Raw genomic sequence first — 72089 nt, 5'->3', positions numbered from 1 at the left:
ATACGAAGCACATGCTAAGATATTCAATATAACTATTAAGGTAATACAAATCAAAATCACAATGAGATACTACTTCATGCCTACTAGGATGATTATCATAATAAATATAAATCTTGAAAACAGAAATATGTAAGGGAGGAAGATCAAGAATTAGAGCCCTCATGGCTTTGCTGGTGGGAATGTAGAATTGTGTAGTTACTGTGGAAAACAGTGGTGCTTTCTCAAAAAGATAATCATAAGACTATCATACTACCTGGCAATTCCACCCCTCAGTACATATATCCAAAAGATCCAAACATCTGTATATGAACGTTCCAATGGACTTAGCAATATATCACAGTGGTCTAAAAGAAAGAAGCAATTCAAACATCTATCAAAAGACACTGGAATATTATTCAAGCATAAAAGTGTATGAAATTGGGCCCGGCGCGGTGGCGCAAGTGGTTAAAGGTCCTCGCCTTGCACGCCCGGGATCCCATATGGGCGCCGGTTCTAATCCCGGCAGCCCCGCTTCCCATCCAGCTCCCTGCCTGTGGCCTGGGAAAGCAGTCGAGGACGGCCCAAAGCCTTGGGAACCTGCACCCGTGTGGGAGACCCGGAAGAGGCTCCTGGCTTCGGATCGGCATAGCATCAGCCGTTGTGCTCACTTGGGGAGTGAATCATCGGACGGAAGATCTTCCTCTCTCTCTCTCCTCTCTGTATATCCGCCTTTCCAATAAAAAATAATAAAAATAAATCTTTAAAAAAAAGTATGAAATTTTGATAAAGAATGTAACATTGATGGATCTTGAAACCATTATTCTTAATGAAACAATCTAAAGCTAAAGGAAAAATACATGACTCCACTTGCAAGCAGTATCAAGAATAAGCAAATTCGGATATAAGGGTGATCTGGTTGCAGCATCTGTCACTCCATTGATTATCAGAGTTGATTTGGCTGACCTGGCTGATTAGGCAGGTGTCTTCATTGCTCCTGTGTGTCCTTCCTAAAGCTGCATGTTTGTGCCATCAAATAGGATAGGTCTTTGGTTAAGAGAATATGAGTAGCTGTACCCCCTTACTTAAAATTCAAAAAAACCTCTCTGTCATAGATTCAAATACACAGAAAGTCGAAAACCAGTGGAATCTCAGGAATAGAGGGAGAGAAGCAAAAGCAGGAATTACTAACAAGTGTAAAACTTTTGTGAGGGTGTTGAAAAGTTTGGAGTATATGTAGTAGTGATGCTTATAAAACATAAATGTATTTAATGCCTTTGACTTTTATACTAACAAATATTTAAAAACATTTATATTTACTGTATTAAATATTAAGCCATATTTTACTGAGTGTTTTCTTGATCTGGGTAACAGAGGAATTGTATCTTAGACAATTTAATGACCTTTTGTATGCCAGGCATAAGAATTTTGTTGAGATGCAATGGCTTCCTAAGATTTTAATTATGTATTTATAATATACATAGTTTCAAAATTCAACAAAGGAAATACAGAGTAGAAATAACAATATAATGAAAATCATGCAGAAGCAGGAATTTAACTAAACAAAATGTGGCATTTATATACATTGGGCTACTATAAAACAGTTTAAAAATTATATATTGAATATCTTTGAGAAAATTTCATACATGTGTATCTCATCATTGACATATCCACCAAAATAATTATTAACTAAAAAGTAAAATAAAATGTACAGGGCTATATCAATTTTATGAAAACTCATTAAATAATATATTGTTTCTACTACTATAAACATGAACATTGTAAAAATTGTAATAATGTTTTGAAACACATGCTCAAAACTTGCAGGTGGTGGTTGCATTTAGTTGAGATCGGGGGAAATTTAGGATGGAAAGTAGCTGTCAAGAAGGGGCTTAACTTCTTCTGTATACTGATATTTCAAAGAACATGCATCCCTCAGCTGCAGGCAACTGCCCAGGCTGCCTCGTACCTAGGCAAGTGTTACACTGCTGGGAGAAAGGCAGCTAGCAGCTGGCAGGCATTCTGGATCTGGTTAATGCCAAATTCATGTTAACTATAACAATATGCTGACATCGTTGATTATTCTTTCTTATTTCTTTTTCCTTTTTTAAAGATAAGTGGGGAAGGTGGGGAACTCTAGGCTGAGACACACCACTATGGCTCCCAGTAGGGCTGCCGATTGCTCAGAGAAGGGGGTCTGGGAACATATTGGAGTGCATGTATTGGCATGCTTGACAGGGGAGGAATGACTTCTGGAGTTTTCAACAGACCAGGCCACTGCACCCGCAGATAGCCAAGGGAGCCAAAACTAGGTGGTTTAGAGAGGAAAACCAGAGAACGCATTTAGGTCAGGCCATGGCACCCACTCACGTGGGAGACCTGGGCTGGGTTAAATAGCATGACCTGTTGCTTACTGGCACACTCAAAACCTGGGGCTGGGGCACATGCCTGGATAGGGTAGGCCAAGGCACTGCTCTCAAATGTCAATATACGGGGTGGATCTCACCAGACTGGGCTGCAGTTCCCACAACAACATCAAAGAAATGGATCTGGAGGCAGATTCTGTAGGACAATTGTGGGTTCACCTCGATGGGTTGGAACATTGGCTGGTTTGTGCAGAGAGCTGGGGGTGGTGATGGGTCAAACCAGGCTGGACCACAGAAATCACCTGACAGAAACCTGCCTGACATGGAGCTGGGGTTGAGAGGAAGTCGGGTGGTGCCAGGCCACAGCACCCACCAGCACATACAAAGATAAAAACTGACGGAAAATCATGAGAAGCAGGGCCTTTGCCCTTGCTGGCATGCATGAGATCTGGGGCTGCAAGCAGGCCAAGTAGAACTTGAGGAACTCCCCTATCAGGCCTTACCTCCCACTGGGAAGCACAAGAACTAGGGTTGGGTGAGGGCTAGACCAGGCAAGGCTATAGCACTCCTCAGCATTTGTGTGAGCTGTGTCTGGTCACAGGCTGAGCAAAGCCAGCCCATAGCACCTGATGGCATAAACGAGAGCCAAGAGGGGTGTGGGCTGCACCCAAGCAGAGCTAGACTGCAACACCTAACAACAGGAGTTGAGAACATGGGTAGACCAGGCCAAGCTGGGTCAAAGTACCTGTCATCACACGCAAGACTCTGGGCTGTGACTGCCCTGGTGAAGGAACTCTAGGTACTTCCCTGCTAAGCTGCAGCTCCCATTTATGAATGTGAGAGCAGGGGCCGTGGATAGACCAGGCTGGGCAAGGCTGTAGCACACAATGACGTGTGTGGGCTGGGTTTGAGTTAGGCCAGACTTGGCTAAGCTCCAGCATCCACTGGCAAGTATGAGAGCCAGAATGGGTGTGGGACAGGCTGGGCTAGGCTGTGGCACGTGCCAGGTCACATGGGCCAGATCTAACCACTGACTAGGATAGGCTAAGCTGTAGTACACATTGGTGAGAGCTGGAATGAGTGTGGGAGTGTGGGCCATTCAGGCTGGGCCGCAGTACTCACAGGTAAGTACCAGAACTGGGAGCTGGCCATGTCAGCCTGGGCAGCAGCACTCATAGGCACACATGAGATCCATTGCTCTGAGCTAGCCTCATAGGGGAACTTGGGAAACTCCCCTGGTATGCCAAAGCTCCTGCAGTTGAACACAAGATCTGGGGCTGGCAGAGTCTGTGCATACACTGGCACAACTGTGAGTCAGGCCAGGATGCAGCCAGGCCGGGCCAGGCCAGGTTGGACAACAACACCCATCAGTTCACATGAGGGCTTAGGGTGGGCCAGGTTGTGCTTGACTGCTACCTTCATTGGCAAGAGCTAGGACTGGCAGGGGGAGGGAGGGAGAGTGGAGCTGAGCCAGGCTACAACACCTGCTGGTGAATGCTGAGTTTGGGGGCGGGCCACCTCAGACTGGGCTGTAACACAAGCTGGCACTTGCGAGATCCAGAGCTGGGAATGAGCCTGGTAGGGGAATTTGGGAGATTCCCTTGCTGAGCTTTTGCTTCACTGGTGAGCTTGGGAGCTAGAACTGGGAGTGGGCTGATTTGGGGATGAGTCAGGCTCAGCTAGGCTGCTGTATTTCATGCTGATGTGCATGAGAACCAGAATGGGTGCAGGCCCACTGAGCTAGGCCCACAGTACCCCATGGCAGGTGCAAGATCTGGCGCTGAGAACATGCCTCACAGGGGAAGTGTTGGCACTCCCCTACTAGGCTGTACCTATAGCTTGTAAGCACAGGAACCAGGGCTGGGAGCAGGCCAGGCCAGACAAGGCAGTGGCACCTGTTGGCATAATGTGAGTGTTGGATCTGTGGCTGGGGTGGGCTGAACTAAGCACTTGTGACTGCATGAAAGCCAGATGGGATATGGGCTGGGACAGGGCAGGCTGCAGCAGAGGTTGGCACACACAAAACATGGGGTTGAGGGTAGGTCTGGTGGTGGTTACTGGGTGTTAGGCCAACTAATCTGCAGCACACATTGTTATGCATGAGGGCCAGGTCTATGCTGGGACATTCCTCAGCACCTGTAGTTTTCATCAAATATGGGGCTGGGGTAGAACTAACCAGGCAGCTGCATCCACCAGTGTGTTTTGGCTGGTGCAGGTGGCTGATCAAACCTGAGTCTGCACTGCCTAGTGCACACAAGTCAAGTCTGACATCACACTAGGCAAGGTTTCTTGGGCAACTCTCGAACTAGAGTGATGGATCAGACCCTGGCTATGGGAAAATTACAGGATGTATGGTCCGACCTTTGAGTGCAGATAACAGGACTGGGCCCCTCAGTTGCTGATGCTTGTGCAGTGAACATCATGCCCAGATGCACACAAGGGACATGACAGCCAGCTCATCTAGGCCAGTAGGGGACATCAGCTGCCTTTTCAGAGGATGGAAAGCAGAACAGGTTGCACCACTCTCCTGGTCAAGCTTTCAGCATGTTCCTGAGTCTGTGGATGCAATAAAGTGGACTTTGTCAATCAATAAATTTTTGAAAGGACCAAAAGCCAACTACATTTCTGAACTACCAAAACCACTGAAGTAACACCCTTGGAGCATTTGTCCCCACGTCAGGGTCTCTAAGATTGTATCAAATGACCATGCCCCATCCCCAGGTGCTGATGTAGTTTGACAGCAAGCAGTGATCTCCTCCTCCTCCCCCATGGAGTTAGCAGTAAAAAAATCTGAAACATTTGTCCCACCCACTTTCTTGGTGCCTGAGCCTCTCCACTCTACTCCAAGGCCCACATGGGTGTATATCCCTCTCAAACAATATTAAAAAAATATATTAAAACATTTAAAATAATATAATATACATTCTATTACATAGATGATTCAATAAAATATAAGTATTCAAAGTATAAAAGACTGTAAAACAGTTTTTATTTTTTTTTTTTACTTCCCACTGATCACAGGAATTCTATATTGGTCAGCATTTAGTAAAAAATAATTTAATTCATTCTAGCTAATTTAGCCAGAAAGATAATTAAAACAGGAATTCAAACGTCTATTAGATTGATGGAAGGCAAAATCTGAGTTGTTTTGCTTCTACAAATCCCCCCCTCAAAAAAAAAACACACTCCACCCAAGCCGGATTGAGGAATTTAAGGAAATGACTGCATGAAGTTGACAATACAGAAGATTGTCTGCCAAATGTGGAAGCTGCCACTATGGTTGTGAATTCCAAAACCAAATTACCCCCACACAGTTCTCATTCGCAAAATAAAGACTCTATACATTGTCCCTCTCAACATGTGTTAATTTTTTTATGAAAATCTCACAAATACGCATTTGATTAGTAAACCCAAAGTTAGGTATAGAACCCTAGCAGCAAGGGAATCAAGACAATTATTATTATTAACTTTGCAACATCTGGCTAACAGAGGTTAGAATAAAGACTAAGCAAGGTGACTACAGCACTCCCTCTGGAATCATAGAACCATATTTGCTAACTGATGCTTAGACATTTTGAGTCCATGTGTGTGCTGAGAAAGCAGACAAAAATCATCATACAACTGAAAGGAGCTGAAGAAAACAGTCGGTGAAGGACAGAGATTTTCTAAGGAAGGCACCACACTAAGCCTTAGCCTGTTGATACTGTACTCTGCTTCATTATTTCAAATATGAGATTTGATTGTTAATACAGTAACTGTCTGAATGTTTGTTAGTAGCTGAAATTGATAAAAGCTTAAACAGTAACCCATGTCAGTTATGATTTGTAATAGTCTTATTTTCTCAGAATTTAGAAAATTGTCTTTTGCACCAAAAAAAATCACAAAGGTTAATGTAAACTATTTAGACTTTATATTTGCCAAAGGAAACCATTGGAAATTTTTTCAGCAGGGAGATTACATGCCAAAGTTGGATTTTAGGAGTATTATTCTTAGACTCATCTGGAGGATGAATTAAAAGATAAGAGGTGGGTCTCCATTTTCCTCCTCTGTGAAAAGAGTATCCACCACAGAGTGCTTGTGGAGATTCAATAGAATAATGTATTAAAACTATTTTTGCAGTGACTAAAACATAATTCTAACTCAAAATGCGTTGATTCTTTTTTTTACTTACTTTTAAAATTGTATGTGCTGATTCTTCAATCCATTTCCCTTATACTTCTTCCCTTTCTTTTTTTTCCTGTGTCAGATAGATCTTCAGCCTAAACTGTATACACTGTGATAGAGAATCCTAACCATTTAATAAAGACCAACCCAGATGGATAAATCTTTCTTGTTCGGTTGAATCCAGTAATATTATGTCTTATAGATGAAAATTGGGCAGATAACTCAGAATACTGTGAATCTGCCTAGGCAGTATTATAACTTTCACATAGGTCATTTCTATTTTGTAATAAGAGCTGCAGAAACATGTTTACATAACTGTAAATATTCACAGTACTCTGACAACTCCAACATTGCATGACCAGAAATTTATATTGGCATCACAAGATAACAAGTAGCTTCTGGTATCCAGACTATAACATGGAGTAGGGGAGGAAGGACAAAAATAGAAAATATTGCACTGCCACCCAAAACCATGATATAATAGTAGGAAATAAAGGAAGTTTTGAAAGCTAAAGTTATAAAATGTTGAGCTATGCAGAGCCAGCTTAAAGATTCAGTAACTTTTAAACCACAACAAACCTTGACTCCAAGTTCTGACTCTAGACTAGACAAAGCAGAACTATAATGGAAAGCATGCCATCAATGTGCAGCATGACACAGCCCTGTCCTGGAATCATTCATCTGTACAACAAATGTATATTGAATACCTTTGTTGTCTCAGGGATTAGAGGCAAAATAATGAACACAATGGACTGATTTCTATTATTGCAGTGTCTACAATCTTCTGAGGGAGATAAACTTGAGTCAAAATTATAGTCTTACCTGTTATTGTTATAAAAAAAAAACAGTGGAAACCATACAAATGATTCAGAAGGTCTAGTCTACTCTTGGTTAGTGGCTATTATATCTTTGATGTATAGTTTTTGGAAAAGTGGATAAATACAGCCCAAAAAAGTGGATGACATACTATTCGATGTATATATATTTATAAGTGTTAATCATTGAGTTACACACTTTATGTAATAATATTACCTATATTTCTGACAAAATGTGGATAAACTATTTTCTATAAATTTTATAATTTATATTGATTTTTTTAGGTTTCACATATGTAACTTTATTTTCATTCCTAATTACTTTATAAAAGCTTTTTATACATGGATAAATTACAGCATTAATTGTAGTTGCAATGGCTCAACTAGCTAATTCTCCCCTCACGAGTACCCAGGATCCCCTAGCGGTGCCTGTTCGTGTCCCTGCAGCTTCACTTCCCATCCAGCTCCCTGCTTGTGACCTGGGAAAGCAGTCGAGGACGGCCCAGAGCCTTGGGACCCTGCACCCATGTGGGAAATCTAGAAGTTCTGGGCTCCTTGCTTCAGATCGGCTCAGTTCCAGCTGCTGAGGCCACTTGGTGAGTAAACCAGTGAATGGAAGATCTTTCTCTCTCCTTCTTTCTGTAAATCTGACTTCCAATAAAAAAAAAATCTTTTATTTGAAAAAAAGTGTGTCAGATTGCTATTTGTCTTTGATAACTGTTTTCTCTTAAGGAGGCAGACGTTATGATTCCACATATCGCAAGTCGGGGGTGGGGGGAAATGGTGATTTTTCTAGACTTCTCAGAAGATAGATGAGGTGGTATAACTAGGCTCTGGACAGTATAATATAAAGCAAAAGTTACACATAGAAGTTTAATGTCATGCTGCTGAAGTAGAAGGGGCTTTTTTTTTTTTCATTGTCTTTAACTTTGCCATGGGAGTAAAGAGAATAGCATAATAGCAGCAAACATACATTAAGACAAAAGGACCCTGGGATCTTGACATCCTAGCAAAGCAATGCTTGAATTTAGCGCTGATTTAGAAATTTTTTTTATCTTTTATTTTTGTTTTTCTTGATACAGTTCCTTAGGTAGTTCCCCTTCCACCCTCCCTATTCTCTCTACCCCCATTGATTTTCCTTATATTATTATAATAGAATAGTCCTTCATAAAACAGTCCTAAGTCCATCATTCTGCTATTTAAGCATATCCTGACATTGTAGGAATAGACAATGGCAGAGAGTCCAGCATCCTATTATCAAGATATATTTAACAGTTTCATGAGGAGTCTTTTTTTTGGGAAGTAGAGATGCATATTGAAATGTATCTTCACTTCTCGGTGTGGTACTGGCTTAGATTTTTTTATAGCTGACAAAAATTTCTATCTTATGTAAGTCATTATTTTGAATTTTCCATCATATGCAGCTGAATCTGTAGCCTAATCGCATAAATATTGAGATTAAACTCAGTTTCCTCAAGGTACATTGTGAAATGCTGGGGCTTTGGAGTCAAATGACCTAGACTGTAATCCTATAACTTTCTCTTACAAATTCAGTGACATGTAACAAAATACTTCATCCTTGTGAACTTCAATTTTCTCATTTCTAAAATGGCAATAAAATACATTATTCATAGGTCATCAATATTTCTCCTTTCCTGGGTGTGGACCTCTAAAATAGAAAATTCAGGGGCAGGAATTTGGTCTAATGATTATACTCTGGTTAAGATGCCTGTATAGGAGAGCGTGAATTCTGTACCCCACCCCAGCTCCTGATTCAGACTCTGGCTAATGCAGACCCTGAAAGGCACCAGTGAGGGCTCAAATGACCTGTGCCCAAGCCAACCACTTGGACTGAACTGCCGGCTATCAGCTGTGTGGCCTCAGCCTTGGCTCAGACCTGACAGTTTGACAAATTGCAGACATTTGGACAGACATTGGACATCTGCAGATGGAAGCCCTATGTGCCTCTCAAAAAAGAAACATCTTTTTAGTGGAAAATAAGTCTTCTAGGAAGAGTTGTATTCCATTTCCTCACTTATCCCTCTACATGGAAGAAAAAAATGGTTATCCGTTTGGTTTTATTGGAGAAAAGTTTGTGCAGATATGGCCTATCATCTTTCTTTCCAAAAGTACTCTGTTCTCAAATTGCTTTAATGCCATAATTAGTCTGCCAGCATAGAACATGAACTGCAGACCTTGTTCCTCTATGAAATGTTTAATTTTTGAGGGAAGAATTAGAATTGTGGTCACAAATTCAAGGCACATTCTCAGAGTTAATCTTAATAAAAATATTATTTTCATGTTTTAATTGATGTATTAATTTTTTTAAAAGATTTCTAAAATTATTTGGAAGGCCAAGTTACAGAGTAGAAGAGAAAGAGAGAGGAAACTTCCATCCACAGATTCACTTCCCCGAGCAGCCATAACTGCTGGGGCTAAGCCTGAACAAAACCAGGAGCTTGAGGCTTCGTCTAGATTTTCTGTATGGTACAGGATCCAAGTTCTTGGGCCATCTTCTGTTGCTTTCCCAAGCTATTAACAGGAAGCAAACCAACACTCTTATGAGATGCCAGTGTCACAGGCAAAGGTTTAACTTGGTACAGAAAAACACTGGCACAGTCTACAATAGCAAAGACATGCAAACAAATTAGATGTGTGTCCAAGGAAGAGTGGTTAAAGAAACTGTGCTACATCTACTCCATGGAATATTATTCAGCTATTAAGAAGAATGAAATTACTCTATTTACAACCAGGTGGTCCCAACTAGAAACCATTATGTTCAGTGAAATGAGTCAATCACAAAAGAACAAATACAATATATTCTTTCTCAAATAAAGAAGCCAACATGGAAAGTGTAACTCCAACAGTCCATTCTATACTGGTTTTTTTATTCTGTTTGCTTTTTTGGCTGTAGCCCACGTGTTTTGATGTTTTTATTTCAGTTTGGTTGCTTCCAAATAATCTCTTTTCTCTAGTAGAATTCATCACGTGCTCATGAAGTATACAATGGTATCATTTTTCCCAAGAGACTTCTGTGTTTCCTTTTTGTCACGCATGTGCTGGATACTCAGTGGCTTGTTATTTTTTTCAGGGTGATATAATTTGTTGTTGATGTTGTTGTTGTTGATGTGGTTATTATGAAATGATGTCAATCCAAAAAACAGTAATATTATTTCAACCCCAAACAGCCTGTATCTAATGCAATAAGATATTGTGAAGTAACCAGTGAACCAACAATCGATATGAGTCAGACTGCTTCTGATCTACATCAAAGAATTGTAAAACCTAATATACTTGTAAGGCCCTATGCTACTCAGAAATGGGGAGGGAGAGCAGAGAAATCTTACATCACCCAAGAAGGTGTGAGGAAGACGGGAAGTATAACCTATCAGGATCATAATGGGTAATATAGATAACAGACGAATCAGCATTAGACAATAGCAAAACTACAATAGCATATGGGGGGGATCAGGAGTGAACCTGACAACCTCTTAAAAGGAGGTCATATGCATAGAGCAGGGGGGGACCCCAGAGTGGAGCAGGCAGACAGGAGGAGGCTTGTATCCCAACCCTGAAGACTCCCAGATCCTCAACAAGGACTATCAGTGCGGACACCAAGGACTACATCCCAACCGCCAAGGAGACCACAGGGAAATGGAGTGCCCTCGGAGGCCGAGAACTCTGAGGTCATCCACCCCCATCTGGATCTCCCACATGGGATGGAAGAAGCCCAAATCCTGCCTTGCAGGACCCAAGGTCATCGAAATGACAACCAGGAGCACTGAGTGGTCCTCAGAAACAGAAGAACAGTAAACTTCCTTTGGAACTAGGGAGGGGAGATTTCTCTGGTCCTTGCCTGGTTCTGACTTTGGGTCCCCACCCTCTCTGGCAATGACCATCAGGATCGCTCCAGAAACCCCTCAAAACTAACAAACAAACAAATAAACAAAAAAACTAGAATAGATAGAGAGCAGCAAGGAAAGCTTAGAAACAGGAAACGGGCAGTGGGGATGCACTTATAACTCACTGGGTGGGACACAAAGATTAGTTACTCCTCACTAGGATATTGAAGATTTCTCTGCACACCCCTCCTAAAACTGTTCACCTCAACAGTTGACATATGTCTTGTTAGAGTTATACAGTTAGACTACCCGAAAAACAGCCAGGTTCTGCAAAATCATGCTTCAACGCTATAAACTGCTAAATACTAAAATTAAAATAGACATGAGACAGCTGAATAGTAGTCTTACAGCCATTTTAAGGTGTATAGAACCCAGTTGTATATAAACTAATAATTGAAATGTCAATGTAGAAGTCACAGGATGTGGTTCAGAATTTGCATTTTTTTTTCTCTTTTAACATATTGGTTACTCAATACCATGTCAACTAATTCCATAACGTTATATATTGTTACTGATGTAATGTCGGGGCTTTTAATTGATCGGGATGATACTCTGCCAGCTCTACCTTCAGACCAGAGATGGTCTCCCCAAGAAACCGTTGAACTTACCTGGACAATAAGACTTTATGCTTGATATATGCTCGCAATCAAAGAATCACAACTGAATTTGAACTGTGGTAATGCAAAAAGGTGGAGGAATCCACCATGGGGGGCGGTTGGGAGGGGTGGGGGGAATCCCAGTGCTTATAAAACTGTGTCACATAATGCAATGTAATGAATTTAAAATGAAATAAAATAAATAAGCAAAAATTTTTTTAAAATTAGACAGTGGAACAAAAGACTGAAAAAAAAAAACCGCTGGCTCCTCTTATGTTTGTTTTTCAACTGGTTTTAAACAGTAAGATAATGACATGTGATGGCACCAGAGACGTCAATAACTATTTAAAAAACAAGATTGGAATTAAATAATTAATAAAAACCACATACTGTCCAAATTGGTTTTTAAAAAATATTGTGTTCTACCCTTCTTTGCAGTTCCTTAAACTAAATAGTATAAAAATATCAGTTTTTCATAATTATTTTTAGATATAAATGAAATTCCATGAGTTAGGGAGCCAGGAACATGCTCATACTTAAGTGTTCACCTCAAAGTTACATATTAGATCAAATTATGAACTATAAAACTGATAGCTTTTCTTTACAACCCCAAACAATGAACAACTGCTTCAACCTACCAAGTTATAAACCTTTATGGGAACTTAAATTCAGGGTTTTTCACAAATTGTTGACCAAACGGTCCCTGTACATTTTTGCAGATACATTTCCTCTGCCCTCTTGGAATAATAATCTCTCTGACTTCAAAAAATTAATTCTTAATCTGATGTTATGTGGTTATAAATATTGCTTCACTGAATTATACAATGTACATGACAATAGGCATTCTTTTCTCTGATTTATAATCACTGTCGTGAAGCCCACATTTTGTGATATTAATATCCCTGCTTTCAAAAAAATAACATTTGTAGGTATGCAATGTCCACATATGAAGTGAATATAAAAATATTAAAAATGGTAAATGTTAAAGAAATAAAAAGTGCACTAGTGCAAAACATACAGACACAAATTCTCAAACTACTCTATGAACCCTAGAGTTCCCAAAGAATGTCCAACAATGATAATTATAAAATAATCCATGTTGTTTTCTAAGTGCTCCATTTATTGGTTTTATTTTTTTCCCTATATCAGTTTCAAATAAGATTTTATTCTTTTAAATTTTGTGCTTCAAAATGTTTTACCACAACTAGGTTTCAACCGTAATTTCTAGTAGGTTCCAACCATAATTCCTAAGAGTCTTGTTGAGATAGAACTGTGCTAGTTTGATGACATAATAGTGTCATCTGGGTTTGTTTGTTTTTCAAACCAATGCAGATCTCTAAAAGTAATTTGAAGGCCTGAAACTATTGACAGCATTTTAAAGAACAACAGATGCAAGAAAAATAAACCTTATCAGCTAACATTCTGTAGATTTTCACCATATGGGACAAGATATGCAATTTTTCTTCCTTTTCACAGTTCACTTGTCTTTCTTCTGAGTCCAAATAGATAACAGTCACTTTCAAAGGCATCCAGGATTTGAATAGCTCTCCTCTTACTGAATACCCTTGCATTTTAGAAACTTGCTTCTCTTTAAATAAGTTAAAATTATAGATACTTGTTTTTCCACGTCCCTTGTCGTTTTAGAGTACTGGCATGTTAAATTTCTGCCAGACAGACACATTTTCCCTGAGTGGCAAACTAGTTATAATACAGACAGAACGATACAGAGTCTAGAGGCGATGATGTAAGGGACAATATAAACTGCGGCAGTGAAAGTGCCAAAGAATCATGTTATCCAATATATTATATTAACTGCATAATTTTATTTTCTATAAAGAAACAACTAAATTCAGTTTCTAATGCATCAAACAAAAATTCTTGCTATAAAATATCTTATGACTTTAAGTTTTAACAATTACATGTGAACATCTGTCTCACTAAAGGCCCTTAAACAAAAACAGATATGCAATGACATGCCAGGCCAATTAACTACACCCTATTTAGCCTCTATTTAGCCTCTTCCTATACTCTAACTTCTTAATGAACTACAACTATTATTTTTCCTATTGTCTTACTGGTATATAGGAAAATAATCTGAACTAATATGATGACAATTTGAAGAGCAAATGGCAACGTTCCAGAAGTAATTTTAATACAAGAATACAGTAAAATATGACAGAGTTAAATCCTTGTTTCTAAAATATATTACAAATACCTGTAATATAGGTTGACTACATTTCTTGAAGAAAAAACTCAAGATAGTTACATAAAGCAACAAGTCATCACTACCCACTTCCCTACCATTGCATACTAACAGCAATATACATATGACTGATGGAACAATGCTATCCTTTTCACTTCTAGAGAGATGGACTTGCTGAGATCTGAGAATACCAGAAACGTGGCCAAAGCATTAGGGATAGCAAATATATTAACTAAAAATATCATGACATGAATACTAAATTAATTATGCAGAAGGGACATGGAAATGGCAAAAACCAAGCATAGTACAGCAATGAAAACACACCTTTCTAAAATGATGATAAGCTCTTAAATTAAGTGCTTAACTACCTTATAAAACAATCATTCATTTATCAGAAATCAATTAACATAACTATATTGGAAGAACATGCAAGATTTCCCTGATAACATTATAAACTCATCACATTCTTTAATAATTGATCTGGCCACTAACATATATGAGAAGACTCATCAGATAGTCTGTTACACAATGAAAATATATTGTGTACTATGTGTAAGCACATATGGTGATTATAGAAACATCTATAAAAGTCCCCTATTAGAATTGGGTTGCCCAATCAGTAGATCCTACTGTCCACTAATCCTGTTCTAGGCTACAGATGATTAAGATTTTATAAAGAATGAGTCACTAAAGAATTATGGAGAGCATGCCTAAAAATTTGTGTTCATTGATGGGATGATGTAACTGTTTCAGGCAGGAAAAGAAAATGGTGATCTGTATGGAGGGAGAGACAGGGAAGCAACAGGCTCTACAGTGGATCAAAGAATAAGCCATCTGCTCTCTGAGAGAGGAAAGAAATCATTTCTGAACAGGTCTACAGTCCTTGGAAACAAAACTGACTCCGTTTGTGATCCTTGGGTTTCACAGGGCCCCTATGAGACAACTCACATCCCTGACACACACTTGCTATTTTCTCAAGTCACTTTGAAAGAATCTTAACTCCTTGCATCCCAAAAAATTCTGCTCAATAATGAATGAAAAGTTAATAAATGCAATAAGGAATGGTATTCAGAGAAGTAAGGAAGCATAAAGGGAGAATAAAAAGAAGATAAAGCTATCTGATAACGGGAGTGTTGCTAAGCTACTCAAAGAGGAAGTAAGAGTCCTCTGAAGTGAATCTTCAAGTCTCTTTTTCATGGCATGTCACATTATCTCCAATAATTTGATCCGTTTTCTTAAATACTAGATGTTTCCATATGAGAGTATTTGCTTTCAATCTGCTTAATAAAAGTAATCACTAAGAATTCCAGATTAATGTTTACTTATTTGGAGTTTTAGTTATGTTTCCTTTTTCCCTCTCTTCTAGCTGCTTTTCCTACTCCCACCCCAGAGACACACACTAGATTAGCCAAGAAAAAGCAATAGTTAAAAGCTAACATGTAGTATCTAACTATTTAACTAATATTCACATAAAGCATTTATTTGTTTGCCCTTCCATTGCCTATGCATTCTTGCATTTCAATGTTATGGATAAAATAGTTATTTAGGGAACAATCTTTCAAAATGGCATATTTGGTTATGTGTGTGTGTAATAATCATGATACTCATCATATTAGTAATCCTTTCAAGTTAAAGCAATTTAAACAATAATTGTTTTATCCTTGGGAACAATTGTGTATGTGATTTTTTCCTTTTTACTATTAGAAATAATTGATAATTTAAAGAATTGGTTGGCCTTTCCTGGATGACTTTTGTCACCTTCTTCTATTCAGTTTGGTAAGAACAATAACGAGTGTGTGTGTGTGTGTGAGAGAGAGAGAATAAAAGGTAAAGAAAAAAATATATATATATACTATAGAATATGATTCACTATGAGTATATATGAGTAAGGACTTTACCTAAGTGAGTACAGGTAACAACATAGTTAAGCGAATTCACAATATGGTGCTAATAAAATATTTGAAAACCATTGCTCATCATTTCTCAACTAACAGAATCTGTGGCAGTTTTATGTGCATTTGCCAACAAATACTTCTCTATTATCTACAGTATGTGCGTGTACATATGCCTGCCTATTGAATACTTTTTCCAAATAGCATCCAACTCTGCAATCCACACAAGACTAGAAGCCATATAAAATGGGATGATGTGTAAGAAGGAAGGGTACCAAAGAGGATTTTATAACTTATGGTAAAGGTAGTTATATCGTCCAAGATTAAACACAGAATTCAAGGTCTAAGCATAATGTGTCAGTTTCTGTAAGAAGATGTAAATGCGGAAAGTGGAGGCAGAGTTGGCTTTTTGGTTTGGATTCTCCCGGTGACTTTTAAAAGTCAGTCACGGTAGAAAACATATTCAGTATAAGATGTCCAGATCTTATCATCTGTCTGATCGTGGGTCACAGCACAGGTGCCAGTGGAGTTGCATCCTACCATATGGAAGCCAGCATCAGCTAGCTTGTCAAAGGCTTGTTCCAGAAAGTTGAATTTGAGGTAATAGCGAGAAGTGTATCGCTCAGGAGGACGGTCAGGATCTCTGCTTTCATTCAGAGTATCTCCAAATACTTCTTTAGCCAATGAGATCTTACCGCACACCATGATTCGGGCCACACGGCGGAATTTAGAATCTGTTTGACTGTCCCGACCCAAAGTATAAGAGCCTCGGTAGCCAATAGTGATGAAGCCTGCTTTCTTGAGATCAGAACCAGTTCCGATTGTCAGAGCTAGAGGGTTAACAGGACCACTTACTCGGATGACATTACTCGAAGAGAGATTATATATAGTGTCACTGTTGGGAGACAGCTCATCTACGTCACTTTGGCATAGGCTGTTGTCGACTGAATTGAGTGTGTTCATTTTAGGAGTCAACATCTTGACAAGCTCTGGTAACTTGAAGTATTCTGCTTCTCTCTGGAGCCGACCCCGCTCTGGGAAGTGATCAGGAAGCACTACTTGCTGATCTCTCATGTAGTCTAACACATAGCGAAAGAGGAAGCCATCCCGATCAACGAAGAATCTGCCCTTGTTGTCCTGGATCAGGGAGCACTTATTCTTTTCACTGAACATTTCCCAGAGTGTGGACCCAGGAATATTGACCAAGGTAGAATAGCGAGTGATATACACCTGACCACCTACATTGAGTTCAATAATCTCAGGGAAATGACAGGAATCCTCACGTTGTTTGCTGCAACTGGACTTCTCTTGCGTGGCCATAGTGACCTGCAGAAGCAAACAGATTCATTGTAAATAAAAGCTTACAGTGCAGAGGTTCTTTTTATTAATTACTTGTACACACACATGCACAAACACATACACATCAAGACATTCCAGCAGAAGCATAACCTTTTACTCATTAATTATTTTTAAATTGACAAAGGTAGCATAGAGAAATAATACATGGTTTAGCTTTGCAAATTTGTTTTATGTTCTTCTGAGTGCTGGTGCATTAGATGATCAAACTCAAAAATTCCTGACATCAAAGTCCCTGCAAGAGACCCCGCCTGGGATGTTTATTTAGTTCTAATTAGTACTTATGTTCCACTTCCATTCTGATAAGTTTAGTATGTATATTTTTGTTTGTATGTGCATTCACAAAATGGGTTTTATGGTTTTAGATACATGTATATGCTATTGTATTAAATATTTCATTCTTCATCCCTATATCCATCATATATTACCATCCACTATCCTGGTTATTAACACCCAGATTGTTTTCAACTCATTGCTCTAACGGGCACGCTTACACATGTTTCTCTTTGATCTCCAAATTTTGCTGTTTTCTCTTTCCATATTGAAAAGCACTTGCTGATGCCCTTGAACTTGGCATTTCCAATTCTCTTGGTATATGTAAATGTTTGATAAAATGCAAGTTGTAAAGGCAAGTTGTTATTACTTACCTCTGTCATCATTTTTCCAGCCCAAATTGGTCACATTTTTTGGAGGTAGCATAAGTTTCTCACAATTATCCAGCCTTCAGAGTCATCTTTGATGACTCATTCATCTTCCTCATTCACATTCCTCACTAGCCTGGAAACTATGCCTTTGTTATATCTCTTACATAGACGTGATCAAAGCTACAATTTCCTGTTCTTCAAACTATACTATTACAAGAATTTATCTGAGCTGGACATGACTGATTGCTACCTATCCATATCTATCCTCCTATCCTCATTCGAAGCTATTCTAAGTATTGTTACCAGATCAGTTATTCTCATGTTACTCTGCTTAAGCATCTCCAGTGTATCCATTTTGGTTATCAAATTCTTGCCCTAGAACTCAAAACTATTCATAATAGTTCTATTCTCTCTTTAGTAATGAAAATACTTAACCCTAATATAGAACTTATTATGTTCTAGATGTTGTTCTTAGTCAATGAGATAAGCAGTATTATTACCTCTAACTGGTAAATAATTAGTAAGAAAAAAAGTGCCTGATATGCAACAAGTATATGATATGCCATTCAAACTCAAGCATCAGCACTCCAAGCCCACACTCTTAAACACTAAATTACATTGTTCCCTTTTGATTATTTTACTAAGACTTCTTTACATGTAGAAAACATGTAAGTCATTGTTATATGCCCATGAAATGATCATTTTTGCCTTTATTAATATCTTCTCCACTTTGGGAAGTGCTAAGCCACATCCTACACATCTGTCTATACTTCAAAGGCCGATTCAAGCCCATTAAACTTGAAACCTCTGGCTTTTTTTTTTTAAGATTTATTTTATTTTCATTGGAAAGGCGGATATACAGAGAGGAGAGACAGAGAGGAAGATCTTCCATCCGATGATTCATTCCCCAGGCGGCCGCAATGGCTGGAGCTGAGCCAATCCAAACCCAGGAGCTCTTCCAGGTCTCCCATGTGGGTGCAGGGTCCCAAAGCTTTGTGCCGTCCTCCACTGCTTTCCCAGGCCACACGCAGGGAGCTGGATGGGAAGCGGGGCTGCCAGGATAGAACCGGCGCCCATATGGGATCCCGGGCGTGCAAGGCGAGGACCTTAACCACTGTGCCATCGCGCCGGGCCCGAAACCTCTGGCTTTTTAAACTCATATAATTTCTTTTTCACTCACACAGTAGCAGTAATATTACTAATTTAAATAATAACAATGGTTAAGATTTATGAAGCACTTACTAAAAGTCCTCTTCTGATCTCTTTTCATATAGAAACCAACCACTATAGTAGAAATAGTCTTTTGCAACTTTTGCAACTACTGCTTTCAGTCTCCACTCACTAACCCACCCTTTTTATTATAACCATAATTACTGCACTAAAATGCACAACTGATTTTATTCTTCCATAAATAAACATTGTTGGCAAAAGTTCGAGAACAAAAACACAGCAGTAGCTTTGGGCACACCTAAGTTGGAATTCCAACTCCACCATTTGCTAAGTGGGTAACTTTGAATTAACTATTTCTTCCTAATCTTTAGTTTCCTAATCTTTTTCATTCTTTTTGAAATTTTGTTTATTTATGTAAAGTGAACAAAGCTCACAGACTTAGGATCAGAGTGATACTTTCCACTCACTCTTCTTCCTTATTTTTTTTCTTTCTAACTTAGTTTTTAAAATGACATACTTTCATTTCACTTTGAAATCACAGCCTTAGCACTCCATTAGGAAAAATGTTAACACATAGCAAGCAGAAAATTTTAAAAATCAATTACTAAAAACTTTATACTTCTCAGGAGCATAGACAAAGACTGCAAATAATAATCAAAACCCAGAATGTCAGTCTTGCTCATATGAAGTACATTTTTTGTACTCTTTATATTGGCTAGCATAGGTATAAAAATATGTTCAATAAAATGAAGAAATTATACAAAAATTTTTGCATTCAAAATATTTAATATACTACTGACTCATAACAAATGTTTAACAACTAATTAGCTTGTCTTGGAAATAAACAATGAGGGATTGCTATTCGCTGAAATGATTATGGCACTAAAAGTTTCATAAAATGTCCAATAAAATTTTGCTAAAATAAACATCCTCTTCCCAACCTATCCTTTATATTCTCATTACTGCTGTAGTTAAGAGACATCTCTACTGGAGCACAAAATACTTAAAGTTTTGAATTTCTGTATTTCTCTGTGCCTATCTGGATCCTCATCACCGTGAAAATGGAGAATAATAAGCCTGTATTAAACACTGAAGGATAAATAAATTATTAATGAATCAATGATGAATCAATGATGAATAAACTGACAAAAACTGATGTCAATCTCATTCTTTTTATATTTCCCACAGAATATAGGTAGAAATTCATTACAGAAATCCATTTTGAGTATATGAACAAGAAATATGTATATGCTATATTTTGCAGCTTTCTGGATGCAGTAAAAAGTTTTTATTCCTTCCATAAACAATAGGAGTCTAAGATAGTGTTCTTCATTGCACAGATCATTGTATAACACAATTAAGTCTCTGAAAAGTTACAGTGTGAAATTAATATTCTGCCATTTCGAACTTTTCTGTTTCCTTGTTTTGAAGTTGCTTCTACCCACGTCAACTTACGGTCTAAACTCCCATGAATCACAGTCACATTCAGTTGGAGAAGTTAAGCTGAGTATCTATTTTTGCTTCTCAGTTTAACAATGGAGTTTTTAGCTGAACTCTGGAACACAATCTTTATTATGGGAGGAATAAATCAGAAGGGGAGACAAGCCAGTCCTGGAACTGTCCAGAACCTTAACCTGCTCTCTCTGTGCTACAATCACAAACATATTTAAAAAAATAGAAATTGGTCACTGATAATTAGGAATCCCCCCCAAAAGTTGTTTTTTAAGAAATAAAAGTAGAGGTTGGTCCTACAATAATGAAAGTTTCAGTTCAAAACCACACATGGCCTATTATCACAGCATAAAATCAGGACAGATATACTTTCCAAATAAGAAGATGTTTATTTGTTAGCATTTTTTGCAATGTAAAAAAAAATTTTTTTTACTTATAAAATATATGGATACACTCCCTTTCTTCCTTTTTCCATCAAAGTACTTGATGTCTGGTTAGCTTGTTCACAGAAATTCAAAACAATACTTCATTCAATCTGCCCAGCTGTCAGTTTGGGAAATGACATTCTGAGGAATCACGAAATGTCTCATTTAGCCTCTTCCAGCAAGTAGAGGCTGCTAGGGGCTGTGGGGAGCTGCCCGCCGTAAATCGAATAGCTAAAAGTCTACACCGTAGGAAAAAACGAGGCAATATGAACGTAAATTGTTAAATCATGATTTTGGAAGTCTTTGAACCCAGGTACACGGAAAACTCCTGCTTCACATTTTAATATTCTAAATCACTCAGGAAAGTAACGAGTGTAGCCTCTGCCATCCGCAGTGGGAGAATCCTGCTGCTAATTACAGCACTTCTAACTTTTTTTTAAAAGGAAAAAATAAAACCAAGTCAGATACATCTAAAACACATCACACGGTAACCTTGTAACCATTTCATAACAACCTCGGATTTCTTCCTGAAAATGTGAAAGAAATGTTTTCTTGAGAGATCAGTGTACGAATTGAATGGGACCAAATCTCAATTTTGTTGAAGCTGAAATCTTTGTGTCATAATCTCTCTTCTTTTCTTTACCCCCAACCTTTCTTCCCTGCGTTTTTCTTTCTTTTCCTTCTCCCCCACCATTGCCATTTCGGTCTTAAATACACACTCACTCACAAGAAAGAACCCACCCATTTAAATTGGTAACACTTCCCACTTTTAAGTTGCTTTGGTTGACAGAAATCCAATAAAGCAAAGGAGGTAACAAATTAGCTGGGGTATAAACAAAAGGGGAAAAAAACCCAACTTTAAGAATTGAGAAACAGTTTTTATTCTACTTGCAGGAGAAAATCCCCAGCACTCCTTTCCTCTTCCAAGCAGCTTGTTGATTGCCTGTGAAATGAAACTGCAATACCCAGATGCTGTAAAAAAAAATGTATTTAATTTCTTTAAGATTAATTTCATGAGGAAAAACAATCTTGATTTTCAGAATTCTCCTTCAGTAAGAGTCTTGTCTGCTTTGGGATCTTTAGGCTGCCTTTCATGCAGGTTTCACACACAGTCCCCTCTCAATGCAGGAAACACACACACACACACACATCTCCAGTTAAAATGCAGAAGCTCTTGAATTCTAGAAGCAGTGGACTGGAAAGGAAAGAAAAGGGGAGGCAATAGAGTTGTTACCTTGAATGTCCAGTCAGTGGGATATGACCAGGCCCAACCTGACCGCCACCGCCCTCACTGCCCCGCTGCCCCGCTGGCTCCACTCTGCTTGGGAAGTGCCTTCCTTCCTCTCCCTTGCTGTGTGCTTTGGTGCCTGCGCTGAGTTTCCCCTTTTAATTCCAGGAAGCCTCCTCCCCTGCTATGACATACTTGGCTTCCTTTCCTGCCAGACCCAGATGGAAATGTCAAGCTTTCTATTTCTCACTTTAGAAAAAAGCAAAAGAAACAGGGAGATGATGGTGCTGGTTGTTAATAAGACTAGAATGTAAGGATATGGGAGAATTTTTCCTGATGTTTTACTTGATTCCAGCAGAACAAATAAACATTTAATACATGCAAATGAATACTTTTTTTTCTAACCACTGATTGAACTCTAAACTCAATTGCATTAGCTTTGTTTAATAACTTTATTTTGATAATTCTTCAAATGGCCTCTGTAGTTCAAATAAATGATTCAGTAAACACTTTCTATGTATCAGAAAGTATGGTAAATGTTGAGGATTAGGAAACAGACACGTTTACATTCTCAAGAGTTTTATGGTTTAGTCTAGGAAAAAGAAGCATAAACAAATAAATTCAATATAAGATGCTAAGTAAGTGTGACAGCTGGATAAGCTCAGGCTCACAGGAACACTAAGGAACAACTCTTAAACCATCTAGAGATTATTGAAGGCTTCCTGGAGGTTGTGACTAAACTGAATCTTACGTAGCATGTAGTAAGAATTAGCCAGAAGAAGAAAGGTAAGAAATACATTCTAGGCAATATGACACCAGGAAAGCAGCCTCATGTGGGAAAGAGTGTCACATACTAAGAACTAATAATCAACATTTTTGGTGTTGGGGTCAAGAGAAAAAGGCTATTTCATTCTCAAAATTAACAATTTTCTCTAGATTATTTCTGGAACTCTAGAGGAGAATGTACATATGGTCCAATATAGATGTCCCTGAACTGAAATAATTCATTCCTTCCTTTAAGTAAAATCACTGAAAGTAAGGACTTTTCATAAAAGAAGTGTGGGGAATGACACTGTGGCAAAGCATGTTAAACCACCACGGTATCTTATATGGGTACTGTTTTGAGTCCAGGCTGCTCCAATTATGATCTAGCTCCTTGTTAATGTGATTAGGAAAAGCACTTGAAGCTAGCACTGGAAAATAGTCCCTGGAGCCCGCTTTGGACCAGCCAAGCTCTAGTCATTGTAACCGTTTGGGGAGTAAACCAACAAATGAAACATATCTGTGTGTGTATGTGCGTGTGTGTGTAATTCTGCCTATTAAATAAATACAAATATTTTTAAAAAGAAATTGTGAGTGACACTGAATCTCTAAGCCTTAAACTTCCCTTTCAGTCTAAGGGACAGATTGCGCTAGAACTGTTGTGGCTTGGAGTGAGGATCTATCTGACTGTAAGCAATGGAAACTAGGCTCAACAGTAAGGGGCTATCTATTTTACCACATAATATTTAGGTTGGAGGTTCCAAGATGGCTGAAGTCTGCTCCACGATTTGAAAATAATGAAGGAAGAGCTGTGATTCCAGATATTTCAATGAAGAAACAAAAGAAAATAGTTGAAATTCTGTGGGACAGGAGGACAAAGGTGGGGACACAGTGAGGTCAGAGTTATTGGCGGCACTGCCTGGCATAGACTCTCACAGGCCACAGTGATTCCAGGTTCAGACAGCGCCAGAGCAAAGGAAAGGTACTGAAGGGTCACCGTGGGGAGAGGAAGACACTCCTTCCCCTCACTACCAGATAGGGCACCCAAAGCAGCAGTGAAAAGCCACCATGTTGAGAGCAGTCCTGTCCTGCAGCTGCAGTAGCCAGCTACATGCATCCGGTGCCTCTTGGGAAAACACCATGAGGTGGCTCTGTCAGAAGGATAAATATGTTTTCCTTGCTGGTTTTGAATCTGGGCAAGGAGCCTGGCAAAGGGCCAGCACACACCCCACCACCGTTCAACCAGCCATCAGGGGAGGTGCCACAGTATGACCTACGAAGCCAAAGCCTCCAAAGGGAGCTGGAGCAAGGAACAGAGATTAGGGGATCTTCAGCACCCTGTGACCATGGGAGCCTTCTGCAAAAACACTGTGCAAATTCAGTGACTACACAAGTGTTTGGTGTGTACCCGCGTCTCTGGGCACACAGAGGAATACACAGTGGCTCAGGAGCCGGTGTGGGATAGGTGCGAATTGTAACCAACATGGGCTAACCTTAGGTGGTGTTCACCTGGAAAAAAAGGTCAGGCGCTGATCACCAAATTGCAATCATTGCCTCTCCCATGCTGCTAAAAGAGATCCCTCATGCCCAACCTGGGCACACAATGACACATTATAGTCAGACTTTCCACAGTAAAACATGAGAGATTCTAGAATTAGAGCTGATTTCCCATCACAAACCCTACAGGGTATGAAAGAATGGAGAGTCAAATCTAGGTGTTAAAATAGAGAAACTGACAACCTAGAATACTACACCCGGCGAAGCTCTCATTGTGTATGCAGGTGAAATAAAGACCTTCCAAAATAAATGGAAATTGAAATAATTTGCTGCCACCCTGCCAGTTCTGCAAATGATGATAAAAATGTGTTACACACAGAAGTACAGAATGACAATCATCATAATGAAAAAACTGTGAAGGGAGAAAATGTTCTAGTGAACGCAAAAGGGAAATCCAAACAATTAGAATTCTTGTGGAAAAGCGGCAGGACAGAGTCATTACTTTGAAACAATAATTATGAATGCAAATGCCTGAACTCTGCAAACAAAAGATACAGACTGGCTGAAAAGATTAAAAAGCAAGATCCATTTATTTGCCCTCTACAATAAACGTACCACACCCCCAAAGATACACGCAGACGGAAAGCTAAAGTATAAAAAACATTTTTCCTTGCCAATGGAAAGAAAAAAACAAGCAAGCCTTGCCAGTATGAGACAAAATAGACTTCAACACACACACGTGCGTGCGCACACACACACACACACACACACATACACACGGAAGAGATGAAAAAGGGCATTAGCATAATGATTAAGGGATTGACTCAACAAGAGGAAGTGATGATAGAAATGCATATTCACTCAATGCCATGGCACCTGGCTATTTAAAACAATTTACAGAGAAAAGGAGAGACAGAGAAAGAAATTTTCCATCCACTGCTTCATTCCCCAATTTGCTGCAATGGCTAAAGCTAACCTGATCAATAGCCAGGAGCCAGGAGCTTCTTCCAGGTCTCCCCCTTGGATTCAGACATTGGAAGACGCAAGCTATCTACTGCATTTTCCAGGGTCATAAATAGGAGCTGAATCAGAAGTGGAGCAGCTGGGACATGAGCTGGCATCTATATTGAATGCTGGTGCCACAGGCAGAGACTTAGCCTACTATGCCACTATGCCTGCCCCTCTTTTTCCATTTCTTAACTAGACTGGTTTGTTGTTGTTGTTGTTTCTTGAGTTTATAGATCCTAGATATTAATCTTCTGTCAATTTCAGAGTTTGTAAATATTTTCTCCCACTATACTGGATGCCTCTTTACCTTGCTGACAGTTTCATTTGTAGTGAAGAAGCTTCTTAGCCTGATGTAATCCCATTTACTTTATTTTGATTACCTGTGCTACTAGGATCTTTTCCAAGCAGTCTTTGCCTATGTGTATGGTTTGCAGAGTCGCTGATATTTTCCTCTAGTAATTTAGTGATGTCAGGTTGTAGATTTAAGTCCTTCATCCATTTAGTATCGACTTTTGAATAAGGTACAAGGTAAGGATCTTGTTTCATTTCTCTACATATGTAGATCCAAATTTCCCAGCACCATTTGTTGAAGGGACTGTCCTTCTCTTTAGATGGACTTCAGTATGCATGCCCCAAATTAGCTGGTTCTAGATCTGTGATTTCATTGCTGGAATTTCTATTCTGTTGTTTTGATCTTTAGATCTGTTTTTGTGACAGTACCAAACTGTTTTGATTACAACTGCCATGCAGTAAACCTTGAAATTCAATACTGTTGTGCCTTCAGCTTTGTTCTGGTTGTTAAAGATTGCTTGGACTACTCAGGGCCTCCTGTGTTTCCATATGAATTTTAAGATCATTTTTATTCTAGATCTGAGAAGGGTGTCTCAATACATTCTCTTTTCTCTAGAGAAAGAGCTAAGTTCCTCTAAAACACGTTACTGTTCAAAATCTGAAGTGAACAGAAGCAGCTTGAAGTTCTGTTATCACAAAAAAAGCTGGACAGTGGCCACTGCACAGGCAAACTGTGGGTTCCATCACAAGCTACTTCTAGTCGATATTTGGTGACTGAATCCAAATTTGGATGTGGCATGACTACTTTTCTTTTGTATTAGAATCTGAGAGGTAGATTTGGGAAGATCGAAGTAAAATACCCCAACTCTATCAATTAACCAAGGCCAACCTTACCTTTTTCAAAGCATTAGAATAAAATAAACACAATAAAACAATAAAAGTAAAATACTCAATTTTAAATAGAAAGGTTTTTTTTTTTTTTACATAGAATATGCTGGGTCCACTAAGGTGGACTTGGTCAGCCAACAGATCTTGCAAATATTTTCTCAATCCTGGTGCAACAGAGCTGACAATGTCTTGAAACTATCAATATCACTCAAGTAACACCCCTGTATCGGGGTCTCTATGGTGTCATCAAATGACCATCCCCCACCTGCAGGTGCTATTAGCAAGGAACAGTCCTTTCCACTTCCCTTCTAGCAGATTAGGAGAACAAAAAGAAAACAACTGGAACATTTGTCTCACTTGCCTTCCTCCATACTTGACCCTTCCCAACCTAATCAGAGACCCAGATGGGCACAGATCCCTCTCAACTATGCAAAGAACACTAAAAAATGAAATGAAAAGTTTACAATGGGTACAACGATAAAGTAAAAAAATTAAAAATTTAAAAATAATTAAAAAGCAAAAAAACCCCAAATGAGATAATCACACCTACATTGTATCATTGTTATTGTTAATTTTGTTTATATGTATATAATCTATACGCATACTTAAGCCAATATAAAAGGAGGATTTTTTCTATATTTTAAGCATTTTGAAATTTAACAAAGTCTCTGCTTTTCTGCACCCTAAGGTAGTCACAGTATGGATCAGCTGAACGTGCACTTAGCTCAACACGGCCAGTCATTCAGGTGATAAGGAACATCATGAATAGGGAACATCATGATAAGGAATGTTAGAACATGCACAAGCTAGGACTGTCCTGGACAAATCAAAATAGAGTGTCTTTCTAGAGACAGATAATCAAAACTTCTTACCAAACAGCAACTGGCTGTCAGACTGTATTTATTTCCAACTCGTGTCATAAAAGAAGAAACATGAAAAGATGGAATTGGGTCTATTGCTGTGCTAAGTTAAGCGACCATATGAAGTATCAGCATATCAAATAGACCCAGTTCATGTCCCAGCTGCTCCACTTCCAGTCCAGCTCCCTGCTAAACTGCCTGGAAAAAGCAGAGGAAGATGACCCAAGTACACGCGACCTCGTACCTAGGAGCAAGAAGACCTAGATTAAGATTCTGGCTCCTGGCTTCGGCTATGCTATATTCAGCTTTAACTTTTCCTCATGGGCGTCCAGCACGGTAGCCTAATGGTCAAAATCTTCACCTTGCATGTCTCAGGATCCCCATATGGGTGCCAGTACATATCCCAACTAGTCCACTTCCCTTCCAGCTCCCTGCTTGCAGCCTGGGAAAGCAGTAGAGGACGGCCCAAGGCTTTCAGACCCTGCACCCGTGTGGGAGACCAGGAAAAACCTCCCAGCTCCTGGCTTCGGATCAGCTCAGCTCCGGCCATTGCAGCTGCTTGAGGAGTGAATCAATGGATGGAAGATCTTCCTCTCTGTCTCTCCTTCTCTCTATAAATCTGCCTTTCCAATAAAAGTAAATATATGTTTAATAAATAAATAAATAGATTTTCTTCAGGGAAATAGTTTTCACTTTTCAGTTTCTTTCTTATTATTTTAATATTTATTAAAAAGGGGTAAGGGTAAAGAGGTTACAGATCCATGTGGGCCCACAATTCTGATTAGGATGGGGGGAAAGGTGGATGAGGTAAAGGTTTCAGTTCCCCTAGGGGAGAGTGCACCACTCCTTGCTGTTGCACTATACCAGCACCTGTATGAACAGAGGTGGTCATCTGAGTCCCTAATGTGAGGACAAATGTTCCAAGGGAGTGACTTGAGTGGTCTTGATTGTTATAAGAAGTTGTCTTGTTATACCTGAGGTGTGAAATTTGAATGTCCTTCGGCTGTCTTTGTCTACGTCAGTGTTTCCACAGATTAGGTGCATGTTGTAGAGCCTGACTTGAAGTGTTGTTTAAACTGTCCTTCCCCGCCTCCCACCCCCCCCAAAAAAAGGAAGAGAAAAAGAGAATTTGAAAACAGTGATCACACCCACTTTCCCTAAGCCTTGATCCATCCACTCTTATCCACCATGTTAAGGTCATCTAAAATTTAGAATATATTTTTAAAATTTTTGTAAATTAATAAAATAAACTGTCCTTCCTTCCATCTTTTGATAAGGTCCTTGAAGTCTTCTGGTGACTTCAATGAGCTGGCTGATACATTTTGTACTCATCTAGGTATGCTCTCTGTTCTTGAATGAGGGTCAGCAACTGAGGTGGTCCAATCTTGGAACATGTGCTCTAGGGATGGACCACTGTGTGGTTTTCCAAGCAGTCAGGGGTCGAGCCCAGTGGTCTAGTTGTGCAGCCTCCTAAGAAAACCCCATGGGAGGACTTTGGACTGTGCTAGTTAGTGCAAGGTCAGGTTCAGCCTGTGCTGCACCAGCCAGCACACCGGTGCAGCTGCTTGGTCAGTCCCATCCTCAGCCTTGGCTCTAATGCAAACCAGGGTGCTGAAGCATAACCCAGAGCAATCTGTACCCAGGACTAGCTCTTGCGCATACTGGCATGTGCTGCAGCCTAGTCTAGGTGACCCTGAAGATGCCCTACCTGGTCCACCCCAGCCCTGAGTTTTGCACATGCCAGCAGGTGCTGCGGCCTAGTCAGGGTGACCCTATACAAACCACTATTACAACTTCCCTCAGTTCTTCCACATGCCAGATCGTGCTGCAGCCTAGCAGGGACATCCTCAAAGATTCCCTGCCTGGCCCACTCCCAACCCTGACACTTGCCAACAGGAGCTGCAGCCTAGCGGAGGTGACCCCAAAGAACTCCTACCAGACATAGCCCCAAAACACGGCTCTTGCAAGCTCCAACAGGTGTTATTATCTAGCCTCGCGCCCGGACCCCCATTCTTGTGTGCAGAGCAGGTGCTTTGGCCTGATTTAAGGAGGCCCTCGAAATTCCCCCTTCTGGTTCACCTCACCCAGCTCTCTTAATTATCTGTGGGTGTGATACCCTGGTCCTTGGAAGCCCCCCCAAAATCGCCTGATATATGTCAAACGAGCCTTCAGTGGCCCTCATTCTGACCCATGTGTAGTCCCTCAGCCCCTAGTAATGTACACTTCCCCCCATCCTCCCACACAGTGGAATGACCACAGCTTGTGGCTGCCTATGGTGGCAAAGCAGGCACTCTGTTTCCTTTCCCCCAGAACTTTAACAATATAGAATAGTCAACTATGTTGGCACACTGGTATAGTTAACAGAGTTAGCATCAAGCAGGCCCAGATTGCTCACCAGTTATTGGCTACCTTTCTCCCAGCAGTTTAACATTTGCCTAAGTACAAGGCGACCTAGCCATTGCCTACAGCTGGGGGATTTTCAGTTTCAGCAAGCTGTATCAAATAAGAGTTACAATTCAAACCTTATTAGTGACTATGAAAGATTAACTCTAAATTTAGCTCAGTCTCCAGTTCTCTTCTGTATACTGTACATCCCGCTCATAATTTTCTTTTTTTTTTTAAGATTTATTTATTTATTGGAAAGTCAGATATACAGAGAGGAGGAAAGACAGAGAGGAAGATCTTCCCTCCGATCATTCACTCCCCAAGTGAGCGCAATGGCCGATGATACTATACCGATCCAAAGCCAGGATCCAGGAACTTCTTCCAGGTCTCCCACATGGGTGCAGGGTCCCAAGGCTTTGGGCCGTCCTCGACTGCTTTCCCAGGCCTCAAGCAGGGAGCTGGATGGGAAGTGGAGCTGCCGGGATTAGAACCGGGGGAGCTGGATAGCAAGCATAGCTACCAGGATTAGAACCGGCGTCCATATGGGATCCCAGCGCGTTCAAGGCGAGGACTTTAGCCGCTATGCCATGCCGCCGGGCCCCGCTCATAATTTTCTAATAATGGTATTCAATGAGGTGGCTAGGGCCTGCCTTTGGTAGGTAACTTTGGTTTCCCATTCCACATTATATTTTTAAAAGTACATTTCCCCCATGATATAGATGTATAAGCGTAGGGGATCCATATTATCTTTTCATTACATTTTTCCATAAATCCCTTGAAGATAGCATCATAAATAATAATTATATATATAATACATAATAATGCTGGAAATGAAAATTGGTCCACTGTGATTGTAGACAGTGTGGGGATTTCTCAGAAAGTTAAAATTGATCCAGTATATGACCTAGCAATCCCAATCCTGGGATTATATTCCAGGAAAATGAAATAAGCATATGAAAAAGTTACCGGCACTTCAATATTTAAAAAAGAATGAAATCTGTCATTTGCAGCAGAATGGATAGAACTGTCACACATGGTGCTAAATGAAGTGAGCCACAGGCTGACAAACACTGCACTTTCTCCTCACACGCGAATGACAAAAACAAAGAGAAAGAGAAAAAATGAAAAATTCCAACTCAGCACAGTGCTAACCTAAGGCAAGCAGAGTCAGCAGGTGTACCTAGAGGGAGTCTAGACACCAGGTAGCACATAAAAGTTACACCAAATAACAGGCTCCTGTTTCAACAGCATAGTGGGATGAATATAACCCACAGGAACTAAGGAGGTGTGAGTATTGTGCCACAGTTGTTTAAATCAGTGCTTGAAATGCCCATTTCCCCTATTGCAGTACTCCAACCCCCACACAGTTTCTTATTTAACATTTACTTATTTCTAATTCTTCATTATTAAAAGTAATCATGTAATAAATGCTTTTCATAAAAAAAGTCTGAAAATCTGTATTGCTTAAAACAGATGCCAAAATATAGAATTTCTGGAGCAAGAGATAAAAAACATACATTGCACACATGGTTTTTTAAAGCACTGAAAATATGTATGCCATGATTACAATATATTACAGTAGGATTTTTCTAAATTATCATCAGTATTGAGTGCCTTTTCTTGCATAAATTAATATAATTTTTTAAATTTATAATTTCTAATGAAAATATTTTTAAATTGAGCTCGTAGGAGTAGAGAACTGAACGATGGTGACCAGATAGTGGCAAGGGTGAGTGAGGGGTGGATGTCTCTACGGGAAACGTTGTCAGTGTGTTTAGTACAGTCGATGCAGCCCCACGGCTACAGTGGTATAGAACAGAGTGAAGTTTATATAATGCAAGAATTCCAAATTGAATGTGGATGGTGGGGAGAGGAATCGGAAGCAAAGAGAAAGGCTGAAGATGAAGAGGCAAGAAATGGGGAAAGGAAGTGTATGAGAAGGGTGATTGTGACTTTCCTGTGTTCTCTTAAAATTTCAGCAAAGATAAAAGAAGAAATTCCTGATGATGAGGTGAGCGTTTGAGGCGGCAGTGAAGCTGCTGCATAGGCGCACGCATTTCATAACAAAATTGTTGGATTCAAGTGCTCACCTCCCTTCCAATTCCAGTTTCCTTCTGCCGCCCACAGGAGACATAGATTGAGTTCCCGGGCCCCAGTTTTGGTATGCCTCTGTTTTAACAGCTGTGTGCATTTAGGGGATAAATCATTGTTGGCAAATTTTCCCTTCCCCCTTTTTTCCCTTCCCTTCTCTTATGTCTCCATCCCACTCCCTCTTTATTTAAAAAATAAATAAATAAAGATCAGAAAAACCTATTCTGGACCAGCACTGTGACACAGCAGGCAAAGCCACCCTAGTATCTCATATGGTAGACCAATTTGAGTACTGGCTGTTCCACTTCTGATCCCACTGTTACCTGGGAAAGCAGTGGAGGAGGACGGCCCAAAGCCTTGAGATGCTGCACCCATGTTGGAGACTCAGAAGCTCCTGGTTTTGAATCAGCTCAGCTCTGGCCATTGTGGATATTTGGGGAGTGAACCAATGGATGAAAGATCTCTCTCTCTCTTCTTTTTCTCTAAAACCTGCCTTTCGAATAAAAATAAATAAAGCTTAAAAAAATGCAAATCAAAACCACAGTGAGCTGCCACCTTTACACCCATTAGGATGCATGAAAAAACTATTAAAAATGACTTGCTTTTAAAATACTATTAAAACACTTTCTTGATATTATTAAACTAGTAAATACTATTAAAAATAAATGAATAATTTTTTACAAGCAGTACTGACGTAGATGTGGAGAAATGGTAACCTTCGCATCTTGTTGATGGGAAGGAAAAGGATAGAGCCTCTATGGAAAATAAGTGTCTCTCAATGGATGAAAGATAAGCAAAATGTGATACGTACACACAATATATTTAGTCACATTTCATAAAAACAGAATAGAATGAAGGCTGTTGAGGGTTAGGGAGAGATGAAGATGAAAAATTAAATAGGTATAGAGTTTCACTTTCATTTTTAAGATTTGATTATTTTTATTTGAAAAGTGGAGCTACAGATAGAAAGAAAGAAAGCGATTCTTTCACAAACTGGTTACTCCCCAAATGGCAGCAATGGCTGGAGCTGGGCTAAGTCCAAGCTAAGAGTCAACAGCTCCTCCTGGGTATCCCGGATCCTCGGTCATCTGCTCCTGAATCCACATTTCTGTTAATACAGATCATGCAAGACAGTGCTATTAGCGCAAGTAATCACATTTCTGACACCTGTGTGGGAAATCTGACGTTACTTCCCAACTCCGCACTTTGGTGGGGCCAGCCTGGAGCTCTTTTTCTGTCTCCCTTTCTGCTTATCCACCTGTCAAATAAATAACTTTTAATAAGATGGTTAAGGTGGTAAATTTCATGATGCTTTTTAAAGCAATTAAAAGTAAAATAAAAAGAATATCTGTTGACTCATAGTGAAGTACAGTGAGCCTTGAACATATTGTGCTAAAAAAAGCCAGATACATAAGACCATAATTATATTTATATGAACTCTCCAGTATAGACAAATCCCTGTAGACAGTATATCAGTTGTGGCCAGGGATAAAGAGGATGGGAGATCATTGAGTTATTTCAAGGTACATGAATCCTTTGTGAAATGATAAAAAATAATCTGGGCTTAGACAGCAATGATGGAACAATAACAGTGAACATAGTTAAAATATTTAATTGTACACTATAAAAATTACTTTTATTATAAGAAATTTTCAGTTAAAAAAGTCAAAATGTCCAGTGCCCACAATTATTTATCTCCTGAAAATTAAAATATATATACAGTAAGTATATGCACCAATGAACTACAGTGCAACCATTACAAATATATTAAAAGGGGGCCAGCGTTTGGACCCAGAAATACAAATACTCTATTTTCTCAATTATACATGGGAGCTAAATTTTTTTAAGTAAACAAACAAAAATAAAGTAAAAACAAAGATATGTCTGCTATCAATATTGCTGCAAATCAAGGTTTGTAATACTTTGTTTCTTACCTTTGTCAAATCAATGGTTAAGAATGCGATACCAGGCCAGAGCTGTATAGCAGGCAAAGCTGCCACCTGCAGTGCCAGCATCCCATAGAGGCACCACTTCAAGTCCTGGCTGCTTCAGTTCTCAACTATCTCCCTGTTAACACTCCTAGGAGAACAGGGGAACTGGTTCAAGTGCTTGGCCCTGAACCCATGTGGGAGACCTGGAGGAAGCTCCAGGCTTCTGGTTTGAAACTGGCCCAGCTTTTGCCATTGCAGCCATTTGGGGAAGTGAATCAGTGAGTGGCATCTCTCTCTCTCTCTCTCTCTCTCTCTCTCTCTCTCTCACACACACACACACACACACACTTTCTCTTTCTTTCTCTAACTCTGCCTCTCAATAAACGTTTTTTAAAATACAAAAATAAAGGAATGTTATGCTAGTATAGTTTTAAAGATCGTGCTTACTTAAAAATGTCCAGTATATTGTGAGATGCTCATTCTTCCAATCAATTCTCATTTGTAGCCATTGTCTATGGTTTCATTAAATTAGAGTCTTTCTGCTTTTTACGCATTAAACTTCTTATTTGGTGAAGTGTTAAGTCTTTCAACTGTAATGTAATGTAATTAATAAAAAACAAAAACTATGTTATCTGAAAAACTGAAAAGAAAGAAAAAGGAGAGTAGGAGGGAGGGTAGGGAAGGGAGGGAGGAAGTGAATATCATGTTTTTAGAATAGTATCCACAAATCACACTGGATCTGTTAAAAGTTAATTAAAAATTAAAGTAAAAAAGTTTTAAAAGTGACTGGCTTTGTGAAATAGCAATCGAATTCTATGCTGGGGACTGCCAATGTTTCAAAATAAAAACAATGCTCATACAGGTAGACATATCGCACACAAGTTTCTACTTTTATGAGAATGTCACAGGAGCTCCATAGTTCTTGTCTCTATATTTGTAGTTTAAAACTAAGACTACAGATGCCTTTTACATATGAAAGAGGCACATTCCTGGATTTGAAATGAAAAGTAGGTTTCCAAAAGAACCCATAACAAATCAGCTAACTTGCTAATTTAGAAAGACAGATGAACACAGGTTACCATCACCCAGAAGGGAGTTTTGCTTTGTTCTTTGTTTTCCTCTTTTGCGCATTGTAAATTGTAAAAGAGATTCAGGACCTGTAGCACTTTTCAAATTTGGGTTAGTAGTCCAAGCTAAGAGTGCCCTCTTCTGGTTGTATGGTTCATATTCAGCATGAGTTAGGCCATCATTTAAGAAAGCCAGTTTCCAATACTGGAGTGCTGGTTCAAGTTCCCTTATTCCACTCTGAATGCAGCTTCCTGCTGATGCACTTGGGAGTCAGCAGATGGTGGCCCGAGTGCTTGGGTTCCTGCCCCTTGGATGACCTAGATGCCACTGTTGGCTCCTGGCTTTGGCCAGACACAACCCTAACTTATGGACAACTGAGGTATAGCCTAGAGTACTTGCAATGTGAAAATAGACAAGTGACCTCTCTTTCTCTCCCTTAGTCTCTGTCACCATTTAGAGTAATAAATATTTTTTTAGAAAAGAAAAAATTTAATTTGGAGGAGATGGTGGTGATAACAACAACCATAATAATAAGAATTTGGAAAGGAAAGGGGCTTTCCCTTTCTAATTTACCAAGAATAGATATACAAAAATACGTTTTTGATTGTACTCGTGGTTTCCAAGGATCTGAGGGGAAGGGAAGATGTGGGATTTTGTTTAGTGGTTAGGAAAGCTGTGATGATCAGTTGTTCAGTAGTACGATTGCACTTACTGGTCTGAACACTTCCAAATGATTAAATTGCTACTTTTCAGTTTATGCTGTGTTGGTTGCCAGATATAAAACTAAAACGAGTTGTAGAATAAAAACTTGAGGTTGATGGCAGCATTTCTAACTCAAGACTACTTATTTTTATCTTAAGTGTTTGCCATAAATCAAACCAACTTGTATTTGGTACACTTTTTAATCCCCGTGATTTGATCAAAATGAGCACATATTTTTCTTAATTCATTAAACTATCAATTTTTTTAAATATTTACTTATTTTTATTGCAAAGTCAGATATACAGAGAGGAGGAGAGACAGAGAGCAAGATCTTCCATCCGATGACTCACTCCCCAAGTGACCACAACAGCCGGTGCTATGCCGATTCGGAGTCAGGAGCCAGGAGCTTCCTCCAGGTCTCCCACGCAGATGTAGGGTCCCAAGGCTTTGGGCCATCCTCCACTGCTTTCCCAGGCCACAAGCAGGGAGCTGGATGGGAAGTGGAGCTGGATGGGATTAGAACCAGGGCCATATGGGATCTCAGTGCGTTCAAGGTGAGGACTTTAGCCACTAGGCCACGCCACCAGACCCTAAACTAACCCTAACCCTAACCCTATCTTTCAAACAACTGCATTTTTCTTTTCAGTGTTACTGTCTTTAATCTTACAGATCTAGGGACTCGCATAAAAAGGTAGTGCGAATATTTCATGTACTTCATTTAGAATAGTATCTGCATAATAAGCTATTACTCAATGCTTGACTTGTTTGAGTGGAGCACATAACATTTATTGAAATGTAGAAGAGTAGGAAAGAAGCAAGTTTGGAGAATTAGGACCAGAGATGTTTATCAGTCATCTGGGGATTTCCCCATCCTCCTCCCTTAGTGTTTGGCAAAGTCTGGAGATGCTTCGAGTAGCACACCTGGTTGGGGAGGGAGATGGGGAGTGCTACTAGCATGCAATGAGTGGAGGTGTGCTCTACGCTACCGCACCACAGTGAAGAATTAGGTGTCCTCAAGAGCCACTGGTGTCCCAGGTTCAGCAACCCTGGATTGGAGTTCTCTTCCTGTTAGCCACTTTAAAAAGAAAGAAAAAAGATTCCTTTTCATTTGAAATACAGAGGTACAACAGACACACAATGAGAGACCATACAGAAAGAGATCTTCCACCTACACGTACACTCCCCAAATGGACACAACAGCCAGAGTTGGGTGAATCCTAGGCCAGGAGCCAAGAGCTTCCCCTGGTTTTCCCACAGGGTGCAGGGGCCAAGCACTGGGGAATTAACAGGGAACTGGATCAGAGGTGAAACAGCCAAAGCCACTGCAGCCGCAGGGGATTCCTGCACCACAGGTGGCAGCTTTACTGGCTTTGTCACAGCGCTGGAATTTGTGCCAGAGACTCAGAGGCGAGGTAGTAACGGTAGTAAACGCTGCAAATGTGTTGTCCCTGATCACGGCCACAGCTTCGCAAAGAAGAAATCATTGCACCCTGGAAATCAAGGTTCTAAAATTTTACTTAAAAACCACAGAGCCTACAATAGCAAAGCTGATTAAATGCTAACTCTTTCCCGTTAAAAATACTGAGAACAGTGTTGGGAAAATGGGATTTCACTTTTCCATAGCCAAAAGAGGATACGTGTGAAGACGATTTGAAAGATGAAAGTCTAAGAAATTCCAGAAGCCTACAAGATACAGTGTATCTTCTGGCTGTTTACCATATGTCATAGAATATAACACATCGGCAACAGAAAGAGGAGTCATTTTCCACAGTTCTAAACAACAACAACAACAACAACAAAAACGACTTCTACAGTACTATTGTCAGATTTCACAGACTTCCTTGATGTTGAAATGTATATATATGTAAACATTTATAAAATGTCTTCAAAATTACAAACTTGTTAATATATATATAGATATATAAGTATATCTATATATATATAACAGTCATGTTAGAACCTATGACATGCGATGAATTATTTTTTTTCCCACTCAATTTCGGTGGTCACTAAGCTAGTCCACACTTTGGTTCACTTACAGGTTTTTATACTGCTTTTTAAACAGTCGTAGTTAGGTTCATGGTCCTCATGTGAGTCTGCATCAATTCGGTAAAGCTCCCATCACACCTTCCCACGCACACATCCGTAAGTCATTAGTTTATCAGTGAGTGGTAAACTTGAATTTCTTGCATACGTTGTGTAAAACTCTCCATAGGTTTACTTACACTTGAGGAGGCAGAACGCATTAAATTAAACATACGCAGCGTTTTCTAAAACCTAGCCTTGTAGAAACGTTAAAAAGGGGTGGGGTGAGGTGGGGTGGGGAGTGAGGGGTGGAGGCGGAGAGGGGATATACGTCTCAGGATACAGGAAATACGGTAAGAGCGAAACTGGGAGGAAGCTCTGAGCCTGGAGGGGACCCGCCGCCATCTCAGGTCTCCAGGCTTTGCCAGGGCTCACTGAAGAAAGCTGACACCCGGGTCCTATAATCCTTATGGGGGACCAACCTTGTGCCTCCGGGAGAGCCACTCTCCCACCTGGAAACACGCGGGAAGCGAAACCTCCGAAAAAGCGCTGCCTCCTAGCTCCGCGGTGGGATTATCCGGAAGGAACTCCAAACGGAGGTAGTACCACTCTCCCCTCCGCTCCTCCTGCTGCATCTGCCAGCCTGAAGTCGCATCCTCCTCCTCCCGAGAAGTAGTGGAATATTTTTCTCCCACCCAAAACCAGGTCAGATTCTTTCTCATTTGGGACGTCCATGCTCTCTGAAACTTAAATTATGCATTTTCTGGATCTCCTTCTCCTTTTCCCTGTTCTAGTTTCCAAGATTTCAAAATTGACGAAAGACTATGCAGACTTTACATAGCTGTCTCACAAGATGTGCTTGGGTAAAATGATAATATCATTGCATTAAATATTTTTAATATCCTAGACATGATAATTGTGAGGATTTTTTGAAGAAATAGTTTTGAATCTTGATTTGCTTAAAATGGATTAAATGGAGTCAAGCTGGGGGAGATCCAAAAAAAAAAAATGATTGTGAATTGATGACTGAAAGTGTGGTGATGTGTATGTGTGGATTTATTGTACTGTTCTCTCTACTTTTGTGTATATTCAAAAATTTTCCATTTAAAAATAAGCCTAGTACAAGACCAGTAACTAGAATCTTTTGAAGGCCTGTACCTAGCAGCATGCTGAGAGCAGAAGTAAAACAGAGGCTTCCAGAAGCGTGCCTTTCTTTGTAAGGTGGCAGTGTTTAATAAGTTTTCGTTTTAAGTTACCATATGATGGTCAAACCCAAGTGCCATAATGTTTGCTTGTTCAAGGTATTCAGGAAGCATGGAGGATGGGCCAAATTACTGCCTGGTAGTAATCAGGAGCCATCAAAGAGGAAAGGGGGACTAGGGTGGGTCTTACAGGGTGAGTGACATCTGTCATGTAGAGGGGGAGGGAACAGTTTTCAGGCCGTGTGCTGTTTCCTGAACAAAAGTCACAAGGCAAGCTTGTTCTGGGAACAGCTTGGCTATAATTGTGAATCCATTAGAAAGATTAGGTGATAATGGTACAGTGTTGCAGGGTCTTTTGAATGTTATGCTAAGTGAGCAGTTTATCCCATAAGCAGTTGCAAGTATAGAAGGTTTTTAAGCAAGTGGTATTAACTGTGTTTTAGGAATCCAGTTCTTACCAGAGAAGCTGTCTCCTATTTAGATGAGCTTTTAGAGAATGAAAAATAATGAAATTAAATCTGATCCAAGTCTCACCGATTCTTCTAAGCCAAGAGAAGCCTCTGCATTCATGCAGTGAACTTCACTGGAGCTCCTGCAATGGCTGAATCTTGCATGCGGATCTGTAAGGGGCAGGTGATTGGTAAAAAGTAGGTAGGACAGCTGTTTGAATGAATAAATCAGTAAATGATGGAGTCACACTGACAACCAAAGAGATTCTGGAAATTGAAATTGGTGTAGTAGAGCAGAGAAATAATGAGTGCTATCTCACTTGAAAATGTTGCATCATTCCATAAAGCCTTAGTTCTCTCATCATTACCTCTATCAAAATAAGTGTGAGATTGTGTAGTGGAGCATATGGAGGGCAATGCTCAGATAAGAAATATGGGGCGTTGTGAATACTCACCTAGAGATTCAAATCGTTAAAAGTCAGAATAACAGATGATATTTATTGAATATTTTTATGTGTCAGACACTATTCCAGAAGGGTTTGCCTATTTTATTTAGTCATAACTATACTAGGGAGGTTTGTATAGATCAAGAAAAGTTGTATTATTTGTTCCAATTTACACAGTACTAAATGACTGAGCTAGGATTTGAATCCAGAATGCTTTTGATCCAGAGCCTATGTTCTGAACCTTGTATTATTATGTAATCTAGAGCTCTTCAAAATGTTCATGAGGAATACAGGCCATCTTTTAATTCAGTTTTCCATGAACTTTTTGAAGCTGCCTTATACAACTGTTTTGTAGGAGTTTATCATTGAAATGGGGGCGGGGTGGAACATACAGTATTGGACAAAGAAACAGGTAGCAATAGAAAAAAAATTATTTTACTTTATTTTGTTGTTTTTCAGTCTAAAGAGATTGCATTATGTCTCCATGTCTTTGGTGCATTCGTAAACTAGTTCAGCCAGTGAAGACAGTGAAGATTATTTACCATGCTACGCTGCTTTTTCTGATGTCCTGCACTTGGAAGTTGTGAAGTTTAAGGTAAACCTGTTCACCAAAAATTTGTTAAGAAGAAGAGGAATGAATTTATTTTAGCACATTAAAGATAGCCAGACAAACAAACAGCAAAATGCTTCTGAGAAAATAATTTTCTATGTTATATAAAATAATATATAGGATTTAAAGTTTATGAAGGTACACATTCACTCCCAATCATCTAATACTTTCTGTTGCTTCTATGAAATGCATCTTTCTAGGGATGTATTCTAGTTGCTGATGGTAAAAGGGAACATGCTTGAGAAAATTCCTTTCTATCCCTAGTTTGCTGAGAGAGTGTATCTTATGAATAGAGGGTTTTGTTTCTACAAATGCTTTGTTTCTACTTATTAGCATCCACCAATAATATTGTAACAGTGTGGAACATCTTCATCAAAAACCATTGTATCTCCAGCTGTTGACTTCATCAAGCATCATCACTGATTATTTTCTTGTCCGATTTTGTAATTTTTGCTTTTATTTTCAATTTGTCTTTAGGTTTTTGTTTGTTTTCTGATTTATGAGGTTGAACCTCTTGCTAGATGTCAGCTGAGAACTGTCCCCAACTCAGAGTGGCTACCTGCACTCTGTGGTTTGCGGTCTGCTTCCCATATCTTCAAACCCAACAATGACTGAGTCTTTTTCGCACTTAGAGAGTTTTTCCCATTTATTCTGTCATTATTTTCTCTGACTCAGCTGGGAAAAGGTCCTTTGCTTTTAAAAATTTTTGTTTTTATTCAAAAGGCAGATTTTACAAAGAGAAAAGGGCAGACAGAGAGAAAAATCTTTCATCTACTGACTTACTCATCAAACGGCTGCAAGAGCCAGAGCTGAGCTGATCTGAAGCTGGGAGCCAGGAGCTTCTTCCAGGCCTCCCACGGGGCTGCAGAGTCCCAAGCACTTGAGCCATCCTCTACTGCTTTCCCAGGCCATAGGCAGGGAGCTAGATCGGAAGTGGAGCAGTTGCAGTGGTCATTGCCGTGGTGCAATGGATTAATCTTCCACATACAAGCACCAGCATCCCACGTGGGGGCTGTTTTGTGTCCCAGGTGCTGCACTTCCCGTCAGGTTCCCTGTTTGTGACTTGGGAAGGCAGTGGAGGATGGCCCGTGTCTTTGGGACCCGGCACCCATGTGGACGACTTGGCAGACATTTCTGGCTCCTGGCTTTGGATTGCCACAGCTCTAGCCGTTGTGACCATTTGGGGAGTGAACCAGTGGATAGAACATCTTTATCTCTCCTTCTCTTAAAAAAGTAGAAGAAACAGAGCAGCCACGACAGGAACTGTTGCATTTATGAGATACAAGGTCCTTTGCTTTTTAAAGACACTTGCCACTAAACTGTGTCCCCCTAATAATTCAGCAGGTTAAGCCTCCATCCTCCAGTGCTAGCATCCAGTATGGGCACCAATTAGAGTCCTGGCTATTCCACTTCCAATCCAGCTTCCTGTTGTCTAGGAAAGCAACAGAGGATGCTTCAAGTCCTTGGCCCACTACACCCAAATTGGAGACCCAAAAGACACTCCTGACTCCTGACTTCATTTGTTCTAGATCTGGCCTTTGTAGCCATTTGGAGACTGAGCAGTGGTTGGAAGTATTCTCTCTGCCTCCCTGTTTCACTCTTTCTCTGTAACTGCTTTTCAAATAAATAACCCTTTACAAAAATTTTTCCTTTCCTTTTTCCCAATGCCCTTAACCGAATCACACCAGCAACTTAATCATAGATTAATCATATTAAGTTCCTTTTACCTTAGAAAGTGACATAGTGAAAGAGTCTGGAAATTATAGTTTGGGCATCTTTCGATAGCCATTATTCTACCTAGCATAGATTACATTAGAATAGCTAGCCGTAATATGATATTCAATATATGATCCATTCTTTCTTTGTAAGATTTATTTATTTATTTGAAAATTGGAGTTATACAGAGAAAGGAAGAGACAGAGTTTTTTCCCAGTTACTGATTCACTGCCCAAATAGCCGCCAGGACTGAGCCAGGCCAAAGCCAGGAGTCAGGAGTTTTCTTCCAGATATTTCATTTAGATACAAGGGCTCAAGCACTTAGGCCATCCTGTGCTGCTTTCCCAGGGACATCATCATGGCGCTGAAATGGAAGTGGAGCATCTGGGTCTTGAACCAGCACTCATGGATGCCATCATCATAGGTGGTGGCTTTATACATGATACCACATGTTAGTCCTCCATTCATCCATTTTATTACTTTCATTCAAGAAAAAAAAAACACTAAATGTCATCTGTTAAACTCTAGACATTGCCGCAGTTATTAAGATAATATTCTAACCCAGTCAATGGAGTTCATAGACTGTTTTGGTAAGCTCTGTAGATAGAAATGGGCACAGAACATTATCAGCGAATACAGAAGAGTGCATGGCTTAGACTACAAGTGCCAGCCGTGTTCTCTTGTGTAAATCAGTGTCTGAGCTGAGTCATTAAAAAAGAATGAGAGTATTAAATAAGAATGAATGATGACTGAAGGGAAATTAGAGAACTTCAAGCAGTTGAGAATATAGTGATCAAAGGTACAGAGCTCCAGATAGGCTGTTCTCTTGGAGAGATGGAGATGGGTGCTCTGCAGATCTAGAAGCCAGAAGTTTTCCTGAAGTGAAAAGATGAAGCTAAATCTCCAAGCTGGAGCATAAACATGAAGACTTCATGCTCCATGCTAAGTACACTGAAATAGGAAGTCATTGAGTATTTTTCAGGAAAGTACAGTATTCATATTTATGGTTCATATAGATCATACTAGTGGCCATGTTGGATGATAATGTGAGATTCACATGATAAGACCCATAAGATGCTTATGTGAAAATCCTGCAAAAAGTGATGAAGGCCGGGCCCGGCGTGGTGGCGCAGTGGTTAAGGTCCTCACCTTGCACGCCCAGGATCCCATATGGGCGCCGGTTCTATCCCAGCGGCCCCACTTCCCTTCCAGCTCCCTGCCTGTGGCCTGGGAAAGCAGTCGAGGACGGCCCAAAGCTTTGGGACCCTGCATCCACATGGGAGACCCAGAAGAGGCTCCTGGCTTCAGATCGGCATAGCATCGGCCGTTGCGCTCACTTGGGGAGTGAATCATCGGACGGAAGATCTTCCTCTCTGTCTCTCCGCCTTTCCAATAAAAATAATAATAAAAATAAATCTTTTAAAAAAAGTGATGAAGGCCAAATTCAGCTAATGCTAGTACAATGAGAATGATTTAAGAAAGGTTGATGAGATTTTACTGATTAGATATTATCTTAGGGTTCAGTTAGATAAACATAACTAGTAGGAGACAGATAGTAAGTATATTGCAGGTATTGTATGCAAGCAAGCCAATACAGAAGAGTGCCAAGCACTGGTTAGAATTTGGAAGTCCTTTATTGCTGGTGATGAAGAGGAGGCTCAAACGCTAAAGACCTCTCAGCCCTGAAATACAGAATGGCAGGGTTTTATAAAAGGCAAAAGCCAAAAACCAGGAGGAGTTCAGTAGGACTGAGCTAATGTGTAATAATTTTTCTCCTAGTCATGCCTGAACAGCCTACCCAGGGTCTCAAGCATTCTTGTCAAACAAGATGGGGTTTTGTTGGCCGGATTAAGGTGCTGTGGATGGGGGATACCTCACCCAAGATGAAGCCCAGCTCAGCATGGAGTCCCTCATGTCAAGCCTGTTAATTTCACAAGCAATTGGAGGGCTGGTTAGGTAAGTTTCAAATCTGTAGTGTAGGCTTTAGGAGAGGCAGGCTGGAGTTCCCAGGCATAGGCTGAAACTGAGGTCCTGAGAATGGAATTTCTTCAGGAAAGTTTTATCTCTGAAAGTCTTCGAACTGATTAATTCAGATCCATATAGATTACTTAGAAAAATCCACTTTACCTAAAGTCAACTATTGGTATAGGTTAATCCATCTATAAAATAGCTTCACAGTATAATTGGTTGCGTATTTGTTGGAAAACTGGGGACTCCAACCTAGTCAAATTGACGTGTCAAAGGACCATCACAATTGAATCATCTGAGATGGAATAATAGAAAATTATTCTTGAATCTCTGGCCTCAAGATTGGACGAAATCACTAATTGAGATATAAAGTAGGAGAGAAGGAGCAGGTTGTTAATATTTTGAGGAAGATAGCTATTTGGGGATTCCTGGAAGTCAGGTGAGGGTCTGAGATGGCAAGAAAGGTTTTAGCCAGATAAGTAGATGAAGATGCCATCAGTATAAAAAAGATAGTTAAAGCCAGAGGAATAAATTAGATAATTTGAAAGAGACTGCATATATAGAGAGAAAATATGAGTTGAGGAAGAAATCCTGGGGAACAACACTGAAGGAATGTCCGGAGAAAGATGAGCACATAAGGAACATAAGGAGAGAATCAAAGCGTTTAATACTCCAATTTTAAGAGAAATGTGAGCAGAAGGACTATATATACAGGGGTACTTTAAAAGGTTAATGGAGGGACAGGCACTTGGTGTCGTGGCTGGGATGCCCCCTGGGAGGTCCAAATCTCATTAGAACGCTTAGGTTTGAATCCCACCTCTGTTTCTGATTCCAGTTTCTGGCTAGTGTGCACCTGGGAGGAAGTAATGGCTCATGTAGTTGGACTCCATTGCTCAATGCCTGCAGGCATTTAGGGAGTGAACCAGTAGATTGTTGTAAACTTCTTTCTTTGCTTCTCTCATACATAAAATAAATACAAAAGTTTAAAAGTTTGTGAAAAAGTGAATTGAAATTAATTTCCTATGGTAGAAAAAATGTGAAATCCATGCACAGCTTTTTTGTAATATGTTTTTCATAAATTTTATTGAGGGTTTAATAATAGAAAAATATCCATAAATTTTTTAATTAAATTCACTGATGAATCTCGCATTACTGCCTTCGGTGTTATTGTTAGAGCAGAGTCCAGATTGCAGTGGGTTTAAAGATGACTAGCAAGGGGCCTGGCGTGATGGCTCAATTGGCTAATCTTCCCCCTTGCAAGTGCCAGAATCCCATATAGGTGCTGGTTCATGTCCCAGCTGCTCCACTTCCCACCCAGCTCCCTGTTTATGACCTAGGAGAGCAGCAAGAATGGCCCAAGGCCTTGAGCCTCTGAACTCACTTGGGAGACCTGAAAGAGGATCCTGGCTCCTGGCTTCAGATCAGCTCAACTCTGGCTGCTACGGCCATTTGGGGAGTGAACCAGCAAATGGAAGATCTTGCTCTCTGTCTGTCCTCCTCTCTGTAAATTTGCCTTTCCAATAAAAATAAATAAATCTTTAAAAAACAAGAGTGACTAGGAGGTACCAAATTGAGTAACCCCTCAGAGTAATTATTAAGGCAAAAGGGGAGGATAAAAACTGGATGATACAAAAAATTAGATGATAGCTGTTAAAAGATTAAGATCCAAGGGGGTCTTAAAAAGTAATGATAGAAACTCTCCCAACTTTAAAAAAAAATACTAATTTGTTTTTGTTGGCGAGGCAGATCTACAAAGAGGGAAGGAGAGACAAGGTGGTCTTTCATCCACTAGTTTGCTTCCCAGATAGTGTCGATGGCCAGAGCTTAGCCAGACTGATGTCAGGAGCTCCTTCCAGGTCTCCCACATGGGTGCAGGGGCTCAAGGACTTGAGCCATCGTCTACTGCTTTCCCAGGCCACAGGCAGGGAGCTGGGTCAGAAATGGAGCAGCCAGGACTCGAACCCATATAGGATGCCAGCATTGTTGGTGGAGGATTAGCCTGATAAACCACTGCACCAGCCCCGAAACTTGCCCAGTTGTAATACAATAATCAGAAAAGAGGGAAAGACTGAAGATTTAGAAAAACAGAATTCATAACTAAGAAAAAAAAGCCTTGGTTATTTGAGGGGATACAATGCGAACACAAGGACTTATTTTCATCTTTGGATAGGACTAGAGTGGTGGCTCTCAGTGGAAATAATAGAATACCAAGGGGATGGTTTGAATGTGAAAGGCAGTTAAGGTGATGAAATTAAGCAGAATGCTTTCTGGCATATTGTAGGTATGGTCAGGGTTGATAAATGTTCAATATGCAAGACAGCCTGCACAAATAAGTGATTCAATATTTCCTATACAACTTTGATGGTTTCATTGAGTGTTCGTGTGGTTGAAAACCCTATTTACATTAATATAGGCCTCGAATTGAACTCCATTTGGTGTACAAAATGTAAATTTTAATATACATGGACATTTCCAGGAGTACCATTGCCAAAATAAGCCAATACGTTTACGTTGTTTTGTTCATCATTTGGGGAAATCATGACATCGGCAACAGACATGGCCCTTGGATATTGAGATACCATTCACAACATGCCTGTATCAGCTGGCATTTGTAGCCATCATGTTTATGATATTCTGTGTACATTTTCTGCATATTTCATTTTCTTATATTGTGTCTGCATTTATATATTCAGATATATCTTGTTTCATTATAAAGAACTTTACTTGCACTTGCCTTTCATATTACAGATATCAATTCTTTCAAAAATTAGTGAAGTTGGGCCCGGCGCGGTGGCGCAAGTGGTTAAGTCCTCGCTTTGCACGCCCGGGATCCCATATGGGCGCCGGTTCTAATCCCGGCAGCCCCGCTTCCCTTCCAGCTCCCTGCCTGTGGCCTGGGAAAGCAGTTGAGGACGGCCCAAAGCTTTGGGACCCTGCACCCGCGTGGGAGACCCGGAAGAGGCTCCTGGCTTCGGATCGGCATAGTATCGGCCCGTTGCGGCTCACTTGGGGAGTGAATCATCGGATGGAAGATCTTCCTCTCTGTCTCTCCTCTCTGTATATCCGCCTTTCCAATAAAAAATAATAAAAATAAATCTTTAAAAAAAAAAAATTAGTGAGGTTTACTTGAAAGATTTAGTTATTTATTTGAAAGTCAGAGTTACAGAGCGAGAAAGACAAAGAGATCTTCCATCTGCTACGTCACCCACTAAATGGCTGCAACAGCCAGGACAGAACCAGGCAGAAGCCAGGAGCCAAGTTGTATCCAGGTCTTTCCTGTGGGTAGCAGGGGCTGAAACATGTGGGCCATCCTTTGTCACTTTCCAAGGCTATTAACAGGAAACTGGATTGAAGTGGAGCAGCAACAGGGACATGGACTGACAGCATTCTGTGATTCTGACATTGCAGTCAGTGGCTTTACCCACTGCTCCACAACACTGGCCACTAAAGTTTATTTTAGTCTAGTAAAACAGGCATTAATATGTTAAAGAAAAGGAAGCCATTTAGGATTGAAAAACACTGACCTAGAAGAAAGACGATACAAGTGAATGAAAATGCTGGCAACTTCTGAGTGTAAATGTAGAGATTTGTGAGAGTGTATGCATGATGCTTTGTGGGAGAGGTTACCATAATTCTCATCCTTAATTCTAATAAATATATCTTAGTCTTTATTGGAATCATGCTATGACACTTAAAAGAATACCTTCCTTTCTTTGTCTTAAGATTTATTTTATTGATTTGAAAGGCAAAGTGTTAGAGAGAGGGAGGTAAAAGACAGATAGGAACACACAGAGAGATCTTTCATCTTTCAATTCACTCCCCAAATGACTACCATGGTGAGGGCTGGCCAGGCTGAACCCTTGAGCCTGGAGCTCTGTCTGGGTCTCCCATGTAAGTGGCAAGGGCCCAAGTACATGTGCCATTTTTTGCTTCATTCCCAGGCACATTAGTAGGGAGCTTCATTAGAAGCAGAGCAGGTAGGACTCAAACCAGCACCATATGGAGGCTAGTGTTGTAAGGGGCAGCTGAACACTGTGCCCAATTCTGTTCCTCGCTATGTTTCTGTGGTATCTTTCTATTCTAGTTCTCCTTTTATTTATTTGGCCATTGTTGCTCATCGTCATTGTTTTAACACTCTTACTCTTCCTAGATCCTGATTGGATAATTGCAAATAACCTATTTAAATCCTCATTTCCAGTTGGCAGACTCAACCACCTCATTGTGTCAAACTAAATACATATACATAGGTGATTCTAAAATATGTATTTTGAGAATAAGTCCTTATACCAGGCTTCAGACTCATGTAGCTGACTGCCTAATAATCCATTTTGAGGAGATGCTTTATCAGCATTTCCGATTAAACACAGCCAACGTGGAATCTTTCATCCTATCACCAGCAGCTCACAAACCTCTTATTCTTCTAGGCACTGAATTGTCCAATGCAAAAAGTGAGACATCATGCCCTTTTTTCTCTTGCACATCTATGTTTTTAATCTGTCATGAAGTCATGATAATTATTCCTTCAAAATGTGTCTTGAATTTGACATTTCTTTCACATCCCCAAAACTCCATTCCCGTACCATGGTTTGAACCCTCACTATTTTTGTCATAAATGACAATAATAGTTTCTAACCGATCTATCTCCATTACTGCCTATTAACTTGGAAAAGCCTCTAGAATAGCATCACCAAAATAAAAATCTAAACAAATAGTTTTACTACTTAAAATCCTTTCATGATTTCTTGCTTGATTTTTTTTCTTTGTTTAATTTTTTGTTTTATTTTTAATATTGTTTATATAGTGGAGAGGAATACACACCCATGTGGGTCTCTGAAGGTGAGTGGGACAGATGTTTCAGGGGTTTTTTTTCTTCTATGTCTGTAGTGGGGAAAAGGGAGGGGATGGCTCCTTGCTGCCAAACTACATCGACACCTGAGGATGGGAAATAGTCATTTGGTGCTATCTTAGAGACCATGATATGGGGACGAATGTTCCAAGCATGTTACCTGAGTAGTTTTGATAGTTCTGAGAAGTTGTTGGTTTCACTGTTCCTGGGTTGAGAAAACCTTCCAGGATCTACTTGTTGACAAAGTTCACCTTAGTGCATCCACAGACCCAAGAACATGTTGCAAAGCTTGGCCAGGAGAATTGTCCAACCTGTTCTGCTTCCCATCCACTGACAAGGCAGTTGACATCCCCTGCTGGCCTAGATGAGCTGCCCATCATGTCCCCCGTGTGCATCTGGGCATGCTGTGTACTACACAGGCATGAGCAACTGAGGAGTCCCAATTTGTGCCCTCCAAGGTCAGACCACACATCCTATGATTTTCCCTGTAGCCAGAGTCTGAGTCCAGCCATCTTGTTGGAGAGTCTCCCAAGAAACCTCACCCGGGGTGACCTCAGACTTGACTCTTGCATGTGCTAGCCTATGCAAGGTCAAGTTCAATCTGTCACCTTCACCAGCCAATGAACATACTGGTGTGAATACAGCTGCCTGTTCAGTTCCACCCCAGGCTCATATTACACAGTCCAACAGGTGCTGGAACCCACCAAGTATACCACAGACCTGGTCCTCACACATACCAGTATGTTCTCTGGCCTAGTCAGGGTGACTCCCAGTAACCACCACCAAGCACACCCCCAGCCCCTGGTTCTCACTAATGGTGTTTGTGCTGTTGTCTGACCTTGCCTGGCCTGCCTCCAGAACCAGCCCATATTTATCCCAACAGGTGCTGCAGCCCACTGTGCTCTGGCCTGCTCCTATCCCCAGCTCTCGCACTCACCAATGGGAGCTGTGGTCTAGCAGAGGACTTCCCAAAGTTCCCCTACCAGGCCCACTCACCAGCAAGGGAGCTCATGAGCTCCAGCAGGTGCTAGAGCCTAGCATAGTCTGCCCAGGCCACAGACCTAGTTCACATGTATGCTGGTAGTTGCTTAAGCCTTGCCCAGCCTGGTCTGTTCATAGTCAAGCTTTCACACGTACCAGTGAGAGTTGCAGCCCATCCAGGGAGTCCCTAGACTTGCCCTAACAGAACTGTTTGCAACCCCAATTCTTGTGCATGTTTGGTGGGTGTTTTGACCCAGTCTAGTCTGGTCCATCCACAATCTCAAATCTCACTGGCAAGTGTTGTAGCCCATCCCAGCAGGGCACAGCCCACACTGGGTCCTGGCTTTTGTGTGTGTGTCAGTAGGTGCTGTGTCCTGGCCCAGCCCAGCTGAGGAGTGCTGAGGAGTGCTGAGGAGTGCTACAGACTTACCCTAGCCCACCCACAGCTAGTGGCTCTTGTGCTCCTCAGCAGGAGGTAAGGCCTGGCAGGGAAGTTCCCCCAAGTTCCCTAGGAGTCCTGCTCACAGCCCCAGATCTGATGCATGCTCGCAGTTGTAGTGGTTTTGCTTGGCATGGTCTGCTGTCAATCCTGGGCTTTGCATGTTCTGGCGGGTGCTATAGCTTGGCCCTTCACTGAGCCTCAGCTCCCATGAGTGTCAGGTGGGTTCCCATCAGGTGAATTCTTTGGTCCAGCCTGACTGGCCTCTCACCACACCAGCTCTCCGTGCAAACCAACAGATGCTGTAACCCCAAACCCACAATCTGGTTCTGCCTCCAGTATCATAAGAAAATACTGTGAACAAGTATACATAAACCAGTTAAATGCCCTAAATGAAATGAACAGATTTCTGGATGCACAAAAGTTACTAGACCAAACTCAAAGAAACATAAAAGCTGAACAGACCTGTGAGTGGAGTGATTGAATCAGTAATTAAGAACCTTCTAACAAAACCTAACAGATGACTTCACTAATTCTATCAAATTCTGAAACAGGAATTATTTGTAGTTATTTTCAGACTCTTGCAAAAAATAGAAAGAACCATTTCCAAAACTGCATCCCTCACAAGAAGAAATATAGAACTATTTATATCCATGTTTCTTATGAATGTAAATGTAGAAATCTTCAATAAAATATTAGCAAATTTAATCCAACAGTATTTAAGGAGACTTTAACAAATTCATAGAGAAACTGAGTTATGTTTTTGTTGATGCGAAACATTTGAAATCCCTGGATACAAGGAGTTTTTTTAAAAGTCCATGAAAAATGTGTTCTATGAAAAAAGCTCCATGGATTCCAAGAAATTTTGTACCAAAATAAATCTATTTTTAATGCCTTTTCCAAGAATTTATTGAAGTAACTTTGTGTTATATAGATAGGAATTATGCACCATAACCAAATGAGATTCATATCAAGAATAAAATATTAAAAGGATATATCAACATAAAAATATCAGTGTTAACGTACTGCATTAATGAATGAAAGAAAACCACATAAACATGACAATTGATGAGAAAAAACATTTGGCAGATCTGTTTGAATAAAATAATCAGCAAACTAACAATACCAGCAACTTTAATATAACTAAGTATGTCTGATATGTGTTTTATCACATTAAAGTAACAAAACTGGGCCCGGCGCGATGGTGCAGTGGTTAAGGTCCTCGCCTTGCACGTCCAGGATCCCATAAGGGCGCCGGTTCTAATCCCGGCTGCCCGGCTTCCCATCCAGCTCCCTTCCTGTGGCCCGGGAAAGCAGTAGAGGACGGCCCAAAGCTTTGGGACCCTGCCACCCGCGTGGGAGACCTGGAAGAGGCTCCTGGCTTCGGATTGGCTCAGCTCCAGCCATTGCGGCCCCCTGGGGAGTGAATCATTGGATGGAAGATCTTCCTCTCTGTCTCTCCTCTGTATATCTGCCTTTCCAATAAAATAAAATAAATTTTTTTAAAAAAAAAAGTGACAAAACTGTTTTGGACAAAACTGTCATTTGCGATTGACTTAGAATCAGAGTATGTGAGCAGTCGCTCACATATGGAATCCCAGAGTTGCAGGCTTCACTTGCCGAGGCACAGTGATGACTTCACGTTTTGTAATGCTTTGGTGATTGGATGTTATTTGATTTTTGAGAAAGTAAATTGAAAGGGAAAGAGGGAAAGACAGAGAAAGAAATCTTCCGTCTGCTAGTTTCTTATCTAAATGGCCACAGTAGTGGGGCTTAGGCCAAGTCCAAGGTGAGAGTAGAGCTCCATCTGATCTCAATCATGGCTTGCAAATAGTTGGGCCGTCTGCTGCTGCTTTCCCGGGAAGCTGGAGTCGGTGCTGTGCCACTCTGACAGTCCCTGGGTAAATCTTTACCAATCTGTTTTCTTGGGGAGAAATGATTTACATGGATTGAAGGATGTATCCATACTTAGATTGTGTCATTCATTGTATGATCATGATTGTTGTTCTCTATCATTTTCCCTACAGTATATTTCAAATCATATAGTCCCTTTCCTGTCCTTGTCCTTTTTTCTGTTACATTATGCTATGATAGAAATAATTTGATAAATATGATCATCGTTGGTGGGTAAATTATATTGTACAACAGTGTGTACAGTTAATCTGATTTATATTCCAAATCTTAAATCTAAAACTTTATACTATAGTCACCATTCTGTATGTATACTTTTCAATAAATAGAAAAAGGCTTAAAAAGAACTGATACCTTTGGTTTTATGAAGAAATCTGAGGAGTCTTGTTTGAAGTAAGCATTTTGTCTGTTGTTTAAGGTTTACATAGCTTGGTTATATTCACGTTACTTGTGTAAACATACAGGTTTTTCTCAAGAATGTGAGTGTGTCAAGGGGCTATAGGAATATGGAAGATTAAGGAGACTGATGAATGAATCCTAGAAAACCACACACACACACAGCAAACAACAACAACAAAACCAGCGGTCATAAAGTTAGACATCCTAGCACTTCTTTACACCTTCCACCTTACAGTTAAGCCTTCGGGTTCCAGTCAGATACATCATATACCAAGTAATAAGGCCATTAGATTACTATGACTTTGATTTTGCAATTGTCACAATATCTTCTAATGCTTTTCTTTTTCTGTGACCTGCTTAAAAGGGACAGTGGGGTATTAACTTCTCAAGAGGTATATTTGGACCTGTATGATAATTGAATGCCTCAGTATAAATTAAGTCATTTTTTTGTATCTTTCAGTCTTAAGATGTAATCAGCGTGATTGTACCTCCTGAATTTGGATGAATTCTAGGACATGGGCAAGATCAGCTTGTAGACTTCTAAGACTGAACGTCATGGCATGGATCATAATGAACTCACTAAAGCAGATACTGCTCCTGAGATGGTCCTGCAAGCAGATAACCAGTGTGCTCTTTTGCTGATATTTTAGTTCTTGCCGTATAACTTTAAGCTGTCATAAATTCATTAACATCCCAATAAATTTTGTCTCTTGTTGTTGTCTTAGATATTACTACTGCCTAATAAATAATGTTTTAATTAATACTTCACCTGAACTCCAAATATAGCTAAAATGGATGTCAAAATGTGATATGTTCCTCCAAACGGCTACTTATTCATTGTCATGCGACAACACCACAGGGTTAATGGTAATATCAGAATATAAATCAAGATCTCAGAACATTTTCTTCACTTTAACATTTTTTTTTTTTGCATTTAAAATTGTTTAATTACCCGAGGAGGATAGAGAGACCAAAGGGGAGAAAGGGTACTCGCATCTAAGACTGGGCTGTGAGTGGAACTGGCTGCAGGCACCCAATCACTTGGAGCTGTACCGCTGCCTCCTGAGGGTAGCATTAGCAGGAAGCTGAAGTTACGACTTAAGAGTGAGGTAGCAAAGCCAGACATTCTGATATGGCATGAAGTTGCCTCAACTATTAAATCAAATGACCACCCAAAGCAGCTTTCATTATTTCACGCAGTTATTACTTGCTTATAAATTAGAGATTTATTAGAAAAGTATGTATAAACCCATATAGCTGTCTTCCAGGTGTCGTAAAAAAAGAGAACTTTTCTCAATTACAATAAAATATTTTCCTAAGCATATAGTGTATTTGAAAAAATCACATAACCATGACACATATTTAATGTATTCAAATAAGTTATGAAATTTGACTTCACAAAATAAATTTTCAGAATGTGAAATTTGAGTATTTAATTCAGTTAACTGAAATTGGTGCCTTGACCTAGAATCAAAGCATGTGAAATATTACAAATGATGTTATGATGTTAATTCTAGTAAAGAGTGGGCATTTGGTGCAACAGTGAAAAGGCTACCTAAGACTTCCTATATCAGAGCACCTGGGCTGTAGTTCCAGATTGGCTTCTGATTCGAGAACAGCCCAATGCCTTGAGACCCTGCCCCCTCACGGGAGACCCGGAAGAAGCTCCTGGCCTCTGGCTTCAGATCGGTGCAGCTCTGGCCTTTGCGGCCACTTGGAGAGTGACGGAAAGATCTTTGTCTCTGGCTCTCCTCTGCGTAAATATGACTTTCTAATAAAAATAATCTTTAAAAACACAAAATTTAAAAAAAAAAAAAAAACTTAAACGTTTCCAATCTAGCTCCCTGCCTGTGGCCTGGGAAAGCAGTTGAAGATGGCCCGAGGCCTTGGAACCCTGCACCCATGTGGCCAGGTCCGGAGGAGGTTCTTTGTTCCTGGCTTCAGACAGACTTGGTTCTGGCCATTGTGGCCAGGTGGGGTGTGGACCAGTGGATGGAAGATCTTTCTGTCTCTCCTCTCTGTAAATCTGCCTTTCCAATAAAAATAAATAAATCTCTGGCCCAGCACAATCACCTAGAAAAAAATAAATCAGTAAAACTTGCAAGTTGTTGGGGATAGGTATTTGTCATAGTAGTGAAGACACTGGGATGCCCACATCCTATATCAAAGTACCGGGGCTTGAGTCTCTGTTGAACTCCTGATTCCAGCTTCTTGCTAATGTGTGCCCTGGCAGGCAGCAGGTGATGGCTTGAGGCAATACATAAAAGACCTGGATTGGCTTCCTAGCTCCCTGTTTTGCCTTGGCATTTGGAAAATAATCTGATTAGCGCAGTGTGTGTGTGTGTGGGGGGTGCCTCTAAATAAATAAGCACAAAACAAGGATAAGAGTGATCAATTTCTGAAGTGATTAAAATGATACATGAAACACCTGCACTTCCTGTTAGAGCTCCTGATACGAGTCCTGGCTCTGCTTCTGCTTCCTGTTAATGCGCAGTTTGGCGATGGATGGCTTGAGTTACTTGGGTTGTTCCACTAGTGTGAAATACCCAGATGGAGTTCTAGATTCCTGGCTTTGACAGCGTCATCTCTGCCTGTAGTGCATATTTCAGAAGTGAACTCAACACGGCGCTATCTCTGTCTCTCACCCAACCTCATCATATCAAATAAAAACAAATAAGTATATTAAAGTCAAGAACAAAGATCCCAAAAGCAGCAGGAGAAAAGCAGCAACATACAGGAGAGTTCAAATAAAGTCAGTAAAGACCTTGTAAATCAAGATAAGACCATCTATTCAGAGTTCTGACCCTGCTAAACAAATATACTGTACCTAGCAAAGTTTTCTTTAAATAGAGGAGAAGTAAAGACATTCCTAGACAAAGATGAGGGATTTTAACACCAACAGGTTTTGTCTTATAAGAAATGTCAAAGGGAGATCCTGGTGCAATGGCCTAATGACTAAAGTCCTCACCTTAAACGTGCCAGGATCCCATATGGTTCTAATCCCGGCAGCTCCACTTCCCATCCAGCTCCCTGCCTGTGGCCTGGGAAAGCAGTTGAGGACGGCCCAAAGCCTTAGGACCCTGCACCCGTGTGGGAGACCCAGAAGAGCTCCTGGCTCCTGGCTTCAGATTGGCTCAGCTCTGGCAGTTGCGGTCACTTGGGGAGTGAATCATCAGATGGAAGATCTTCCTCTCTGTCTCTCCTCCTCTCTGTATATATAACCTTCCAATAAAAAAAATATATAAATAAATCTTTAAAAAATAAATGCCAAAGCGAGCTCTTTAAGGAGAAAGAAAAATATGCTTATTAGTAACAAACACTTAATGAATATAGGCACACTAATGCTTTTCCTCAAGGAAAAGAAAATTATTGATTTTTTTAAAAAGATGTATTTATTTTTATTGGAAAGGCAGATCTGATTTAAACAGAGAAGGAGATACAGAGAGAAAGATCTTCCAACCACTGCTTTACTTCCCAAATGGCTGCAAAAGCCTGAGGTGAGCCAATCCGAAGCCAGGAGCCAGGAGCTCTTCTGGGTCTCCCACACGGGTGCAGGGTCCTAAGGCTTTGGGCCGTCCTCGACTGCTTTCCCAGGCCACAAGCAGGGAGCTGGAAGGGAAGTGGAGCTGGATGGGATTAGACCGGTGCCCATATAGGATCCTGGTGTGTTCAAGGCCAGGACTTTAGCTACTAGGCTACTGTGCCGGGCCCACCAAGAGACTTGTAATTTTTCTTTCTCCTGTCTCCCTCTTTGCCAGTTTGTGCTTATGTGTGTGTGTGTGTGTGTTGCCTGTTTTAGCAATTTTCATTTTACCATGTTGCCTATAAATGGTATAAATGTTTCCTTCGGATTTAATTATCTGAGCTGTCTGGAATTTATTTTTGCATATATGTTAGGGTAAAAAGAAAAAAAGCTTCCTGCAAAGCAAAGTAAGTAACCAAGTGTTCCAGCAGACTATTGACCAATTCATCCTTTCTGATCATTTTATAATGTTTCCTTTGTTATAGATACCAGGGCCATTTTTAAGTTGATAATTGTGTGTGGTCAAGAATGATGTTATAAATATCCAAGTAATCCCTGGCAGAAAAAAGATCGCCACACCTGTGAAGATTGTTTCCTTCAAAAGATTGAAAATGGAAAATAAAAAAGCACCTGTAGAATTAGCAGAGTATAGGTCTAGATAGCTGCCTGAAAATGAACATGAACTAATAAACCGGCTCTGTACTCGGGCCTTTTTTCTTTCTTTTCTTTTTTTCTTTTTTTCCAGCAGTGCATCACCGGAACCTCACAGTGCAGCAGAAAAATCGGCCCTCAATCCCTGCTAAATCCCTCAGAAAAGAAAAAGACCAGACCGGCACCCTCAGAAAGACACAATCTAATTGGCCGAGCAGCAGCGTGTTCGCAAACGGATTGGTCTGCTCTTGAGTTTAAGCGGCCAGGAGGGCTGGCGGCGCGGGCTGCGTGTGGCGGGGATGAGGGCGCGGCGGGCGCTGGTAGAGGAGGCGGGGACGGCGGGGAGGGCGGTGGAGCAGGTGCTGTCTAGTGTCTCGGGGTGGGGATTGGTGAGAGTCTGGTCTTTTATGGCTGAACGGGGCATCGAGGTCGAAAACCGTGCTTGCCGCTGGCTGGTAGGGGTAGTGCCCAGTTCTGCAGAGGGGCTTCCTCGCCACAAGGCCGTTTGGCTTTGCGCTGACTCGGCTGTCTCCTCTGGAAATACACGTCCTCCTACGGAACGCTGAAGGCTCCAAATCTAGACCCCAAAGAGCTGCCTTCAATGTTCACAACTTCTGGTTGTGATCGCGCGCGTGTGTGTGTTTTGGGCAGGGTAGAGAATGTGGGGAGGCCTGAGTGTCTAAATGTAGTGGCAGGAGGCAAAAGCTTCGTGATCACAGCGATTCCCTTTATTCCTTAAGTGAGATATTAAAAATTCTGGGGCCTGGCGCGATAGCTTAATGGTTAAAAGTCCTCGACGTGAATGCACCCGGGATACCATATGGGCGCCGGTTGTAATCCCAGCGGCCCTGCTTCCCTTCCAGCTCCCTGCCTGTGGCCTGGGAAAGCAGTCGAGGACGGGCCAAAGCTTTGGGACCCTGCACCCGCGTGGGAGACCCGGAAGAGCTCCTGGCTCCTGGCTTCAGATTGGCTCGCTTTCAGCTGTTGCTGCCATTTGGGGAGTGAATCAACAGACGGAAGATCTTCCTCTCTGTCTCTTCTCCTCTCTGTAGATCTGACTTCCCAATAAAAGTAAATAATTTTTTAAAAATTATGAATGTGTACATAAATTGAGAATGACAGGATTTATGGGATTTGGTATTTGAAACAAAATGCATTGTTTGCAAAGAAAATTCAAGGAAAATGGAATCCAGCAGAGCTATTGTTAACTCAACAACCTCTACTACATTTCAAAAGATCATATAATCATTTCCTTTATTTACTCCCCCCCCCTTTTTGCATTGTAGTTTCACGTTGGGAAATTCATGTAAACTGGGGGTCTAAAATGTGTTGTGTGCTCTTGAAGAAATCATTTTTAACGAACTCGAAGAGAATAGCACATTTGTAAGGCAGGGCTCAGAAAGTGTATAGTCCTTGTGCCTAAGTCAGTGATTGTATGGCCTCAGTTCCTAACTCTACGAGAACAGGACTAGCCATTGGCTCCATTGCCACCAGATAACACGATGAAGAGTGATGAGATCACACGAGTCTAAAACATCACAGCATTTGAAAACACTCCGCTAAATGCCCAAGGCCTTGGTACCCTGCACCCACCTGAGAGATCCAGAAGCTCTGGTTCCCAACTTCTGATGAACTCAGCTCTGCCTTTGTGGCCATTTGGGGAGTAAACCAGATCTCTCGCTCTGTCTCTTCTCTTTCTCTCTCTCTTGCTAAAATCTGGCTTTCAAATAAAAATAACTGAATCCTTAAAAAGAAAAAAAAAAAAGAACAATGCAAAAACCTAAGGAATTGGTAGCCATATAAGCCACAGGCTGAGTTCAGTTTGTACACAGATTAAGTGTCCTCTGGCAGGTTCTTAGGTGAAGAACTTTGCACAAACACATGGATTATATGCGCTAGGAACGTCCTTACACGAATACTTTTTAAAATACATTTTCTTCTTCTACTACTACTCTTCTTCCTCCTCCTCCTTCTTCATTTTCAAAACTACTTCTTTTTGTTCCGGAAATCTTGCGGAGAGAAGGGGAGACACAGAGGAAGATCTTCCATCTGCTGGTTTCTTCCCCAAATGGGCACAATGGCTGCAGCTGAGCCAATCCGAAGCCAGGCTCTTTATACAGGTCTCCCCCAAGAATTCAGGGCACAGGGACTTGAGCCATCCTCTGCTGCTTTCTGAGACCATAAGCAGGAAACTAGATCAGAAGTAGAGCGACTGGGACTCTAAGCAGTGCCCATATGGGTGCTGGGGCTGCGGACGGAGGCTTAGCCTACTATTTCATGGCACAGACCCTGTTCTTTTGTTGTTGCCGTTGTTCTTAGACCAACTGTATTTGGCTAGCGTTATTATTACAGATGATGTATATAAGAATATTTGTACTGTAATTTTTACATTTTCATCATTTTAGAAATATAGCTCTGATAATTTAACATTTTATTTAAGCTATTCCGACTATTACAAAGTATGTGGCTAAGAAAAATACAATTCTCATTGCACTATAGTTTCAGTAAATTTCAAAGCTGTTCTGAACAGTTTTAAACAGAAATAATTCTAAAATTTGATATTTTATTGATCGGAGGAAGTGGATAATTTGAGCTAGTTAGAACAGTGAGGTTGTGAATTGCTATTACAACTTAAACAAATGTTGATCTTGTTAAGGAAAGGAAGAAATGAGCACGTGGTTGTTAAAACAGTTTTACCAAATACTGAGGGTAAAGATGTTGTCATCTTTTGTTAAAATTTAATTTGTTTGAGAGATAAGGAGGGAGGGAAGAAAAGAGATAGAAGATAGAGATAGGGAGAGAGATAGAGAGAAAAAGATAGCGAGGTCTCTTGTTAGCTCAGGCCTCCTACACCTGCAAGGACTGCCAAGAGCTAGTAACTCCATCCGGTCTCTTGCGGGTGATAGGAGTCTGATCAGTAGAGCAGCGACTGATACCTCCTCAAGTCTGCACTAACAGGAGTTGGAGCTCACCACTGAGCCCAAGCGCTCCCACATGGAATGCAGATGTGACTTAACTGCTGGGTTAAACTCTCACTCCCGGCATTTTTGGGAAGGGTGTGTGGGGGGGGGAGAAGCTATTTATACACTTAATTGTCCTGAAGATAGCGATGTTAAACAGCAATTCCACCTGAGAGGGTTTGAAATAAACTTTGAGCTGAAACAAATGGCCCCAAATAAGCTTATAAGTATAGATTTGGTAAAATCCGATTGCTAACCAATGGTTAAGGAGAGAAAGACAGCGTATCTGTAATTACTTTATTTAAAACAGTAGTTTCGGTGGAAGTTACTCTTGTATAAAATTTTTCTTGTTGAACAAAGTACCCCATAAAAACTGATAAATCAGAGTGTCATATGTTTCCTTAACAGATACTGTAAGGACTCCATAAAATAGGATGAAACAGACTTGTCAGAGGAACATGTTGCATGAGTATTTCTCATAATCTCAAATTGTATTTAGAACTCCAGAGAAACACAGGGTTTTACTTGAAAAGATCTGTGGATTTGAATGAACAACTCACCTATTGAAATTCTTTCATTAGCATACAAGTATACAGTATCTGTTATGATGGTGTTCTTGGTGACATTTGTAGTACACAATGTTTGGAAACTATTCAGATGTAAATCAATAATGAGTTGCTAAACATACACATTGTACCTGTACAACAGAATATTATATGAAGTGGTAACTATGGAAAATAACCTATAAATATGTCAAAATGATAGTAAGTGGAAAAAGAAAGTGATACAGGAAGATATATATTATGTTGCCATTTTTGAAATTTTACGTTATGCACCTATGCATATATTGTGTGCACATGTGTGTTCTCTATCCCTGTCTATCTCCATGCATGCTATGGTGGTGTACATACATACACACACACACACACAAATGAGGACAATAAGTACGACTAAATCTCCAGGGTTTATGGCAAATTGATGCTAAAAACTGTGTTGGACTTGCCATAACCCAATTTTGAGCAGTCTGTAGGAAATGTATCACTACCGTGTGATCTTTTTCAAACATCAGAGCTAGACCACGCTGTTGGAAGTGAAACAACATTTCTTACACATCAAATAAACAGCTGCTACCAGGTTTAATGTGCAAAAAGGAACTAAGGACCTAGGAGACTGACCTTGCATTGAATAGGAGTGAGGAAAATTTCCTTCTTATGGCTGAGGTTAGTGAAATTTTGGCCCTGAACTCCACCTTGTGGAGAGATGTGCAGATGCTTTGAACACTTCCAGTAGTTGAAAGGTGAGGTATCTTAAGCCAAGAGGATGCAGGAAGCAAGGACTGAAAAGTATATCTGTTAAGAGAGCATAGGATGAGGACATATTTAAACTGATGGAGAAAAATTAGGGTGAAGCAGACAGAATAGATTCTAATAGGAGAGGACAGGCGGATGGCAAAGGGACACTTGGAGACCCACGGCCAAGTCGAAGCAGCAGAGGCAACGAAGCAGTGTTGCAGTGACCAGATACCCAGTGGTAGTCAGCTGTCGGTGATCAGTGATTGGAACTCTACAGGTGACCTAGTGAGAAGAGGAGTTCACCGGGAGATCAGGAGCTGAACCAATGCAAAGAGCTGCCCAAACACTCACCAGTGTCACATCAGGTGTTGTGACACTTTGGATACTATAGCAAAGGCTGTGGGGCCAAAGGGAAAACAGTAAGCTGCACAAGTACTAAGCCAGGATTGATCTCACTTCCTGCTGAGCACATTGCACTGGCCCCACAGGGAAAACAGTACCAACTTGGCTTCTACAAGTTCTGTCCAAAATAGGTCCAGGTGACCATCAGACGTAACAGCCAGCAGACCCAGAACCCCACCAGTGCAATGTCAGGTGCCATTTTGTGTACTGTGGCAAAGGCTGTAAGAGCGGAGGGATGACAGAAAGATGCACATGTGCTAAGTCAGACATGAACTCAATTCCAGCTCAATGTATTATACTGGTACCACAGTGAAAAGAGTAGGAACTTGGCATCTTGTGGGTTCCAACCAAAATAGGTCCAGGTGACTCTCAGACCTAATGGCTAGCAGATTCTGGCAAAAACAGCATCCAGTGATTTCGGAGAGCTGGCATATCCCTAATTCCAGGCATTGCTCAAGCCAGGCGTAGGAGGAAAGCTGTGCAGGCTTAGGGAAGGATGAAGAGTGGGGAGCCAAGAGCTGAGGCTACGAGGACCATGGTAGAAGTCTAGCACAACAGCCCAGGACTGGAACTTGCTGGAGGGAATGGCGCAAGTGATTACAAAGAACCAGCTACCAAATGCAATCAGTAAAATCAACCTGTAGACCTGTGGGAAACACAGCATAGAAACCTGTCCTAAGGAGAACAATCTGTTAACCAGAGTAACAATGAGCAAGAGCAAAAGAACAGAGACATAATGAATAGTACTGATTCCTCCCCTGCAAAGGAGCAAAAGCCTTTGCCAACCTCAGAGTTAACTGAGAAATACATCAAACGAATGGGGGATACAGAATTTAGAAAAATTGTTATAATGCTTCTTATCAACATCGAGAAGCACATTAAGGAATATGTTATACAGGAAATAGCAACAATGAATTAAATGAAAGATGATACGTTAGAAATTAAGAACACATGGAGGAAATGAAAAATTCACTTGAATGCCTCAATAATAGAACAAGTGAAGCAGAATAAAGAATATCAGAATTGGAAGATATTTCTTGCTACAATGGGGAAACAATCAAAAAACTGGAAGTAGAACTGGGTCAATCTAGAAAAAGTATTCAAGAATTAAGAAACACCACTAAAAAGCCAAATATAAGAGTTACGGGAGTTCCAGAAGGCACAGAAAGAGAAGCTGGGTTTAAAAATGTATTAAATGGAATAATAAACGAGAACTTCCTGAATCTGGAGAAAGAATTGGGAAACAACATACAGAAGGGGCACAAAACACCCAATAGGATTGACCAAAAGCAATCTTAACCACGATGCATGATAATTAAGCTCTCTTCAAACACAGGAAAAAGATCTTTACATGTGCACTTGACAAAAACCAATTGATCTGTAGAGGAATGACAATCAGACTCACAGCTGACCTCTGAGAGGACACTCTACAAGCCAGAAGAGAATGGAGTGACATATTCCAGATTTTAAAGGGAAAAAAATGTCAACCCAGAATAACTCAGCAAAGCTTTCCTTTGTGTTTGAAAATGAAATAAAATTCTTCCATAGTAAAGAAAAGCTCTAAGAATTCATCTCTTTTAGACCTGCCCTAAAAATGTTGCTTACTAAAATGACAGGACCAAATTACTACCTATCCATGTTAACTCTTAATGTAAATGGCTTAAACTCATCAATCAAACATCAGATTAGACAACTGGATCAAAAAATAAAACCCATCTATCTGTTGCCTACAGGAGACAAGTCTTACTTACAAAGATATGAGGAAACTGAAAATGAAAGAATGGAAAAAATCGATTCCAGGCTAATGGTAAAGAAAATTGAGCTGGCGTAGCCATTTTTATAGCAGATAATATAGACATTGACGTGAAAAACATTAAAACATGAAGGACACCACATAATAATCAAAGGATCCATTTAGCAAGAAGAGATCACCATTAAAAATGTATGTGTGCCACATGCCAGGGCACCTAGCTACATGAAATATATATTAATAGATTTGAGGGGAGAAATATACTTACAAAACAATAGTGGTGGGGGACTTTGACACCACATTAACATCAATGGACCGAACAAAAGGACAGATATTCAGCAAGGAAACAAAAGAGCTCATGCAGACACTAGAGCAAATGGAGTTAATTGATATCTACAAACCTTTCATCCTACAGAGAATACATTTTAATTTTCATTAGTACATGGAACCTTCTCCACAACTGACCATGTTATAGGCTACAAAACAAACCTTCAGGAAGGTTTTTGATTTTTTTTCATTTCTTCAGCGACACATTGGTCATTTAGTAGCATGTTATTTAACTTCATCTTGTTGTTAATTTTCTATTTGTTGTTACTGTTGTTGATTTTGTTTTATGACTTTTCATTAAGGGGATGTATAGAAACTGTATAATGGAGACTATCATATCCACTTATAAAGATACAACACAGTATGCATCTCTATTTCAAAATCAAAGTTGGATTCCGAGTGAAATTGTTAAATATATCTTGACAATAGAATGCTGGACTCTGTTATTGTCCATACCAACAATGTCAGGATACCCTTAAATAAGCGAATGATAGATTTATGATTGTGAAGGATTATACTATCGTAATGATACAGGAAAAATCAGTGTGGTGAGTGATTGGAGAGGGGGAAGGGAAATCCCAGAGCCTATGGAACTATATCATCAAATAATAAAATAAATATTTTTTTAAAAAAGAGAGTATAGGATGGAACTATTCCTGAATAGTTTAAATTATATTCACTGCAGCATTTGTCTTCCAACGTGATAGAAATTTCAGTAAAATTTCATAAAAGCTTATCTTATGCTCACCCTTAGGATTTGTTTATGAAAAGGAAGTCAGTGTTGGTTTCATAGCAGTCACACACGTATAACAGTTGTTCCTATCAGAGATGATTATTTAAGGATCAGCATCACTACAGGTCGAAACATGTGAAGATCAGAATAGAACAGCCTGAATCCCGGTTCATGTGACACTAATAGTATTAAGGATAAATCATCTGAAAAATGTAAAAAGTGGAAAACCTTTACTTATGAGGACATGGCTCTGTGAGTTCCATATAATTTTATGTGCAGTTTTGCAATAGGCTTCCACGCCCCTACCCCCAGTATCTGGCCACTCCAGCCATAATCTATTTCTTATTATTCCTAAGGATATTTAAAGACATGCTATTTAAAGACATCCTATTACCATTCCACTAAAAATCATCAATATTTTCCTTTCTTTCTGAAAAGTAGATTTCAAATTCCTTAAGTCTTTATTGAATGGCTCTTTTGGACAACAATGTTAGAATAAATTAAATAGATATCAGTACAATGGCCCAACTAGCTAATCCTCCATTTACAAGTGTTAGCATCCCATATGAGCACTGGTTCATGTCCTGGCTGCTCCACTTCTCATCCAGCTCCCTGTTTGTGGCCTGGGAGATCAGAGGAGGACGGCCCAAAGCCTTGGGACCCTGCACCTGCTTGGGAGACCTGGAGGAGGCTCCGGTCTCCTGACTTTGGATCAGCTGATCTCCAGCCGTTTATGGAATGTACTAGCAGATCCAAGGTCTTTCTCTGTCTCTTCTTTTCTTTGTAAATATATTTTTCCAATGGTACTAAAACAAATAATTTTTAAAAAGCTTATAAAAAGGACAAATCCAACATAATTTGCAAATTGAGTATGCTTTGTCTTTCTCTTATCTCCAAACACGTGAGAACCCTAGTCATTCTACAAAACCCAACTACACCTTTACAAACATAATTTTAAATTTTTTCCATGTTGTCCTGTTTTTGTCAATATGTCTGAATGTGTATTTACTGATTAGAGTTTCTAGTCAAGCCCTATCCACAATGACAGTTAGTAGAAATTTTTGCCAAAGTATGGAAACTAAATCACTGATGTACTTCAGATTATCATGGATCATGCAGTGGGAAAATAAGAGTAGATGTGACAAGTCTGGTGCAGTAGCCTAGTGGCTAAAGTCCTTGCCTTGCACATGCCAAGATCCCATATGGGCACCAGTTCTAATCCTGGCGGCCCTGTTTCCCATCCAGCTGCCTGCTTGTGGCCTGGGAAGCAGTCCAGAACGGTCCAGTCTTGGGGCCCGGCACCTGTGTAGAAGACCTGGAAGAAGCTCCTGGCTCCTGGCTCCTGGCTCCTGGCTCCTGGCTCCTGGCTCCTGGATCCTGGCTTCGGATTGGCTCAGCTCTGGCCATTGCAGCCACTTGGGGAGTGAATCAATGATGGAAGAGCTATGTCTCAGGAAAAAAAAAAGTACTCAGGAAAGATATATTTGTTTTGCTCAGCTTTTAAATTAATAGCATTGTAAGCTAAAAATGTAACAAAATGTGGATTAAATTGTAAACATGTAGTTGACTTACTTCTCCATTCTTCCTGGAGACAAAAACATTCAAAACAAGGTTACAGTTTGTTCAGTCTATAGTTGGTTTGTTGAATTTGTGCAGGTCAAGGTTTCTGCTCAGAAGCTGGTGTTAATGCTTGTCTTCCAGTTAAATGTAAATGAAACAGGGTTTTTTTGCTTATGCCATATGTGAAGTCCTCACAAAACTTTAACATAGTTAAATATAATTGTATTTGCTGAATCTCTGGGAAGATTCTGGCTTAGAAATTCATTCATAGGAAGAGTTAGCATTTATCCTATGTCAATCTTTGATAATTGTTAAGAGATGTCCACACACTGTTTTAAAATTTCTTCCTCATGATTCATGGCACGAGTATTTAAACCTTCACACGTGTTTCCATACTTGTCCTACCTAGATCTTTACCATATCTTGTGAAATACTCTTTGTAAATACTGGTTCCATTTGAGGCACCTGTGTAACTATTTTAAAGATATGTTTGTTGTTATAGTAGAAGTTAAGCTGTGTCTAGCTTATGATCTAACGATTTTAGGCATTTGTATTAAAGAAATTCATGTGCTCAAGGAGACATATATAAGGAAACAAACAACAGAAAACCCCAAACTGGGAATTACATAAAAATCCATCTTTTGGTAATACATGAATTTGCTATTGTACAGCCACATAATGGAATTTAACCACACAGAAAGGTTACTAAAAGAACAAGTGAAAAAAAAAAACTGGATATAAAAGGATTGATATAACACCACATGAATAAAAGTTTAGAATGCATTTGAATAACTACACACACGGCACCTATGAAATAAAAAACAGTAGGAAGAATTCATACCAATTACAGTTAAGAACAAAGAAAAAAATGAGTATGGGTGAAATAAGTTCTATATATCTAACATTTTACCTCCTGTGAAAAAAGTAAGGAGAAAAAAGTCTCCAGCAGTATGGCCTAACAAGCAGGAAGTATGGAAGTACTGGTTTAAGGCTTAGCTTCTCCATGACCTTCTGCTTGCTTTAATCTTTCCCCCTCTCCACCTATTTCATACTCTATACAAAAAGAGAAAACTTATAAGATAGTCTCCAAAGTTCACACAGCTGTGGAATTTGATTGTTCTATACTCACCATGGGTCCTTGTTTGCATATGTATACAGCCCTCATTTCCATGTACCCTGTTAATAAGATTCTATATATCTAATCAATAAGTTGGCATGTCCTCCACTGGTACAGAATGTGACAGGGAAAGAAAGAGAAAACACACACGTGTGTTAGTCAAAACCTTATTAAATGTCAGAAAACTAAAATAATATGTTGGTTAATAATATTAAGAAAAACAGTGGAGAAGTGGCTTGGGCATCTTCAAATTCATGGATTCACACGGTACAGTTATGATGAAGGGTTTCTTTTTTGTTTTGGTTTTCTCTGGTAGTGCCTTCCTTTTCATGCACACCTTCAAAAGTGGCCAGTTACAGCTCCAAGTTCCTGAGCTTCAAATCCCCAAATTTTGGCCCAACAATCTCATAACTGTTACAGTGGCACAAACAGCTGTAACTGCAGGTATTCAACTGGTTTTTGACTTTCACATTGATTTTCTATACAAGTTTTATTTGCAATAGTAACATTCATTCACTGATTTATACCTTCAGATTTCAAGAAACATTTATTGTATTCATTTTAAATGTACAGAAATAAAGAGAGAATAAAAGAGAATAGACAGGGAAAGAGATCTTCCATCCACTGAGTTACTCCCTAATGCCTGGGTCAGGACAAAGGCAGCAGCATGCAGCTGGGGTCTCACATGGGCGGCAGGGATCAAAGCGCTTGAGCCATAACCTACTGTCTCCCAGAGTGTGCCTTATCATGAAGTTGGACTTGGAAACAGAACCAGGAACTGAACCCAGGCACTTTGGTATAAGATCTCAAGTGGTGTATGAACTGCTAGGCCATGTATCTGTTACTTTACATAATCTTTTCATTTAAAAAATTATTTTTATTTTTAATACTTATTAATTTGAAAGTCAGAGCTAAAGAGGGAGGGAGAGAGAGATATATAGAGAGGGAAACAGCTTTCATTTGCCAATCCACTCCCCGGATGACTGCAATAGCTGGAGTTGTGGTAGGCCTAAGCCAGGAGGCGCCAGGAGCTCCCTCTGAGTCTCCCACATGAGTGCAGGAACCCAAGTTTTTGGAACATCTGTTGCTTTCCCAGGTGCATTGGCAGGGAGCAGGATCAGAAGTGGGATGCTGGCACTGCAGGTGGTGGCTTAATCCAGTGCTTGCCCTATGATAACCTTCTTCATATCTGCACATCTTACTATACATCCACATGTTTGTTTCTTCATTATACAAACAGAACATCTTGGAAGCCTGTGCGGCACATGACTCGGCTGTGCCGCTTCTCACACAATTTCCCTGTGCTTTTGCTTTTGTTTTCAAGGACTGATAAGCTCAATGGGAAGAGAAATTGATTTCTCTCTTCTCAGAGCCATAATTCATTAAAGAAGAATAAGAAGGCTCGTTCCTTGGTTTGTTCAACTGATTGACAGATGAGAAAAACTGTCTTCTTGAAGCTGGCCAGAGACAGATGTTTGACAGCAGGGGGAGCCTTGTTCAATTTGTGACATTTTCTTAGGCTTATCCTGAACAACATCGAAGATCACCCATTATGATAATTGAGCAACTCTGAGGCTAGAAGCAACAGATAGCAAAATATCTTAGCTTGAGTGCATTCAGATCAGACTTGACCTCCAATTCCTGCCCATATTGATGGAGGCTGGTGCACACTATTTAGGGTCTGATGTCAGGTGCCCAAGCCTGGAGTTTCAGCCCCATTGCTGATTGGCTGGGAGACCTGAGACATGTGCTATTTTCCTTCTCCGTTTCTCCTTGAGTGAAAAGAGAGGAAAATTCCTGACTTCACAGAGGCATTGGCTGTATCATCTGAGACAATGACCTTGGGATTTATTTATTTATTTTAATTTGAAAGACACATTTACAGAAAGAAGGACAGACCGAGAAAAGGAATCTTCCATCTGCTGCTCCATTCCCCAAATGCCAGTAGCTTCTTCTGAGTCTCCCACACAGGTGCAGGGCCCCAAGGCTTTGGGCAGTACTCCACTGTTTTCTCAGGCCACAGGCAGGGAGTTAGATCAAAAGTGAAGCAGCTGGGACATGAACCAGCGCCTATATGGTATGACCATGCTACAATGAGTAGGATTAGTCTGTTGAGCCACTGCACCAGCTTTCACCCTAAGAATCTTAATGTCACCTCAACTCTTCCTCTCCAGTCTCATTGACTGAGTTAGTAAATTACTTTTTATTTGTTTTATGAGGAAATGACCCAGGGTCTGTATTACCTCTCTCAGTAACTAGTTTCTGAAAAAACATTCTTGAGTCTTAAAAGAAAAACGTTGCGTGTACTTGGCAGTGTCTGCGGTGTGGAAAGGAATCTGACCTACAGCCATTACATCTGAAGGGATATCGTTGAGGGATGGAGTGAGAAAGTGGCTGTAAGTATCATAATAGAGGAATGGGTGCTTTGTGTGTACAGAGGAAGGTACAACCGGTTAAGAGAGAGTATTAAGGTCCAATGCTATAAAAAAAAAAAAAAGACTTCAGTACTGAAAATTTCAAGTAATTTAAGTAAGTCCTTCAAAAATATTAGCATGTTTTCTCCCAAGTAATTTAGGGACGGGGGAGGGGTTATGCATTCCAGGCAGGAGAACAAAGTACAGAATCCAAGAGATTTGAAAAACTAGAATGATTGAGGAAAGTGGCCTAAAACATGAGTAGAAACTAAAAATATATAATGCAGGAGCAATAACTAATAAAACATGGAGAAGGAGAAAGGATCCAGTCACAAGAAGCATAAAAGGTGGTTTGCTTTCTAGGCAAATTCCATATTTGTCACACAAAATTATAAACTGCATTTCCTCCATTCCATGACATTATCCACTTTAAGAGGCATCATAAATTTCAGTAGAATATTGGCCATGGTAAAATTCATTCCAATACCACCTCTCTTTCCTTGTCTACACTAATATTTTCAACATGAGCAATCTTGGGGCATTTGTTCTTTTCACATCATGGAGCTGACGTGGCTCTGGCACACAGGGTACTTCATGTTTTAGGGAGATAGTAAGTTAAAAAGAAGGAAGATGGAGGAGATGGAACTAGAGCACAGAATTAGAAACTGGCACTGTGCCTCAGTGGGTTGAACCAACACTTGTGATGTTGGCAACCCTTGTGAGTGCCAGCTTGAGTTATACTGTTCTTGGGTAGTATGTGTGTGAAGGCAGCAGAGGATGGCCCAATTACTCGGGCCCCTGCCACCCTGTGGGAGATTTGGATGGAGTTCCAGGCTTCAATCTTCAGCATGGTCCAGGTCTGGCACTTGCGGCCATTTGGGAAGTGAACCAGCGATTAGAAGACATTTCTCTCTTCCCATCCCCCCACTTCTCTCTTTCTCTTCCTTTTTTTATGTAACTATGCCCTTCAAATAAATAAAGCATTTTTTAAAAGAGGCTAAGATTAGATATCTATGAGAATTTTTGCTTTGCTCCAAGATGTTCCATTGTTCTTCACTTCTCTTTCACAGGTAGAATCCACTCTCATAAGGAACTGTCACAGTCTCACACAGGTTATGCTTTGAAAAGAGTAATCCATGAATCATTTGAATTGTTATGTGAGTTACTGAATCTGATATTGTGTGCACAATGATTTGTCTAGTTAAGTGCTCAAACATGGAAGACTTTGCAATCAAGAAACATTTCCATGGAAATCAAAACCAGCAAATAACAAATCAACAAATATCAATGGAATCAAAATATGCATGGGAATCAATAGATTCAATAGACCTAATGGATGGGATCAATGGACACCACAAAATCAAGCACTAAGCCTGCTATGTGTGAGGAAGATGACCACCTGAGACCCGGTGCATCAGACATAATTTGTATTTTATAATTTAACAGTAATAGGAAGATCCATATTGCTGAAAGATGGCTTCTAAAAAGTACTTAGCTTGGTAAATGTAATACATATGATTGCTATAATAGAGACCTAGGTGAATTAGGGCTCTCTTTTCACTGACTCCAGCTTCCTTCTTCGTGCTTAGTTAAATGGGTTTTGAGCTAGGATTTTGCCAGTCCATTTCCGGTTTCCAAACTTGACAAAGATATTCTGTCACACTTCATTTACCTCATTTGCTTTTTGCTGGTATGGGATGGGAACAGAATATAGAAAACAAACCTCTTACCTTGCTGTTACCTGATGTTTTCATTCATAACATTGGGGCAGGTTGAGGTAACCACATTGTCCCTGAAATAGTTCCATGTTTAGAAGTGTCTGAGGAAGAAGTGACTTGAGGGTGCTCAGACCGGTGGACACATTAGTTTTGATATAATGAAAAGAAATGTCATGCATGGGTTCTTGGTGGCAGGCAGGTTTATTCAAAGGAGCTGAAAAGCAAAAAAAGTATCTTGGAAGATATGCTATTTGAGACTAAATGTCAATAATTTGTCAGAAAGAGATTAGGGGGTGGAAGGTGGTTGAGAAGACTACTAAGATATCACATTTCTGTTTACTTCCTACCTCACAATCTCTTGTTTCTTTTGTTTACTTTTCTTCTTGATTCCTCTCTCCTCCCCTTAAAAAATCATTATATTTATTGAAGGGAAGGAGGGAGAAAGAGAAGGAAAGGGACATTTTCCATTTTCTATTTAATTCCTCTTGTGCCTGTAACAGTCAGGGCTGGATAAGGTTGAAGGTAGAAGCCAGAAACTCAATCTTTGTGTCGTGCATGGGTGGCAGGAACCCAAATATTTAAGCCGTCACTGCTGCCTACCAGGATCTGCACTAATAAAAAAGTAGAATCAGGAATGGTCTTGAACCCAGGTACTGTGGTATGAGATGTGGATGTGGTCGTACCAAGTGGTGTCTTTTAACAAAATAAGCTTATTTATTTTCATTTCTTTAAAGTGATTGTGTGTGTGTGTGTGTGTGTGTGTGTATGATAGAGAGAGAGAGAGAGAGAGAGAGAGATCTGATAGTTAACTGCCCAAATGCCTATAATAGTCAGGGCTGAGCCAGGAACCTGGGACTTGAGCCAGGTCTCCCAAGTGGATGGCAGGGGACCATGCAATAGGCAACTGAATCAGAAGCACTCTGATATGAGTTTTCAGGCATTACAAGGGCAGTTTAACATGCTGTGCCACAATGTCTG

General features: G+C 40.3%; 2 protein-coding genes across 2 annotated transcripts; one reads left to right on the top strand and one right to left on the bottom strand.

Moving 5' to 3' along the window:
- Positions 1-16132: 16132 nt before the first annotated feature.
- Positions 16133-17234, bottom strand: LOC121170279 (BTB/POZ domain-containing protein KCTD12-like). Its single transcript, XM_041001354.1, has one exon. The coding sequence runs from the start codon at positions 17232-17234 to the stop codon at positions 16356-16358; it is 879 nt and encodes a 292-aa protein (XP_040857288.1). The 3' UTR covers positions 16133-16355.
- A 20824-nt stretch (positions 17235-38058) lies between these two features.
- NBDY (negative regulator of P-body association) lies at positions 38059-53460 on the top strand. The gene is made up of 3 exons (XM_040997846.1): positions 38059-38402; positions 40254-40389; positions 53125-53460. Exon 1 carries the CDS (start codon positions 38167-38169, stop codon positions 38371-38373), a length of 207 nt encoding a protein of 68 aa, XP_040853780.1. The 5' UTR covers positions 38059-38166; the 3' UTR covers positions 38374-38402; positions 40254-40389; positions 53125-53460.
- Positions 53461-72089: the final 18629 nt, after the last annotated feature.

Source organism: Ochotona curzoniae, unplaced genomic scaffold (assembly GCF_017591425.1).
Source record: "Ochotona curzoniae isolate NIBS_2020 unplaced genomic scaffold, NIBS_Ocur_1.0 contig_1274, whole genome shotgun sequence".
NCBI classification, from domain to species: Eukaryota; Metazoa; Chordata; class Mammalia; order Lagomorpha; family Ochotonidae; genus Ochotona; species Ochotona curzoniae.
This window is presented reverse-complemented; position numbering and strand designations above follow the sequence as displayed.

Coding starts and splice junctions, on each gene's coding strand:
- NBDY (XM_040997846.1), top strand. CDS start 38,167: ATGGGGGACCAACCTTGTGCCTCCGGGAGAGCCACTCTCCCACCTGGA.
- LOC121170279 (XM_041001354.1), bottom strand. CDS start 17,234: ATGGCCACGCAAGAGAAGTCCAGTTGCAGCAAACAACGTGAGGATTCC.